Source organism: Copadichromis virginalis, linkage group LG17 (genome assembly GCF_057382275.1).
Source record: "Copadichromis virginalis isolate Kocher_CV1m ecotype Utaka linkage group LG17, C_Virginalis_male_GT1.1, whole genome shotgun sequence".
Taxonomy (NCBI): Eukaryota; Metazoa; Chordata; class Actinopteri; order Cichliformes; family Cichlidae; genus Copadichromis; species Copadichromis virginalis.
Window position 1 is genome coordinate 4,609,428 of NC_140634.1, and position 72,089 is coordinate 4,681,516.

The 72,089-nt window shown below is 40.0% G+C and overlaps 2 protein-coding genes and 1 long non-coding RNA gene across 4 annotated transcripts in view; 2 read left to right on the forward strand and 1 right to left on the reverse strand.

Moving 5' to 3' along the window:
- The first annotated feature begins 1,813 nt into the window (after nt 1-1,813).
- Nucleotides 1,814-38,720, forward strand: ntf3 (neurotrophin 3). Its single transcript, XM_085436489.1, has 2 exons — nt 1,814-1,949; nt 37,645-38,720. Exons 1-2 carry the CDS (start codon nt 1,932-1,934, stop codon nt 38,506-38,508), a joined length of 882 nt encoding a protein of 293 aa, XP_085292615.1. The 5' UTR covers nt 1,814-1,931; the 3' UTR covers nt 38,509-38,720.
- An 8,157-nt stretch (nt 38,721-46,877) lies between these two features.
- Nucleotides 46,878-47,377, reverse strand: LOC146688828 (uncharacterized). The gene is made up of 2 exons (XR_014915877.1): nt 47,143-47,377; nt 46,878-47,052 (listed from the first exon to the last, which is right to left on the reverse strand). It is a non-coding gene; the product is annotated as an uncharacterized LOC146688828 (long non-coding RNA).
- Nucleotides 47,378-66,601: 19,224 nt separating this feature from the next.
- The window catches only part of LOC146688829 (uncharacterized), a 10,967-nt gene continuing 5,479 nt past the window's right edge, over nt 66,602-72,089 (forward strand). Inside the window, exons 1-4 of one of the 2 annotated variants that reach the window (XM_085437394.1) lie at nt 66,602-66,813; nt 66,957-67,012; nt 68,320-68,430; nt 68,564-68,632. In XM_085437394.1, coding sequence (XP_085293520.1) covers nt 66,971-67,012; nt 68,320-68,430; nt 68,564-68,632 — 222 coding nt within the window. In that variant the 5' untranslated portion in view covers nt 66,602-66,813; nt 66,957-66,970. Of the gene's footprint in view, nt 66,814-66,917; nt 67,013-68,319; nt 68,431-68,563; nt 68,633-72,089 lie in introns of those variants that run through there. The other variant, XM_085437395.1, reaches the window with a different exon arrangement.

The following is a 72,089-nucleotide window of genomic DNA, read 5'->3' on the forward strand; positions in this document are numbered from 1 at the left end:
TGCAGGTGCAAGTTTGAGTAACTTTGTAGTAGACTGGTGGACACAGAAACTACAACAAGCCTTTAAGTAGAATGCCTTATCCTACAGACACTGAAGCTAGGAGATAGCCAAGGCCTAATCCAACTCTGAGTTTTATTATTTTCCTCATTTAAGAATTATTTTTTATTTACATTATGCTGATCTCTACAAATGCATAGCAAAAATGATGAAAGTTATCATATTATACTGATAATATTATACCGTGTTCACTCAAGGTAAACATGACAATGATATAACAATAATATGTGCAGTATATGAACAAAACTACTGGGCCACCGACACATCACACCTACAGCAGCTGTTCAACAGTGCCATCAATGAAGCTCCTGGCACACAGTTTTTGAATTGATGTTTGGCGGTTTGGTGTGTGTGCTACAGCACTCTGTAACTTGGTATTTCATTTCATTTTATTCATTTATAAAGCACATTTAATAACAACAGAGCGTTGACCAAAGTGCTGTACAACATAACAATTAAAGTTAGTGGTCTGCCACTTCGTGGGTGAGCTCCTGTGGTTCCAAAAGGTTCCACTTTGAAATAATAGCACTTACAGTTGATCATTCTATATCTACGAGGGAAGAAACTGACTTGTTATAGAGCTGGCACGCTAATGCTGTACCACGCTCAAATTCAGTGAGCTCTGTAGAATGGCCCATTTGTTTCTTTAGAAATGTTTGTAAAGGCAGACTGCATGGCTAGATGTTTGGTGATTTCTTTTTTTAGATTTACTTATAGGCTTGTTGCCTTTATTTGATAGGTCAGCAGTGGAGAAAAGAGGGGGAGAAAGAGCAGGAGAACACACAGCGAAGGCCCACAGGTCAACTTCAAACTGCATTTTAGCCACAGGACATATGAGTGATGCTAAGCCAGTAAGCTAAACTGGCAGCTCTGGTGATTTATTTCATAAATCTGTGGCAGTGGTACTGAAAACACCTGAATTTCAAGATTAAGCATTGTGTCCCGATATCGTTATCCATGGTGTCAGGAGCCTATCCCAGCTGCCACAGGATGAGAAGCGGGGTACACCTTGGACAGGCGGCCAACAATAATTCTCCTGTGAGGACTAACAGGACTTTGTCCTCTTTAGCAAAGTCTGATGTGTTTTAGAATTAAATAAAGTGCTTGAAACTGACTCTTACAAGAAGCTGAGTCAGATTTTTTAGGAACTTGCAAATAAAAGTTTGACACACTAATGTTGCCCAAATTACAATGATTTACCAGTTTTTATAGACTATAAAACAATCTGAATGAAATTTTCTGTCTAAAACTTGTACTGTTACTCAGACTGCAGTTTAATCTTAGTTTTAGGCTTTGAAGAATTTGACCAATAAAAGCCAGAACTACATACAGACAAACTGAAAGAGAGCATTAATCACACGCGCGGCACGCACACACTCACACGCTCCTAATTCTGTGTCCTAATTCATGTCAGTAGGCTTGCTTCGCTGACAGACAGTGGCCGCATGCATGCATGCAGGTCTTTGCTCTTTGCTGCTGCATGCGCCAAGAGCCATCTGTCCTGTAACAGAAAGAGCGGCGTAGATTATGTTGTCCAGAGAGAGAGAGAGAGAGAGAGAGAGAGAGAGAGAGAGAGAGAGAGAGAGTGTGTGAGAGAGAGAGAGAGAGGGAGAGAGAGCGAGTGTGAGTGTGTTTTTGTGTGTGTGTGTGTGTGTGTGTGTGTGTGTGTGTGTGTGTGTGAGAGAGAGAGAGAGAGAGAGAGAGAGAGAGAGAGAGAGAGAGCATTACGCACACCCTGATCTTGTCCACACAGAACTAGTGTGGCGCACAGACAAGCGGCAGCCCTCACAAAGTGGGAAGTTTTCGCCGAAGGATTCAGTGTAAAAATTAATCACCTTCATGTCGACTCTGTTGGATACTAACCCGCCGATGCTATGGTTACCTTTATTACGGTAGGAACAACTGATTTCATTTAACTGGGAACTTAGTGGAGTATTTTTGTCGCTGCAAAACTCTTTGGTTCTTTGACACCAGGTATAAGCCAAAGTGTGCGACTTGCTCAACATTATTTAAACGATGGTAACAGACTCAGATGCTCAGAGCTGCTGGATTTACAACTTGTACAAATGGCTTTAAAAAGTTTCAGAAATCCTGAATTTGGTAGAGAATCGCGTCTAAATATGTGCTGAAGATTTCGTATTTAGTTTAAAAAAAACTGTGTTATTTTGTGTTCACCGACTATTTCACCTTCTAACTTTAAGCTTTGGTCAGTAAAACCAAGTAAAAAGGGAAACTACCCAGAATGGACAAAGTAACGTATGTTGCACGTTTTCCTCGGAGTTTGGAACAGGTAGACTTGAAGGTTGGCTATTTACAAAGTTGGTTTACGCATACAAATGTTTGGAACTCCTGTTGTTTAGTCACACGCGGGAGTTTTACCAGCGGATCTGGCCGAATGCGCACGAGAACGATGTGCCTCTGGATTACCCACGCGCTAATTGCTCCTCAGATCGCGGTTAGTGGCTGTGAAAGTTGATGTGTCACGGATGACTCCTACAATAAAGGTGGCCTGTGCGCACTGCTCTCCCTCTTTGCTTGTTGCTCGTTCCGTGTGTGTGCGTGCCCGTTGTTTGTATACGCATGCAGACTAAAACCTGTTAGACCTAAGAAGAAAAAAAAAAGAAAAGAAAAAGTGAGAGCTCTCCGGGCGCAAAGATACCCTCTCCAGAATCTTCATACGTACTGAACTTCAGTACTTTAAATTAGTATTTTGTTAAAAATGCGCATGCAAGAAACATTCCCAACTCGTTTAAAATGAATGTGAAAACATACTTAAAATATTTGAATTGGGGTTGGAGTAGGTGCACGTGGGTACATTGTATAACCTTGTTCCCTTCCATCAAACCACCTCAGACTTCAGATTTCACTGTTGGCAGGTGTTAAATGAGTCGCATAATCCTCCCAGAAATACTGATGCTGTTAGCGGGTGCGTGGACTAACATGATGGCCCGATGAGGCGCGTGTATTGTAGGATCTGTGGTCTGGGCAGCTTTGTGTAATGGCGCGCATCTGTGGGCGTATTCAGCCTTTTTGGTGGATGAGTCCCTGCTGCTGCTTCTCGTACACTTTTCTGAGTACGTGCGTGCGTCGAAGTGTGTATGCACGCCAAGAGGCCGCCGGAGCAGCTGTTGCGGTGGCGGATTTGAGCCTTTCCTGACATCCAGACACACAGCAGGACTGGGAAATTAGGACACATGGAAGGAGGCGAGAGAGGGAGACACCGGCTCAATTCCGTAACTTTATGGGCACTTGAGTCAATGATGGCCTCCCAGGAATCCTGAGAGAAGCTGCTGCTCCAGCTGTGAGCTGTTGCGTGCGGGCATGCCATGCAGCTGCAGTTTAACAGCGTTCATTTTGTGCTTTACTGCAGGAAGAATGGAGAAAAAATAAGGAGTTAGGGTTGTGAACAGCGTAGGGGCGGTGCTCAGTGTAAGAACATGAAGTACAGTAGATATGGTTAAAAACACTATACTTTTATTGTGGATAGTTTAACTTTTTTCTCTTGTTTATGCATCTCATCTCATAACTTGTTTGTATAGTTTTTGTTCTACTTTCATTTCTTGTGGCAGTTTTTCTTTTAAATCACCTTGGTTTAAATTCCAAGAGTAGCTTGAGAAAACATGTCGGGAAATTATGAATGCGCAGCTATCAAAGGACTGCCGCCAAAAACACAACAACCAAAGATCAAAATCAGAGCGAGCTTATTTCAACAGAAACAAACGTAATGAGGCATAAAATCAACTTTAACGAATGTGCAGAGTGAAAATGGCAGAGATCGTGCCAAGAAGTTTGGAGGTGTAAAAATGTGCGACTGTAACTATACAACACCAAAAAGTGTGCTTAGTACATTTTTCCTCACCAGATAGAAACTTAAATAAAGAAACAGATGAAATCACTCGTTCTGTTTAATTGGTCTCTTGTTGACCAATGGAGTTGGATTGGAGCATCAGCCAGGAAAAGGCAGTCTGGGTGGGTCACCAGTGTTATCCCATCACAGATGTTTTGTGACATTTCCAGATGGACTGACCAGAAGCTGTAGTGTCCCCGAACCCCCTTCTTCTTCTGGAAATCTGTTCCCCTCAACATGTGATGTTTTTTCACCTCTCCTGCAGGATTATGTATAATTCACTTTACAACTGACATTTTTCTACATATCCAGAAACTGTACAATTAAATCTTTCCAAAAATGGCAAATTAGTTTTATTAGATCACAGAAAACAAAAAATCCAACAGATGTATGAGGGAAGGATAAAGCGAAAATGTATATATCAAAAAATGCAACCCTCTCAGGCTCAAATTAAACTTTTTGTTGCTAATGCACAACCAAGTCCTGCAGTGGTACTTCTGAGTAAAAAAACACTCATAAAATATGTATGTGGGGTTGTTAGTTTTTAACTCTTGCAAATCGACAACGCCTGCCTTGAGAGGGTTAACAACTTTTACCATGGAAATGAAAGTAGTACATTAGCAGGCAGGCTTTTACAGAATCAGTGTTGGGATATATTTAGTGGGACAAACCCAGAGAATCAATCTTGGATCCCATTCTCAGCTTTTTGTGGCTGTAACAAATTTCAAATTCATTTAGAGTTATGCAGAAATCACTACCGACAAGTCCTGTGCTATTAACATACTTTGGCTAAAAAACAAATTATTTAAAAACATGTATAGTGTGCTCATTTGGTATATTTTCCTGAAATAAACTTGTTTTAATTCAGTTATTATTAACTAACAGTGATGAGGGTATTCTTTCAGGATGGGCCTACTGCTCGTACTCAGCTTAAGGTCCATGCAAAATTCACAAAGGGTGATGGGCAGCAGGAAAAAAATAATCATTATATTCATCATGTTTCTTTTCAGTACGTTCACATGTGAGCTGAGTGCTCTGGCTGAGAGCACAGAAGCCAAAATGCCTTAATGTTCAAATATTCTTGTTGTGAAGTTAGTTAGTTTAAAGCAGTGGTTTTTAAACTGTGGGTCCCACTAGTGGGACATAGATGACCAAAAAGGAATATCAACAGGTATCTGCTTCTGTACTCGGATACGCCACTTTTCTGATATCTAGCATTGGAAAATGTGCTAATTACCAATATATTCACAAAGGCATTTATGTGTGCAGCACAACCTCCCACACTGAGGGGGAAAAACAATTAAACAATTAAATCATGAGGGTACAAAGCCTGTAATATGCGATGGTGCCTGTGGAAAAACTAGCAAAAGTCGGCTAGCTTATCTAGCATGGGACAGCTTCCTATCTTAGAACTTTGTGGGATTATGGAAATGGAGATTTCTACACTAGCACTTTGTTCTCCAGTACTCAACTTCTACCACACAATAGGAGGCCATTACGACATACGCTTCGTCAGTGTCTGTGTACAACTAAAAACTCAAACTCAAACACAAATAGGAAAATGGCACCACCTTATGGAGCTGTTCAGCAACTGCATTTTACAAGTTAATTATTAATTGAGATAAATTCTAAATAAGGCAGTTGAATCCGATAGTTGAAACAACAAATAAAGTCACAAAAAATCATGCAAAGTCCTTGCTCAGGTTTCTGACCGTGTTTTCCAGTTTCTGGTTCTGTACTAAAAAAAAAACATCTGAAAAGGTTCTGTTTGGTCTGTTTGAGCCTGTTACTGTTTGTAAATTAAACTTTCAAAATAAAAAAAGATGCAACAAGAAGCTGCAAATTAAAACAAATGAAAAATATTCAGAAATTATGAATTTAATTTCTCATTTATTTTCATTACATCGTGTTCTGCAATCATCTTTTCTACATTTTTGGTCAACCATTGAAACTTTAATGCAGTATTATGGACTTGGATTAAACAGAAAGTTGGCAGAACATGTTCAATCTAGCATTACTATTCCATAAAATAGTTGGAGAAGTGAAAGTGAAGAAATGTCACCTTCACAAGGACCAGTAGTAACTTTTCTGGTCCCAGAGGTCCATCTATAATGCCGACATCCCCAAAAGCCCTCGACTATGTTTGGTGTGAGATGCTTTTTGAGTGTTTTGTAATTAAAGTCAAGTACTCGAGACTTCAAGCACTTTTCTTAAAAGATTTCTGGTCAGCGAAGACCCATCAACATGCAGTTAAAGCCTAAATGTCAAGCAAATGAATCAAGAGCAGTCTTAATACCAAAAGGGTGAGGAAAGCAAAGTATTAGTGGGTTTACCACGATCTTTAATTTCCCTCCTGTCTTCCCTTGGTCTTTGGTGTGGACCAAGCTGATTCTTTCATCCTATGGTCACAGATTCTCAGCCTCGCCTGCTCTGACATGGTTTACACATTTAGCAGAGTGTTTACGCTGCACATTTTTATGACTAGTTAGAGCAAAACATACTGTAAGGATGGGGATTAGGCAGCTCTGCTCTGTAGAACAGAAACGACACAAAGCAGGGGAGTTGCAGACGCATGCACGTATAAATCCTCCACAATTCATTTAAGATGTTCATTACTTTGACCTGTAACCTTGAGTCTTGCTGTGATATAAAAGGCTCTAAATGGAAATCCTCATTAGCACAATTCTGTTTGCTTGTCTATTTTTTTTTCTTCATTTTCTTTAACGGTAATTCCCACAATTCCCAGAGAGTCAGAGTAGATAGAGATCATGAGGTTTCAAGGTGAGGCTTGGCCTTCCTTGCAGTGCAGTCATATGACAGTCCAGCTGTCCTCTTTCTGTTAGTTTTGAGACGGTAATCTTCCTCCCTGTCTCAACGATTTTCTTTATCTCCCTCACCTCCACTGTCTAGATCGTTATGTCCTTCATTCTTCACTCTTTACGTCTCCTTCCCAGACAGTTTTCTTTCCACTCACACTATTCCAAATTAAGAGGGAAACTCTGTGATGAATTCCCATAAAAAGCTTTTTAAGTGGTTATTTATGTATATACATAAAACCTGCCTGGCTAAACATAAGAGAGCCAGTATTCGGCTTTGCTGTCTTATGACCTTTCAAAATGTCAGTTTTTCCAGAACAAATTAATATCTATTTAATGGAGTTAAAACAGTAGCAGAAGTACCTAAATACCTCACTTTTTTGTCACTAAATTTAGAGACTGTGGCTGACTGAAAGCACTAAATGAAATCCTTTCAAACATCTCCTAACGCTCCTAATCTGACCTTGCACACAGAACATTTATGGGAAGTAGGTAACTAATCACAACGACTGCTTCCCGTTGGACTTGCAAGGCAAATTATTTAACTTGTTTATTTATTTCTGGCTATGCAAATTTGAGACATAAATCTGATACACAATCTTAGCTAATATAGCTTAGCTCCTCTCTGGAGGTCAATGCCAGCACCAGGGTGACTAGATCCCCAAAAAACAAATGTGGGCCAAAAACTGTTTCTGTGGAACAATGTGGGGCCTGTTACTAATGCTGGGAGGTAGTCTGAAATTTTCTTATCTAACTTAGAAATAAAAATAGAACTAAACTGTGCAGACGCACATCACACAGAGCCAGTCAAAATGTGGGACATCGACTCAGTTTGTGGGACAGGGGCAAAAGGCCGTATAGTCCCACATAAAGAGGGACATCAGGTCACCCTAGTCAGCACTGAGAGGTAACATTTGCATCCATATTTTTTTAATTTTTGTTTAACTTTTAGTGTTCCTTATTAAACAGAAAAGATTATGAGCTTTTCAAGTAAAAATTCATATCATGTGGAGATATGCTCTGCTGAATATCTTAGATTTACCAGGAGCACAGATATATCGGCATCTGTAGTAAAAGTACTCAATAGGGGATGCAGGGGTCGGATTGAGGGGCAACCACAGACAAGCCTGGCTACAAAACACAACCATTAGTTAACCAGTGACTTTTTTTAAATGCCAGATTGTTTTATGAAACCATTTGTCTGTGTTGTTTATCTCACGGGGTCAAAATAAATAAATAAGACAAAAAAAAATGAACTAAACTAAAAATAACAATTCTATGCTATATTCCATATCTTTTGTATTTAGCTACTCGACTATTCCCTTCGTCAAAAGGAGTCTGACGGTCAGATGGTGTCTAAAAAGATTATGTACACGTTTTCATTATTTTTGGTCACACTAATCCAATTTGCAACCTGATTTCATTTAGTTGTTATATCAGATTAAGATCTGGGGTCTTTCACCATTAAGATGATTATGGTTTCCCCGCTAAAACTATAAAACTGCAGGCAAAGTCAGGTCACATTCTCTTCCAATCTGTCAGTTTCAGCAGAGATTTATAGCACCCAAGTGGCCCATGCGTAATCTATGGTGCTTCTCACATCTGCTAAATTAACAGTCATTATTTGATTTGCCAAGACATGACATGGAGGTGCTGCTTTTACTACAGATTATGTTGTCTTTCATTTCTTAACGTCACTTCCATGAAAAATGACTCCCTTGGAGGAAGAGTTTTGTGTTTTTCTCTACTTTTTAGCAGCAGTGGGATCCCACTCAACTTTAATGTTTCATTGAAAAAATGAAAAAAAAGCACACATGTCCAATGTGTCTAAGATGATGCGCAATCTTCTTTTTCTCCGTATAGAATGAAATGCCTATAGGTGACGTCTGTGAGGACTGATGTGGCCACCTTTGATATTTGAGCTGGCAGTTGTTCAGGTGGCCTCGGGGAGAAACCTGCTGCCAGGTGTTTTTAACACAGACTCATAGTCATTGTACACAAACTCAGTTCCCTATACATGTCCCCTCATATGGTTTAATTCTAAACCAAACATAATACTAATCCCAACTAATGTTTATCTCAAAGCCCAGAAACCCCAAATTTGGGGTAATCATCAAAGAAATGTTTCCAGTGGTGTGAAACACATTGGCACTAACACTAACATGTTTTGCCATCTTTCTTTCTTTTCTTTTTTTTAAATTCTAGGTAGCCATCATTAGTGTATGACATAATATGGGTTTTGTCACATTTAAGCTAAAACTAAGTAACAGACGAACAAAAAGGTAGAAATTAAGTCAGCAAAATTTATGCACAGAATTCTGTGGTGGTCTATACCAAAACAGTAAGCCTTAATGTTAGTCAAATAACCCATTAAAATGCTCCTGAAGGTATCAACACTACGAACAATTAGTGAAGAGGTCTAATTCAATGTCTGAGGCCTAGCAGACGTTGGCCTGGCTTCCAGCTGCCTGTGACAGGACTCCCATAATCAGTTTGGCCACACCTCTAACTCAGTAATCTAGGTGGATGACTTAAAAACATCCAACTTCCTCAGAGTTAAAGTGAAGCTGTTCATAGAGGCTGAAAATGAATACTGTCTCAAGTGGCTCAAGAGGAACTGGAGTTTTTACCACTTCCACAGTGGCTTCATTTTTCAGCATTCTTCAGCCGTCCCTGGATTCCATTGTTGGCCTATCCATGCTTTTATCACTCAGGAATAAAGGACTGATTTTACTGATCTCTCTGTTGCATTAGTGACATTGGCTGGGGGCAAACACACCCTGTGGATACATTTCTGACTGTATGCTAAATTAGCAATTCAAGTTCCTGTTTACAGGGTACTCCTGAATGTACAGGCAACTATGATTTGATTACTTGATAGGGAAGAAAAAACAAAAGCATAATCATTCTCAGCCAAGTACTGAACTATGTTTTGTTTCTGTGATTTCCAAGTGAAGTGCATTTTTGATGCAAACTATAACTCACACTGAATGCGATGTGTTTCCTGTCTGTGTGTCAAGATTTGACTGAGTTATGATGAATGAGCGAGAAGAAGAAGCTTGGATTTATGACTTGGGTTTACCACACACATTATGTTTGACTCCCCAGTATAACTGGTCAGTAGGTTCATATTTGTGTAGCATTAAATCCATCATTCAAACATCTGAGTGAAGTAACAATAATCAAAGAACACTTTAAGTGAAAGGAGGCTTGTATAAATGTGGGGTGGTAATGCACTGGAAAGGCTGTTTGAATGATGTGTTTATGTGGCAGTTGGAAACATGAGAGCAATGCACGCTAACCCTATCACTAGACAAGGACGCTACAATTGGACTATTCTTCAAAAATCTGCATTAAATATTTATGAAATATACGGAGCTTGGAACTATGGTGCAGTGTGTATTAAATCAGAATGAAACCAGCTTCCATACCCTTGTCTTCCACCGTATTACTTCCACTGATGGCTGGCCTCTTATGGTCCAATGTAGTCATAATTCTAGTACTAGTTGCACAGGCTTTGCATGCTATAAAGGTGACTCACTCTTCGTCTGTGCTTTGCCTGGTGGTTTGCCTGACAGTAAGTTTATTTCCTGAGAGTCCTGTGCAGTATTGGGGAGTAACAGAATACATGTAACAGAAACAGGAGGTGGAAGCATGTAAATATAATAATAACCACTGCAGCCAAAAAGAGTGCCTGATGAGCCCAGTTGTAAGTGAGCTATTAAGACTCAACTTTACGCTGTGTTTGTGTTTTCCTCCGAAACAAAAAGTTCCGTTGAAGCAGCCTTTCAATCCCTCTCTCTGTCTCTCATTAGAAAAGTTGACCCAGACAACAAAGTAAAGCTAGTTTTCGGCTATGAGCCCGACACGAACCCGACGTATTAGCCAGAGGTCCCTTTATATACGCACGGAATAGTTTTCTATAGGAGATCGCTGCAAAAAGTGCAGCCTTACCTAATGTCCACACTACTGTTACTCATTTATATTAAAATTTAAACATCTAGTTGGTATTGGTATGGCAAGTAACCTTTAGTAATAGTAATAAATCACACAGCAATAGTACATTCATGTAGTTGTAAAAAGCATGATAATACACTCAACAAAAATATAAACGCAACACCTTTGTTACTGCTCCCATTCCCCATGGGATGGACGTAGAGACCTAAAATTCATTCCAGATACACAATATAACCATCCCTCCCAAACAGTGGTCACAAATCAGTCCAAATGTGTGGTAGTGGGCACATCTGCTATATTGAGATAATCCATCCCACTTCACAGGTGTGCCACATCAGGATGCTGATCTGACATCATGAGTAGTGCACAGGTGTACCTCAGACTGCCCACAACAAAAGGCCACCCTGGAATGTGCAGTTTTTTGCGCTATTGGGGGTCTGGGGACCCAGAACCGGTCAGTATCTGGTGTGACCACCATTTGCCTCATGCAGTGCAACACATCGTCGCATGGAGTCTATCAGATTGTCAATTGTGGCCCATGGGGAATGGGAGCAGTAACAAAGGTGTTGCGTTTATATTTTTGTTGAGTGTATATTAAGTAATCCAAAGTATTCAGAATACGTTACTCTCATTGAGTAAAGTAATGGAATACGTTACAAAATACATTTTGGGGCATGTATTCTGTAATCGGTAGTGGAATACATTTTAAAAGTAACCTTCCCAACCCTGGTCCTGTGTTCCTTTTCAAGACTGACTGGATGCTTAATCTGTAATCTGCACTATATCTGCTGCAAGTATTTGAGGCCTTTAATCTCACTTGTATTTCTATTCCGAGACCATTTAGTGATTTTACAAGCTACTTCACTTTTCAGTTGTTTCAGTTTAAGATCTGAAACACAACATGACCTGAACTGATTCTGCAATACTATTCCTTTTTTCACATTTAAACATGAACAGTCTGAGTTATGTCTGGATAATGAAAGATAAACACATTAAAGGCGTTGCACTTACTCATTTCAGTTTTTGGGTTTAGTAAAACCAAAGGGAAAGACAGCCCAGCTGATATACCGTATATCATTTGGTATCTAATATCATGACTTCTTGCTGCAAGCATGTGGAAGGACAATAGTGGTTAATTTGCCTGCATCTAATAAGCATTGCAAAACTAATGATAAAACAGAGGTTAGGCAATGCCTGACTTCCTCGAGAAACATGTTGCAAGTGATGTGGTGTGCTGCAACCCAGCAGTCAATAGATGTGTGAAGGCAAATTAAAAACTTCATGGGATATTCAAATGACTCAAATCTTTCAAATGATAAAAAACAGTCATTTGTCATAGTGTTTTCCCTGAGTGTAAAGGTCTTTATATGACTCTCAAACTATTTTTCTTAATGCCAGTAACATGTACAATTAGTGGCACTATGCTTTTTGCATGTGACCATATTTGACAGGAGTTATCATTTAAACACCACTGTTGGGTGTAACACGTTACAAAGTAACACATTACTGTAGCACGTTCTAGAGATGAGATATAGACATTGCATTTATTTTTTATTACACATTAAGGTTAAGAGCAGATGGCAAATGCAAAGTGTGTCCAGGACAGAAACAGCGTCATTATACCGCTAACGCAACTTCAACTCTTTGCTGAGACCTGTACAGACAGGATGCTAATGCTAATCTAGCCCAAAGACAAGCGTGAGTCTTAAACTGAAGAGGTAACAAAGGCAGTGATCAGTGGTCAGGCTTGCAGACTCTGTTTGGGCTGGTTTTCATCTTTGCTTTGTGTCATCAAGTTCTTGTTCATATGTAAAAACTAAAAGAAAGATCATATGTGTGTCCTTATTAGGATAGGGATTAGTGTTGGTTTGTGGGATTGTAGCCCCAGGGTTATATTGTTAACTGGTTATTATGAGATACTGCGTTTTGGGCTAATGTACAGAACAACAAGAAAACAGTGTAACGAGTAGTGTAACAAATTATTTTCTCTGGAGAGTAATTAACTAATGTGCCTCATTACTAATGTGTAATACAGTACTTTTTTTGAACAATGATCCCAGCACTGATTAACATGAGCCAAGCCTGGTTTTTGCAAGCTCCATCCATAAACATCATGGGTGAAATGCACGCACACACACACAAAGACCATGCGGTAAACGTGCTTTCTAACACTGCTAAGATGAGAATTAATGCAAATAAATGGTGAGTAACTCACTTTTGAAACCAGGTTCCCGTAATCTCTGAAGGAAATGCAGCTTGTTTGTCTTTTTGGCACTTCTACACTGGCTTCATCTTTCTGCCCCAGTGGTTTCCTCTTGCAAGAATCACACCAAAAATCAGTTGGCAGCAGCAGTGTTTTCCCCCTGGTACAGTATTACCATTGTGCTTACAAAAATGTAGTTTATCTCAGTTATTTGCATTTGGAACGTGATAACTAATGTGACAGAACCACAAGGTAGAATGTGTTAGATTTGGCAGCATGCAAAATTCAATCAGCTCAGACCAAGAGAGAAGAGAAAAATGAGTAAGGCTTACTCTTATTTTACATAAATCTGATAGTTTTTTAAAAATATATATAGTGTTTGAAATGTTTTGTATTAAAACAATTAACTGGAACAAGCAAATGATGAAATTTTCCACTGTAACATTTCTAAAAATAAGTTATTACTGTTGTTGTCAATGAATTTTCCTACCGAGCTGAATATTTCAGTGGGTAGTCTGAGTGTGTGTTATATATCCAGAGCATCAAACACTATCATTTTATCAAATGTCATTGGCACAAGGTGTTGTTTGGTGTTCTGGTCATATCGTAATTGGACACCAACGGATAATGATTCTGTTTTAAAGAAACATTCACAGCAAAGTCACTGTCAGAAGTTTCTTTTTTAAACATTCATTTTTCTGTTTTGCTTTACTTCATCTTTTCTGTTGCTCTCAGTTAGGTTTCTGAATTAAATTATGTGGTTTGATTTATGTAAAAATACATTTCACTTACACATCCTCAGTAAGCACTGATAACAGTCCCGAAGTGGTAATGGCACCAAGAGAGTACTTTTGACTGCTCAAGGCATCTGTTTCAAATGCTTATCTACTCCTATTGGTGCTATCAGAATACCGCTATATTGAAAAATTATCCTAACGGGTTACGAAGTGTGTTGCAATGTGACACTCAGGAGTCCTGAAGAAGCATCCATATGTGGTGACTTGGGAATACAAACAGGTTGAGGAGACCAAGGTTAGAATTTTTTTCGCATTCACCAAAAACCACATGGTTTGCAGAATACGTTTACATTGCATGTAAATGTGACTTTTTTCCCTAAACCACATTTAGGCAACTGCTTTGCCATTCTTAGTGGTGTTCAGGTTGTGTGTCAGGTTTCAGCTCATCAGCACTTTTCATTCAGCACAATTTTTTTGGCAGAATGAAAGAATTCAAAAATAAAGAAAGAAAATAACGCGATGAGCAATTAGAAATTCTACAGTCCGGTTAGTTTGCCAAACCACACCAAATCCACAGCCAAAATACTGACAGGAGGTAGTTAATAATTCAGTATGTGGTGGTTTCTGCTGTCCAAGAACAACGGCAGTCTTATTTGGGCAAGAATAATTAGGCATGTGTCTTTAACATTTCAAATCCTTTGAGCTAATATTACTTTGTTGGAAACTGTAACCTCTTGGAATACAAATAAAATGATTTTTTCTGTTTTTTGTAAAGGGGTTTAGGAATGCTTGTGTTCAAAGTGCCTGACAGCAGAATAAGCACCAGCACCCAGGGTGGAACAAACACATGATGAATGACTATACTTACGATGACCTCTAATGACAGCATTCAAACCCTTAACTTTACATTTACCAAAGTTTAATCAGAACTCTGTAATCTGTACACAAAACTAGTGAGTCTGAGAGAAATGTGTCATCTGTGCCATTTATTTCCTCAGAAGTTACATAGCCTTGGATCACGTCTAACAAATCAATAAACACATTCACACAAGCCTGCATTGGTCTTTCAAAGAAATAGGGCAAAAACTAATGACTGTAAAACACAGTTATCAATTTAGTTATCAGTCTGGCTTTAACTCCTGCCAATTTTCCTTTAACCACGGGACACACAGCCAGCAAAACACTCCTATTTGGATCTCAAGTCAGATGACAAATAGTGCCTGCGAGAACAAAACAGCAAAGCAGGTTCTATTGTGACTAAACTCACCATGGCTTTTGTCAGTTTGTTGTTGATTTTGCTGGCATGCTTGAAGAAATTTAGAACAGCTCACCAAGAGGAAGGCCGATCATGTGCGCCGAATGTGACACACTGCCTTAATGACTTATCTGATTGTCGTCTGTCCAATTTATCATGGTTTGAGAGCTACTTAATGATAATTACACAAAAGGGAGAGAAGTATAGATGCAAATCGTAATCTGACTTGGCAACACTAATCCGACTCACATGGTGAAAAGGAGGAAAAAAAGGAGATGATTTTAAAACTGTGATGTCACTTAAAGTTAAAGACTGATAGTTGTGCCTTTTACGTCTTTGAAACAAGTGGACAAAAAGATGGGAATTAGAAAATCACAGTATGACCAGAAGAGACAGAACAGAGAGAGGTTGAAGGCATCAAGCTCAATCGACAGCCATATGTAAAAGTAAGAAAACAGCAGACATAGATTAAGGAGCAAAAGAGGGAATGCACTTGCATTTGGCATCTCAAAACACTTAACGATCATCCAAAATTGAACAGGAAGCCTTGGCCCAAATATTGTCTGTTGGAGGGCCCTAAATAACAATAATGATAACTTGCCATCATCTTCAGTGTCTAGCAGGCTATAAATCACAAACTAACACAAAAGTGCCAATTACACCTGTAACTGCTGCTTGTTCCAGGGCAAGTCCCAGACCAATTTAGGGCAAAGAAGAGGACACGTCTGCTTTCGATTAGGGTTCAAACTGGCATATCAGATGAGTCTGCGTGCTTGAGCAGGCTGAGACATCCTGTAGTGCAACGATGCCAAAACTCCAATTGCCCATCTTACACGAACTGTAGAAAAACCATAGAGGCATCACAAAACTTGCACTTTTGCAGATCAGGACAAGTCCTTTTGTTTGAGGAATTCCAAGATGACGTGATATCAGCCAAAGTGCTTGACACACGAGACAGCTTTTCAGATACAATTGCAGACATATAAAAAAGGCAGAGACATGAAGGCCACTGAAGACACAGTTGGCCAAACAGACAACTAGTAATCCAATCACACTGAGAGAAGTCCACAATGGACTTTCACAGCAGGTAGACTAGAAGCAAAGGTTACTATCTTGGATTACTCTATTCTTGACATTATCATTACATTTGTTCAGTACAAAGGGGGGAATGAATCAAATATGTTGATCGTGTTGGTAGTCTGGATTATGCTCTAAGTAAAGCTTTAGTGCTATAAATCTTTAAAAGCCTTATTTTAGGGGAAATCATGCAGTTGTTTTTTCATCTTGGTGACCAGTGAAATGAAACCCGTGGCTCTGCCACACCTTTCCTATAGATGTTCTTACTCTGACCCAGAGACATTAAAAAGGCAAGACTTGCTTCCAGTTAGACTCGGATAAGATGCAAGAAATCAGGAAATCACAGTGATGTTAAAAGATGGAGATTAGGGGCCACAAGAGATGGAGAGGAGAGAGGTTGAACTCATCAGTCTCAATCAGCAGCCAGTAGACAGACTTCTTGATCTAACCAAGATAATCTTACAACCATTACAGCTTGTTGGCAGTCAGCTGTGCAATCTGTGCACTCCTACATCTAAATGACAACAAACATTAACAAAAATGGCTTGTGGTTTGGGTATAAACTGTATATTGAAAAATGGACAAAGCTTTCAGTTTCTAGTTTACACACCAGACTCGTAAAATTCGTACAAATATTTAGTGCGTTAGAGATCTATCTTAATGCAGGGGTTTACAGCGACCACATAATTTTGTAGCATTTTATTTATTTTTGGATCAAGATTTTTCGCAAATGCAAATAAACAGATCTGACCAATCGGACCACTGAGTTTGACAATTGCGCTTGTAGCTCAAAACACACACTGGTTCTGAATAATGATATGAAAATAGTAAAATAATTGTATTTTATGTCGGACACACAGCTAGAGGCTGCTCAGGCTCACTTGGCTGGGATACAGCTTCAACTCCTGGATGAAATTCTCCCTGCTGCTGCCTTCTTGCGACAACTGGAAGAATTCAGGACCTCAGTTTCTCCCTTTTCTTGCTTACAAATATCAGGATCACCGCATCATCAGTTGCTGCCGACAATTATACCCAACCCGCTAGGGTTTGATTGTGTTGATTCTTCGGTTTCTCAGTCTGAGCCGCCCTCTTGCTTGTTACGTTTGTTAAAAAAAAAAAGCTATAATGGGAACACCCAAAATACTCAGCTTGAAGCTCTGAGATGGTACTTCACTAACTTGAGGGTGATGTCACAGCAGCCATGTCTTTTATACACAGGTTTGATCAACAAAACAACTCATCTGCCACTCATACGGTTCGCTTGTCATTGTTAGGAACCGTATGCACTTAGCTGCACATTTAACCTGTTTTGCTGGTAGTCTCTCTCGCCAACCATTAATCCAGGGAATACTTCCATTATACACTGCAGTTTCCTGACTATCAATCTACTGCATACACATACAGTATTTTTCTCAGTGATCAGATCACACAGTTCTCAGCTGTCAGGCTACTCCTGTGCTCAGTCTTTGTTCACTCTTCTCCTGCGGCTTGATGCCAGGCATGCGGAGAAGCTGCGGATTTAGGTAAGTGTTGGATATGAAATCTACTTAAATGTAACTCTGGAGTCCTTTCAACAAACAAATGTGTCACAAAGTGCTCAAGAGGCAAAAGGAAAAAAAGCAGAAAATTGATTTTTAAAAAATAGGTCAGGTGTAGAAGAGACCAGAAACACTGCTCAGTCCGTGAGTGGCTGTGTGTAATTCCAGCCAAAGTGGACTTCATCAGATGTAAGACACAATGAAAAACCACATCAAGGTAGAAGAGGATTTTTCCTTCCTTTACTCTTTGGGTAAACCACAGAAATCCAACTCTGACCATCCCTGTTGTGTCTGCATGGCCTGTTGTGTAAAAAAAAAGAGATGGCTAGAGGCTCTCTCGTTCCATTTGTTCCTCTCTCTTTCACACAAGGACTAAACTGTCAACACTGCAGCACTCGTTTATTCAATGGGGTAGGGAGGGGCAAACGTACCACTGAGGGTGAGGAGTTTGCAGGTTTGCTTTGCTACCCAAACACTCCAACAGCTGCTCTCAATCTTTATTTTTAAGTTTGAAAGCTCTGATAAACCGAAGCATACTTTAGTTACACAGCGCTGTGTAATGGTGAAACTCTCATTCTGGGAGTGCATAGTAACATTCTGTTTCAGTGCTCCACTCACATTTATCTGACATTTAATGCAGTCTTAATGCTTCACTTGGCAGGGCTCTAACAGGACATCATCAGTTTTACAGGTTTACCTATTTAAAGCTCGCTGTTACAAACTAGACAGGATTTAAAAGACCTGTAGGTTCACCTGATGGACATAATAAAAGATGACAGGGATTTGCATTTTGGGGATTGTGGGATCTCGCCACACTTAGGACTAAATAGCAGGTCGTGTAAGTGCCTACATTTTCACATTAATGTCCTACAACCCTGCAACTTTCTGGAAGTGCAATAATAAATCAGTGCTGAACAATCTAGCTAAATCACAAATAAGATGTGCAGCTGAAGAAGTAGCCACAGGAGCACTTTTAAAGTTTAAAACTGTCAATACATCCTAACACTTATCTGGGTTTGGTTTGTGGCCGGCACATCTGCCTACCTCTTCCAGCTCATCTGAGGGGATGCCAAGTCAGCCAACATATATAATCTTTCCAGTGAATCCTGTATCTCTGCCTGGGCCTTCTTCCATACCCCCCAAAAAACCTTACCTAGGAGGTGTCCAACCACCAAGCAAAACCTCAACTGGCTTCTTTTGTTGTGGAGGAGCAGTGGCTCTACTCTGAGCACCTCTTAAATGCCCGAGCTCCTCACCCTATCTCTAAGGACGAGTCCAGCCACCTTTTGAAGGAACTCATTTCTGTCATTGCATCCATGACCTCATTCTTTCGGTCACTACCCAGACCTCGTGGCCATAGGTGAGGATGAGAAATGCTGATTGACCAGTAAACTGACACCTTCACTTCTCTGCTCCACTGTTGCTTCACCACAACAGATAGATTCAGCTAACCACTTTCATTTGTGTCATTTTCTCTATGTACAGCAGTGAAACTCATGTGTACTCTCTAATGGTTTTAGGTGTTTCTTGGGTGATTTTCCTTTTTTAAATTTGTAACCAGGTCACTCTGGCACTTCTTCTCATCCAGGGGAACAATCTGTCAACAGCTTGAATACTTTATTGCAGATTTCAGCCAATGCATTGACTTACTGACAGACAGCCCAGCAATGACGGGTTTTCCAGGATGTCTGCTGTTCATCCAGCAGTTCTAACAAGAGAATTTAAAAAACAATGAAAGTATAATTTACATATTAAATTACATTTATAGCTTGTCTGTGAAAAAAATCTAAGACCAAAGACTAGTAGGGTTTCCTTGCCCCACAGTCTCCATGCAGTCGTCTGTTTCGGTAGAGTCACAGCCAAGCTTTTATTGCTATCAACATCTAATCATGACAATTTCAGAAACAGTTCTAGCTGTTTTCTTCTTGACCCTTTTTGAACAGAAAGTGGGAAAAAATATAGCCAACAAAAAAGAAAAAGACACAAACTGTTTAGATATATTTACATTTCAGGAAACACATTTTTGTTTAGATACGTCCAAACCAGAGATCCCACAGTAACTTTGACCCGCCTTTCTATTTTCTGCGTCAAATGGTTGAGATCTTGTTTTGAGATCTATTCCCATGCATCATGCATGCAAATTGTATATATCACAGATGCAGCACGATTGTCCTCTGAGTTATGACGAATTCATTGGCACGCTCAGAAAGTCAAGCTTTGAAAAATAAGGTTAATATTCATTGACCTAAACCACAATCTCTTTTACAAACCTGCCCAAACAATGGAAAAAGAGCAGGAGAAGTCAAAGGAAATACTATGTTTGCCCTTATTTTCTGTTATATAGAACACACAGTTACAATAGTGGATGCTCATATTAAACATGACAAAAGTTTTAAATAAGACTTTCAGTGTAAGTCTGAGTAATCCCCAGAAAAGCTCAGGATCAGTTTTTTCTACTCTTCACTCTGTATGCCGGTGAAAGCTGATATCCATCATATGGCCCTTTCTCCTCTCCTTTAGTTTGCTTAAGGAGAGGAGAGTGTGCTGTTTCAGACAGGCAGTGAACTGAGGAGTTGCACCAAGTCTTAGTGTAAGATAAGCAAGCTATTCAAGACCCAAAGATCTCTTTTAAGCCTAAAAATTAATATAAAGAAAATTAAAAGTATTTTTTCTAAACATGTTGCAGTTCTACCTACCTCGGCCACTACCTCTTAACGTCAAGGTTATGCTTGACGGTCGGGACTGTGATGTTGTAACAGACCTGTAACCATTTACACTGGCAGTTGAGGTGCATTCGTGCACTCCTAGGCAATTTAGCTCAGATGTAAACATCACTGCGGTGCTGAAATGGAAATGTCAGCACTGCGAGAAATCATAACATGAAAAGAAAACACTAGTGGGGTTTTCTGTGGAAAATCTTATCTCTTTCAAGGGTAACAGCAGCCTCCCTCAGTGCCGCATGGGAATCCCATGTTTGCAAACACTGACCCGTTCGCACACCTGTGCCTGGAGCCTGGCCATGCTGCAGCAGGTTACCGAAATTGGAAGGTGCACAGCAAGTGTAAAGAACACCAGAGCACATGCTCGCAAAGCATGTGCTCCAGCAGCTGTCATGTCATTTTTGGCCCCCAAGGCAAGCTGCAAGCACTGAAACGACTCTGTTTTGTGCCTTTATTGTATGAATAAGTGCAAAATCCACAACAAACAGTTTACTACATTGCTGTGTGGTTAGAAAATCACGAGCAATAGTCCGTCTTTCTCCTGTCTGTGGTTTATTTTCTCGAGGTGTGTGTTCAAGCTTGTTTTTTCCTCTGAAAGGTAAAGGAATGCCTACCTGTAGGTATGTACATGTACTCTGAGTTAGAATTCACACCCGACCTGTGTGTGCGCAGACAGCAGACTTTCCTAAACACACAACACTTTGACCTCAAAATGTTTTGAAGCTTTCCACTCCCTCTCTTTCACACAGAGCTTTTATAACCACACACACACACACACACACACACACACACACACACACACACACACACACACACACACACTGACATCACTTTCCCTCTCTTGAACACACACAAATACATGCTACAGCGGCCGCGTCGCTTGCTTTTGCATCCACGCACGGGCACAAACTAGTATTCTTAAGAAATAATCATTGTGAATGCGGATGACTCACCTGGCTCATGGCAACAAAACATTCAGAGGGTAATTCACTGTTATGATTGGAATTCTGCCCTTCCCTGCACTTACCATAACAGCTCAGATGCTTGAAAGAGAGCGAGGTGGGAGGTGGCAGAACGTAAAGGGCAAAGGCAGATCCTCACAGCATAAATGAGTGTGCGATCTTAAATTCGCTTTGTTTGCACAGGTAGAATGTACTGAGAATTATGACAATATAGGAAGTTTTTAAAAAAGCCCAAATAAAAAAGATAGAAACTATTTAAATATATTTACATTTCAGGAAATACATTTTTGCTCAGATACGTCGGCACCAGAGATCCTGGCGCGACCTCAACACGTCTTTCTGTTTTCTGTTATCAAATGGCTGAGTTGGAAATCTATTTTTCAAGATCTTGTTTTGCGATCAGTTTTGGAATATAACAAACCCCCCAAGCCTTGATCATCACAGGCTTGAACCACAGCTTTTAGCGTATCACGGGTAATGCTTGAAAATTGTGGGACATTTCAGGTATTCTCTTATCACTACTCCACTTGCTGTTTCTCTGGCTGTTTAGCATTTTCCTTACTTTTGCCATGCTAGCAGGCCAGATGGTAGGGAATATGAGTTTTTAAAATAAAAGTCCTGGTGTATTAGTTGGAACATTCTACCAAACATTCCACACGTTATTCGTGTTTTATTTAAACTTTTTTTGCTTAGGCTTTCGGAGCTCCAGATTACTCTTTGAGCCTTTTGTCATAAATAGCTCAGTGATTACACAGAGCTTTTTATAGCATATCTGCACCTATGTAACAAATGGGAATGGGATTTTCTCATCCCCCTCCATGTCCACACTACATTTTGTTAAGTTTCTCTGCGCTGATGAACGCAGAGATGAATAAACACTTGAATGGAAGTTGAGCGGCAGACTGGACTGGATGCCTCTGTCACTCTGTGTGTGTGTGTGTGTGTGTGTGTGTGTGTGTGTGTGTGTGTGTGTGTGTCCTGCAACATCTGGAGTCAATTGGACAGCATTAGGGCTCAGACATTGCTGGGTGAAAATCCCTCTAGAGGATTTGCTGGTTTGGCACACTGCTCCACTAAGTCCCATCAATAAGTGTCCCTGACCTCACTGGGGTCTCCACGGTGACTACAGGTTTCTAACTGGTTCTGATTGGAGCCCCAAAGGTGAAAAAGTTCTACTAAATGCATTAAGGGGGTTTATTTTAGCTAACAGTTTGCAATGATAATCAAAATGGACTTGGGACAATACAGCACTAATGTGGAAAAATGATAGTTATCCCTTTTGACTCATTTCATTTTTCTGCATAAAGAAGCTGAAGCTGTTTACATCAAAGTTCCAAGAAGCTAAAGTTGAATTCAGACAACTTCAGGTAGTGATGTTTGCATTACTGTTAGAACCTATTCTTAGATCTGACGACAAGTAGGCAGGACTAACTGGTTAGCCTAAGGTTAAGCTTATTTCTGGTTTTATTTTACTAACTTTTGTTCGTGCACTTCTGCAGCTAGTTCAGGTGTGTTTATATCAAGTGTAACTGCACCAAGAAAATTACTTCGCGATGCAAAGGGACTGCTCATGTCTTGTTTTCTCAACTATTGGCTCGCTCAGTACCTGTGTGAAGTGGAAGAATGATGTTCCTTGTATTTCATTAGCTCTGCGGTCTGCCGCTGTAGTTTTCCTATTGAGTTGTGTAGAAAAAAACAAGTGTAAATCCAACAAATCCTACTGCTGCTTTTGTACTGTTGGTCGAATGGCTTTTTGCTTTCCTCACTATCATGCAGGTCCTTAACTTATCAGTGGCTCAATAAGATATTTTTAGAATGTCTACAGTTGTGCTCCTTTAGTCCGTCTGACTGTATTTTTGGATTTACACACTTATACAATGAACTATATCGCTCATTTCCAGCACCGTAGTTTTTATTCTTGGACTTCAATAGAGTAACATTGTCACAGTTCAAAATAATCTTTCTCTAATACTGGGCTTCAGTGCTTCCCCTTACAGTGGTTCATCCACTATCTCAAATAAGCTGCTTTTTCCTTCCTGGTTTTTTGTCTTTCAGCCAGCTTTATTTTGATTGGCTGCCACTTCTAAACAATAGGTTTGAACAGTAAGTGGGTGGGACATCTGAGCTCGCAGCGCTGTTTGCTTTAGATTGGCAGACTCCATTCTCACTGACATTACACAGAGCAAAGAGAAGAAGAAACTATCTGAATATGGGACTTTTGGCTCAGAGGGGTACATACAGTTCTCATTCTCATGTTTTTTTATTATATGCTTAATTTGATCATCCACAGTATATTTGCAAAAGTGTATCCATCCATCCATCCATCCATATTCTTCTGCTTATTCATTCCGGTTATAAGGTTCACAGGAAGCAAAGGTTTAGAAAGAAAATGTGTTAAAATAGAAGAGGTCCAATTTAATAGAACATTTATACCTTTAACAAATCAGTTATGTCTAGCATCCAATACTTACTGTCATGATAAGTAATTCTACTTTCCACTACATTTTGCAAAAATAATGTGTCCGTTTGTGAGCCGTTTGATGTTGCAAGCAGCTGGCTGTAAGCACCTTCATACGGATAAAAATTTAATAAAAGAAAAATATTCATAAGAACAAACCACACACAACAAAAACAGTAACGGCAGAAGTTGGCTGAGCCGCTGTGCAATGCATATAGCTCTACTTCACAAATAACACAGTTGTAGGTCCTTTTAGTAATCTAGTTGCTTTGTTGACAGTATTTGTTGTGTAACAGAAACTAAAGAACAACTGAGCACATAGAGACATTGCATCCACCTGAAAATGCAGTGAGAAAGGACATCAAATATAATTTGGCATTAATTAGGTGTGAGGATACTAAACACCATGCTGGTTTTATGTGCGACATAGGTGCAAAAACCCTGATTGGAGGTTCTGGTCAGGACATTGGTGTTTCCCCAAGTCCTCATTTTACTCTATGACTCTCAGTAAAGAGCTTTTCTTTGCTACCCTGTTACTTCTCCACAAACAGCAGTTAATCACTAATTAGTTTAAAGCTGGCGTCCTTACCTTTTTAGCCTGTCAGCCAAAGCACAAGTTTAATCACTTGAGTGGATCAGTCGATGGATCTATAGCAAGATAGTCGAGTCTATACAGGCAAAAGTATTCAAACGGCCAATTAAATCAAGCTTCATAAGAGGCTGAAAGTTCAGTGCGTGACTGATATTTTCTCTTGTATTCCATTCTGCCTGGAGAAAAAACGTTTCAGTCTTAAATGCTTGAAAGTTGACTGAAAGTGGAAAATAAAACCATAAGAGAGTAAATTACTGTCAGAAAAATATCTGCTGTCATGCCTCAAAATATGCAGTGAAATGCTTTTGGTCTTTGTTGTGTGTGAAGTTAAATTTGACCCAATATGCAAATGTTTATGGGTTTATGATTTTCTGTCCTCTGGTAGCATTTTAAAACAGTTCAGGCATTCCTTCTTAAGCATCAGTGTCAGCCGATCACTAAGCAGATCACCCTTCAGTTCGGAGGTTACACAGTGGAGTGCCTCTCAGTGTCCTTTTCACCACATCTTCTCAAAAATCCTTAATCTTCTCCCACAACTCTGCCTTAGCCTCCTATCACTGCTCAGCCATGATCATTTTTCAGTCGCTCCCCTTCCTACTCCCGCTCCCAGTTTGTATTGAAAATGACAATATGCGATGACCCTTTGAGCTCCTTGCTGTCATTTTGAAATCAGTCTTTGCGCCCTACTTTCCTTTTCTGTCCTATTTTCCGGAATCCTGGGACATGGGACAGGTAGACAAATCGTCTTGTGCTTTTTTGGGCACATAAGCACACATCCACATACATACACTATTTAGAAAAATGAAGGGAACGTGTGATCATCACAGTATAATGGAAATTCAAACTCCAGGGATCCCAGTCTGTCTAATTTGGAAGCATAAACCACTGTGAATCTGTTTCTCCTGCTTTGATGAAAGTGGCAACAGGTGCACTGGAAAGGTAGTGACCTCAGACCACCACTCTCTCCTCATCCATTCAGATTGATTTTTGCTAGTGTCCTTAGCTAGTGTTTGTATTGGTTCCTCTGACATGGCATATCAATATATACTATGGCTCTGAGCACAGCCTCAAGAGTGTTGAAGAGATACCAGGACACTGGACATTACCTGGGCATGGAAGTCATCCCATCAGCAGGACTGGTAGCTGCTCCCTTGTTAATCACACATGCCCTCATTTTTAATACAAACTGGGAACAGATGTCACAAGGGGAGTATCTCCTCCTGGTAGCTTCTCCACAGAAGGAGCACTGCCCTGCAAAATGACCTCCAGCAGGCTACTCATGACCAAACTGTCAGAAACAGTTCCTGGAAAACACAGGTGGGACCTGTGCTCACAGGAATGAATGTGAAGCAGTGGAAATGAAAAGAAAGGCCTCTCGTATACAAGTCCTCTGGTTGTGTTAAAAACCTGTATCAGAATTTGTTAAAGATTGTGTTAGATTTTACTGATGTTGGTGCATTTTGATGATCTTATTTTTAGATTAGTTTAAATTATTTGCTCGGTTTCTATTGTTGGAAAACAAGGCACATTAGAGTGAAGTTTTTGGGCTGGGAAGTCAAAACAGCATGCTAAAAGAAGCTAAATGGCATCTTTAATTTTTCCGTCTCTCTCTTTGCTCATCCTTCTGTTGGGACAATTCTAGCTTTATTTTTTGTGTGAATTAGACATATTGCGATCTCTGCAACAGTAGCATCAGTAGCTTAAGTGAAGATAACTGTATTATACAGGGAGTGCAGAATTATTAGGCAAATGAGTATTTTGTCCACATCATCCTCGTCATGCATGTTGTCTTACTCCAAGATGTATAGGCTCGAAAGCCTACTACCAATTAAGCATATTAGGTGATGTGCATCTCTGTAATGAGAAGGGGTGTGGTCTAATGACATCAACACCCTATATCAGGTGTGCATAATTATTAGGCAACGTCCTTTCCTTTGGCAAAATGGGTCAAAAGAAGGACTTGACAGGCACAGAAAAGTCAAAAATAGTGAGATATCTTACAGAGGGATGCAGCAGTCTCAAAATTGCAAAGCTTCTGAAGCGTGATCATCGAACAATCAAGCGTTTCATTCAAAATAGTCAACAGGGTCGCAAGAAGCGTGTGGAAAAACCAAGGCGCAAAATAACTGCCCATGAACTGAGAAAAGTCAAGCGTGCAGCTGCCAAGATGCCACTTGCCACCAGTTTGGCCATATTTCAGAGCTGCAACATCACTGGAGTGCCCAAAAGCACAAGGTGTGCAATACTCAGAGACATGGCCAAGGTAAGAAAGGCTGAAAGACGACCACCACTGAACAAGACACACAAGCTGAAACGTCAAGACTGGGCCAAGAAATCTCTCAAGACTGGTTTTTCTAAGGTTTTATGGACTGATGAAATGAGAGTGAGTCTTGATGGGCCAGATGGATGGGCCCGTAGCTGGATTGGTAAAGGGCAGAGAGCTCCAGTCCGACTCAGACGCCAGCAAGGTGGAGGTGGAGTACTGGTTTGGGCTGGTATCATCAAAGATGAGCTTGTGGGGCCTTTTTGGGTTGAGGATGGAGTCAAGCTCAACTCCCAGTCCTACTGCCAGTTTCTGGAAGACACCTTCTTCAAGCAGTGGTACAGGAAGAAGTCTGCATCCTTCAAGAAAAACATGATTTTCATGCAGGACAATGCTCCATCACACGCGTCCAAGTACTCCACAGCGTGGCTGGCAAGAAAGGGTATAAAAGAAGAAAAACTAATGACATGGCCTCCTTGTTCACCTGATCTGAACCCCATTGAGAACCTGTGGTCCATCATCAAATGTGAGATTTACAAGGAGGGAAAACAGTACACCTCTCTGAACAGTGTCTGGGAGGCTGTGGTTGCTGCTGCACGCAATGTTGATGGTGAACAGATCAAAACACTGACAGAATCCATGGATGGCAGGCTTTTGAGTGTCCTTGCAAAGAAAGGTGGCTATATTGGTCGCTGATTTGTTTTTGTTTTGTTTTTGAATGTCAGAAATGTATATTTGTGAATGTGGAGATGTTATATTGGTGTCACTGGTAAAAATAAATAATTGAAATGGGTATATATTTGTTTTTTGTTAAGTTGCCTAATAATTATGCACAGTAATAGTCACCTGCACACACAGATATCCCCCTAAAATAGCTAAAACTAAAAACAAACTAAAAACTACTTCCAAAAACATTCAGCTTTGATATTAATGAGTTTTTTGGGTTCATTGAGAACATGGTTGCTGTTCAATAATAAAATTATTCCTCAAAAATACAACTTGCCTAATAATTCTGCACTCCCTGTATTTAGTTTGTAGTGTTTTCAGACCTCATGTCACAATAATCACAATAAATGTTCAGGGATGTGGTTTATATGTGTAAATGCTTTTCAAAGGCTGTGTTTCATTACAGAATATTAGTTTTCAGTCTTTTCCAGCAGTGAGGTAAGTTTTGTGTTTCATTAAATAAATTTGCAGTTCGTCACGGTCCATGTCCTTCATGAACCTCAATGTAACCACACACACACACACACGAAACACCAATGAACACATACTAGAGACCATGGAGAAGACAAACACACTGACAGTTTTGTGTTGGACGATCGTGTACACACACGCAGTGTATTTATGTCTGTGGTTAACTTGGCACAATTACTGGCAAACAGTAGACTTGGATAGAGGAGGTGCACATAAACAGGCTTCACTGTCATTTGCCAGTGAGCAACAAAGAGGTGCATGGACACTTTAGATGCATCTATTAAGATAACTGGTGACACTTTTTGAATGTTGTACTTGTTTTGCAAAACCTTTCATTAGAAAATCAAAATGAAAAAAAGAGAAATCTGAAATCTGAAAACAAGCTGATAAAAACTCTTCAAATTCAATATTAGAAGTGAGAGAGTAGCACTGGAGCTTTATCTTTGCTCTTCACTCCGTGTGTTGTTTCCACACTCAAAAACAAAAGCTGAACAGACCACCTTGTATGCACAATCACAGTCCGCTTCTGTGTACACTGAATTCTTCCAGCCCTCAGACTTTTGTCCAGGCCAAAAAGGAAGTGCTGCCATATTTCACAGTCAGTGGTGAGCTGAGCAAAATTCAGTAGCAGATAAAAATGTTGGTGAACATTAAGTTACAGGACATGTAGGTGAAGGTAACACGTGAGACAATCTAAGCACAGAATGTAACATTTCATTAACAAGGGGATGATGAAATGAACATAAAACATTTGGATTCATAAAACATATAGACGTTAATAATGGCTGTATGTGTGATGTTTGTGCAATGTTTTGTTCAGGTTGGCCCACTTATTAAGGAGACGATAGGGGAAGATTTTGCATTAATCTAGGCAAATATTAAAAATTTGTGTTTTGCCTGGTTTTTATCGTCTCACTGAAATTATGCAACTGTACTTCCCTGATGGCAAGTTTCTTATCTGATTCATCAAGTATCTGCAATAATACAAAGCACCGGGCAAGAATTATCATTGCCTGATGCAACAAAACGCCATATTTATGAGAGTCTATTACCCATCACAACCATTGCGACACAGTCACACATCAACACACGAAACCTGTGTGTGGTCTTACTAAGATGCTGCCAGCCTGAGGCTGTCTGAATCAAAGGTGTGACAATTTCAAAAGCCATGGGCTTTTGCCTTTGCACTGTCAGACTGTCTGCAATCATGCATCTTTTGCAAAATCTCATGTACCTGTCAAGATTTCTAAAGTTTGTGCATGAACATATAAGCATGTTTTTCTGTGTGCAGCATCTTCCTGTTTCAACACAAGCTTGTTCCAGATTAACAGCTTCAGTGAGCGTGAAGAGCAGGTGAAACAAAGTTCTTGGCAATTTCACTCACTGTGTTTTCTACGGGAATGATTAGCTTAGATATTTAAGACACATCAATCTATGGGCTTAAAGTGCCAAAACTTTTACATTAGGTATAGATCATTCACGATATTTCTTGCTCGTCTAAAATTCCTTGCTAAAGTGAGTGTTTGTCACTTGGCTATGTTTGCTAAAAAAAACCTTTTCCTTACCATAGAAACAGTTCTGTGATCACCTGCCGCTGTTTTCTTCCTTGAATGCTTACTCTTTTTAATATTGCCAAGCTAAGCAGCATATTTCTTTTTGTCACAATGTACTAAATCATTTTATGATTAATTTATTTTGTTTTTATAATCCAAGGATGTTTTCCACTTGCGCTAAGGTCTCCTTTAACCATGAAGTGGTTAAAATCCACCTACTCAGATTTATTCAGATAAATCTAATTTTCTAATTTTCTCTAGATTTGGACATGAAGTCCCTACAGACGTCTTGTATAATTGTTAAGGTTTTTTTCTTGAAAAGTTTCTGAATTATTTGTTTGTATAAGTCTTGTGATATAAGTGATGTCTTGTGATTTCTGTGTGTGTAACAGGTCATTACATTCTTCTATCACTGCTATAAAGAGAGAAGACATAGGTATTTAGATAGCAAACAGAAACCTCATACAACATGGTAGGAAGCGACATCAATCACACAATCCCGGTGCTAAACTTACAGTCGCTCTAAAAGCTACTTTTAACAGCTCATTTGTTGCAAAGTAGCACCGCCTGTTTTATTTCACATCAGAAACCCTTCCTGATGCAACCCCAGGGAATTTGTTTCTCTGGCTAGAATCAAACCAGCAACCTACATAGCCACTGCAATACAAGGGCAAGAGTCCCAAAATATTCTAATTTCATTGAAAAAGTTCAACTTTATTTTGTTATACAGTTATACAGATATAAAATAATGTTTTGCACCATAAAAGCTGCTCCCAAAGAACACAGTACATGTCTCAGCATGGTATGCAGTCTGTCCTTAAGCTTTTCGGGAAAATGGCACCAAATGACCAGAATCTGAAAGTCGCATCCTTAAGAAATAGGAAAAGATTCAGGACCGACCTGACACAGAACATGTGACTCTTCAGCTTGTCTATCACTAAAGCCTCATCAGAAATGCTCTCAGTAGAAGGGTGGCTGACTTTTGTACAATACTGTATGTGTGAGGGCAACTAATACTCACACTAATACCTCATACGACAGAGAACCTATAGAGAACTCACTATCAATTGCATATCTACTTGGCAGTCAGGGAAGAATAATAAATCATTCTATCTGATACACACAAAAAACTACTCACATTTTTTGGCTTTCTCCAAAATCAATAAATCTTTTAAAAAAATCTCTTGTCATTTCACATACTTTAAACCCACAACCCCACCCCATTTTTCTTTAAAGGACGTTAAAGCTCACATTTGTAGATTTGTCTTCATCAAGCTCTTACCTGTCAAAACTTTGACTTACGTGTCAATGACCGCAAGAAGCAGAATAAAAAGCTTGTGGAATAAAGCAGTGGTATTCTGCAGTATGCTGATGATGTACTTGGCTCACACGAGAGCGAGCCGCTCTGAATGCAAAGGGTAAGTTGCTTCTTCAGGTGAAAGAGTTCAAGATTTGCTTGAACTGATGTAGCATCTGAAATGATGCCCCTTTATCCAGCCTGTTTAGGTGGATAAATTGGCGTCATTTCTGTTAAGAGGGACTGTAGTATAATAGGGGATCTTAAGGCTAATCTAACAATTTACTGCTCAGGCACTCAGTTATGGTCATGAGCTGTGTAAATAAAAGGGTGAGACAGCAATAAAACAGGCTGAAATATAGGCCGAAGTTCTTCACAGGGTGTCCAACATATACTATTTCTCCAACAATGTCTATAGAAAATGTTTTGAATTCCTTCTGTAAGAATCCTTAAATCTAAGATCTTACCTTCTATAGACCAGCGAACTTTCTCTGGTGTGTTGTCTTTTTGTCTGTGGTGTTCATTTTTAACCTTGAATTACACATGTCTGCTGTTAATGTCAGGTCTGCTAGCTACTTTTGCATATAGGGATACTGTATGTACTGCGTATAAAATCACAAATCTCCATGATGACTAAACAATTCTCGAGCTGTTAGACGTCTACTGTGTACTTCAACACAAGCCTCAATGGTGTTTTGTTTCATTTCTTCTCATTTGTTACACCCTTTCTTACTTCGCAGCCTAGAGGTTATGACAACTAAATACAAAACAAGCTGATAATCATTTGTTAATTTACTCAGAACAAACTCAGATTTTAAACCGTACTTGATCAACATCCGTTCAGTAACTGTGACATTGGCCTCATGAGTTTATCCTGCCTCAATTCAGACCCTGCTGACTTGGCATACTGTGATTATAAAAGCTTTAAAAGGACATTTGGAAAGAACTACTGCACAGACTGGCCTAACAACTATGAGCACTTCCTTTGTCCATCTTTAGAAAGAGGAACCAATCGAAATAAAGCCAGCTGTATCATGTTTGTTGGATTCTGAACCTGTCTGCAAACCGAAGTTTAATGCCTTTTATAATATATTTTGATCATGAACTTTTAAACAAAATAATCCAGCACCAAAAGCAATATCCTGTTTTTCCATTTTGTTTGTGTCTAAAGCAGATTTTTAAAAACACATTAATTTATTTTATGGTTCCATTTATCACTGAGACAGATTTTTGGCTCAAGCATTATCCTAGAATACTTATTTAGGATAAGTGGCCTGGTTCACAGACAACAGAACATTTAGCCAATATTCATTTTAAATTAATGTGAATCACATGGGGTTTTTGTGGTTGTGCAGGGCAACAAGGCCCCAAAATCCTGCATTCCTGTTTTAACCAGTTCTCTGACTATATTCAGGGCACAGTACCATCTGAATGTCACATGAAAAATGTATTTTTGTTGAGCAATTATCCATTTGAGTGTGAAGTACAGTGCTCAAAGGCACGCGGAGAATTTCTTGTAAACATGCTACGTAGAAGCGATTCTTGTTTAAGGGGTGAAGGTTGGGCTAAGAAAAACTGCAAGTTTACAAAAAGATCCTCATGATAATCTCACCCTAAAACAGACTGGTAATGAGCGATGGCTTTGTCACAGTGACACAGAAGCTCTGGTGACATGTAGATGAATGTGAGGGTTCCTCAGAAACTTCCCCGAGGGCTTAGCTATTTCTTCTTGTCCTAACATGCTTCGTTAATAATTTAGAGCATGTACACAGTGCAGTAACTTAGTGGTAACCAGCTCACAGTGAGTCAATAGTTTGGCGATTATGCCCGCCAGCTGAATGATTGCATCCCTGGGTTCTCACCTTCTTAGCAACTCGGGCAAAAAATTTAATTCACAAGAAAACCTTCAGTTTGGTCAAACTGCAATATATGAGCAGTAGTGCTTTGATACAATAAAGGAAAACTGAGTGGAAATTGGCATATTAACCCGTTCTCAAAACTCTATGGGACAATTCGTCATCACGTCACACGTAGGCTATTCTAAACTAGTAACCAAAATTGATGGCCTATTTGAGTTTTTCATACACTCCTTAACTCGCTCATCATTCCGGTCACTACATCGGTCCTATGTCACATGCCAACATATATCAATTTCCTGTCCTCTGTGAAAACAGACAGGCACCAATGTTTTCGGTAATCTATACGAGGACGTGAAAGTACAGTGACCCTGAAAATTCAAATGCGTCATATAATACTGTTTAGTGTTAGCTTGTCACGTCTGCAGCTTGTCCGGTATGTTACTGTTTCCCCCAAAACACTTCCATTGTGTTCCAAGACACACAAGCTGAAACGTCAAGACTGGGCCAAGAAATATCTCAAGACTGGTTTTTCTAAGGTTTTATGGACTGATGAAATGAGAGTGAGTCTTGATGGGCCAGATGGATGGGCCCGTAGCTGGATTGGTAAAGGGCAGAGAGCTCCAGTCCGACTCAGACGCCAGCAAGGTGGAGGTGGAGTACTGGTTTGGGCTGGTATCATCAAAGATGAGCTTGTGGGGCCTTTTCGGGTTGAGGATGGAGTCAAGCTCAACTCCCAGTCCTACTGCCAGTTTCTGGAAGACACCTTCTTCAAGCAGTGGTACAGGAAGAAGTCTGCATCCTTCAAGAAAAACATGATTTTCATGCAGGACAATGCTCCATCACACGCGTCCAAGTACTCCACAGCGTGGCTGGCAAGAAAGGGTATAAAAGAAGAAAAACTAATGACATGGCCTCCTTGTTCACCTGATCTGAACCCCATTGAGAACCTGTGGTCCATCATCAAATGTGAGATTTACAAGGAGGGAAAACAGTACACCTCTCTGAACAGTGTCTGGGAGGCTGTGGTTGCTGCTGCACGCAATGTTGATGGTGAACAGACCAAAACACTGACAGAATCCATGGATGGCAGGCTTTTGAGTGTCCTTGCAAAGAAAGGTGGCTATATTGGTCACTGATTTGTTTTTGTTTTGTTTTTGAATGTCAGAAATGTATATTTGTGAATATGGAGATGTTATATTGGTTTCACTGGTAAAAATAAATAATTGAAATGGGTATATATTTGCTTTTTGTTAAGTTGCCTAATAATTATGCACAGTAATAGTCACCTGCACACACAGATATCCCCCTAAAATAGCTAAAACTAAAAACAAACTAAAAACTACTTCCAAAAACATTCAGCTTTGATATTAATGAGTTTTTTGGGTTCATTGAGAACATGGTTGTTGTTCAATAATAAAATAATTCCTCAAAAATACAACTTGCCTAACAATTCTGCACTCCCTGTAGAGGAACACAGAGCAGACACACAGTCTCCATATCAGTCCAGCAGCTGAAAAAGTGGTCACTCACTGACAGCACCTCATTAAAGCAGCCTCATTTACTAGAGTCAGGGCTTTTATGGTAGTCATTATGAGAGCAGGGGTAAGATTAATTTCTCACGTTCATTTTTATTTTTTTTATGCACAAGTGTTTACAGGCCAGTCACACAGAGTTTTGGTCTAATGAAAAGTGGAAGAAAAACTCAAAGGTTAAGTGAATGGCATCTTAAGGAAGTGATGTCAAATACCAAATTGCTGAGGTTTTGACTTGTATAAACAGTTTCATTTAAAAAAAAAAAAAGGACGCCAGCAAATATTACTGTATAGAGTATCCAGATGTGTTATTAAATGGTGTTATCTTTTGGGGGGGGGGGGGGGGGGGGTGTCTTTGCAAGCTCTGGATCTGCAAGCCACCATACAACCCACATCACCCCCAGCTTCTCCTTTTCATGCTGCTGTAAACAGAGCCATACCACTAACATAAATTACTACAGGTGGAAATAATAATCTTCTTGTAATGATAGTCGTTTTAGCTGTTTCAGTTTGCTACAGCATTAAGAAGTGGGAGACTGATGGGAAAAGGCTGAACAGCTTCTTAGAAATATACATGTTCTATTTTGGAGCCATAGCTCAAGGCTGTGCAAGAGCTAAAGGTTTCTTTGAATAAAGACTCCACTTAATTCATTAAGGAGCATTTCAGATATGTTCCGGGGACACAGGAATATTGTGATGAAGCTCTAATAAAAAGTGTTTGCTGTTAAAAACAAATATGATCATCTTTGTCCCCACATGACTGTCATCTGTGTGTGAGTTTGCAGCAGCATTGCAGTGATACTTTTGAATGGGCCTGCAAACAACTGCGATGTAGTAAGAACAAAGAAATGTGTGTGTCAGTCCACGTGCTTGTCTTTTCTGAGCCAGTGATTACAAGGTGACATTGCTGTGCGTCTTCCTCCCCACCTTCCAACAGCTACATGAACTGGGCAAAATATTGCTGATGGGAACATGTCAACTCTTTTTGTTTGGGTCCACCTGTCAGCTAATTACTCTCTATTCTTTCCTTTTCCTCTTCTCCTCTCCCTCTAAGACATTGCAATATTAGCTGATGGCTTAGTGAACATGCTTGTGTCCTTTCGGCAGCACTTGCATATATAAAGAAATATCTAGACATGTCCTTCAAAGTTTTGCTTAATCTTAAAGATATTAATCGCATTCTCACAATCACACTGTAGCTGATGAGCATGCAGCAAGTTAGTTTAATTGCTCTTTCTTCAGCTACTCACTACACACAACTTTGGTATTTATGGTCATTCCAAAATATGACTTTTCGGAAAATGTTAAATTTTAAATTCTCTCTTTAAAAGTTTTTTGTTGTTGTTGTTGTTTTTAAGTTTGATGGATCCATGACTTTACAAAGCAGAGCTGGGGAAATGAAAAGCTGAAACGTGTTAGCTTAAATTTTGCCCAACTGCTAACGACTGTGGCTGTAGTAGAGCGCTGTTCATATGAGGAACTTTATTAATACGTGTAAGGGTCTTTCAGCTTTGTTTGTAGAGAAAGTCATGTGGTGATGAAAAATCTGCTTTTGGTGCAAATGCATAAATTTACACACGAATTTTAAAAATATATAGTCCACAGTCGTAGTTAATAAAGAAAGACTCCAAGAGATGACAGAAAACAGAGTTCTGTCTTTTTATAATTTGACAATGAAAGGCAACATCATGACTAAGTTCACTTGTTTCTTACAGCCAAGCCCTCTGTCACATAGGCCTAACCCATAATTAAGTATAATGCTAAACAATTTGACCTTAAGGATCTCTGTAATTAGTCATCGCTCGTTAGTATATGACAGTGATGCAAGACTGTTTAATAAGCAGCAGCGTGTTTTCTCCTGGTAAAATGTTAACCATCCAATTACAAAACTGCCTCTCCACCAAATAACATCTAAACTAAATTTTATTCTACATTTCTGCAAAGCAACTGATAGTTTCATGTTTTCTTTACATGATCGTTATCATTAGTTTAATGTGTTTATAAAGGACAAAGACACTTTTTGGGGACACAACCATGAATGCATGTATGGGAGTGAGGTTTTTATTATGCAAATGAATGTTACAGGCATTTTTTATGTCAAAGGACAATTATGGGACTTCTAAAAAAACATGTTATACATGCTGCGGCGTGTTATTTCCCGTAATGTGCTCAGTTAGAGACACGTACATACATGCACACTGGCTGTTATTTACACTGTTGAAATGTTCAAGTTTTCAGAAACATTTTTAACTAGTTAACATTAGTCTGAAGTCCTAACATTCCCCCAAAGAAAACTACGCACCCTTTCCCTTGGTGCATGTTGTCCATGGAGACTTTTATAACCCCTGCCCATTTGGAGCTAGGAATAGCCCCCAGCGGTGGTTTTTAAAGATTTTGTCCTTCTCTTAATGGCTGAGGTTCATGAGGTAGAGCAGGTCATCTGTTAAGAAGGTCAGTGCTTCAATCCTTGACTGCTCCAATCTACATGCCAAAGTATCCTTGGACAACATACTGAAACCTTAGTTATTGCCAATGTGTTCACCATAATGTGAATTTTAAAAAGCAGAACTCAGATTTGGAAAAAAGTGCATGGGTTAATGAGACATCGTAGAAAGCACCGTGAGTGCTCGAGTAGAAAAGCATTATATAAGAACCAGTCAATTTGCTAGTGTTACTATTCAGGTCTTAAACCTGTCAAAGTGTGAATTGGTTTTCAAAAGGCATCATGGCAAAACTGGCTCTGTATAAATAGGAAAGAGGTTGTCGTTAGCTGTAGGGTATAACTTGACAAGCTTTGTAGAAAAGCTTTTATTATGATTTCTAACCCAAGTTTTAAACGCAGGTAAACATTAGTGATAACCCTTATAGCAGACAAGTCTGGCCCGGATCTGGTGTCAAGCTGACACTGTTGGCTGACTTCTGGCATGGTAAGTGGTATGTCATCCAGATGGGCCAGGCCTGGCGTAGGTGGCACTGTTTATGTGATGACATGCCACATCTGTCCCGATTGTGGTTTGATAGAGCAGGCTCATAGAAAACAGGTCTGGCCTGGATCCGGCATCAAGCTGGCACTTCTGACTGACTGGTGTCATGGCAGGGTGTATGTCAACCAGATGTGGGCCAGATCTGGCAATGATGGCAATATTTATGTTATTTATGTTAGTGGTTTGATACCTGGCTCCTCCACTCTGTATGAATGTTGTTAGGAAGCACTCAGTTTAAAGAAAGTGTGTGATTGGGTGAATGTGGCATGCTGTATAGAGCACTTTGAGTAATCTGCTGGAGTAGAAAAGTGCTATGTGAGATTCACTGTCTGAACAGAGTTTTGTCATGTTACTTTTGCACTATTATGTTGTTATTACATGGCTTGTTTAAGGTACACATTAGGCTGACATCTGGGGCCAGAGCTGAAACTGTTCTGGGCCAGCGCAGGGCCAACAGTGTGTCTGCAACTGGCTTTGTGCTGGCCCATGTGTGGGCCACCTCTGGCAAACCAGATCCGGGCCACCAAAGGGCCATCATTCTTTGCGGTATGTGGGCCATGTGTAAGCACATTGTGTGGGCCAGATCCGGGCCACACCAATTTTGCTATGTGGGATATATTTCTGTTTGACTATCTTTTCACTCTGAAAAGGAATAAAACTTCAAATCAATCAAGTCCTGAGTTTTAGGAGGACAGAACTTTCATTTATAGTATCTTCTTCTTCTTTTTCTGTCATTGCAGATCTTACAGGTGAATCTAGTGATGTCCATCCTGCTGTATGTGATGGTCCTCGTGTACCTCTATGGTATTCAGGCAACCAACATGGGTAGCAGTCAACAGCAGCAGCAGCCAAGTCCAGACCCTTTAAACTCTCTCATAATCCAGCTACTTCAGGCTGACCTAACAAGGGGGAAGACCAGAGGGAACCAGAGCGAGCAGGGGAAAAGCAGAGACACTGAGCCGCGGGACACTCTGCCTCCCGTCAAGATTGAAAACTTTCCTTTGGAGGACAAAGGAGATGCAGAGGAGTGGCTAGAAACGCGTCACAGTGATGATTTTCTGATGGATCAGCCGGTGATGCTGTTGAACTTGGACATCCTTAGGCAACACAAGCGCTATAACTCACCGCGAGTGCTACTGAGCGACCGGCCTCCACTGCAGCCACCGCCATTGTACCTTTCTGATAATTTTGTGAGCAGTGTACCGGTCTTAGGGGCAGCAGGAAACAAGACACGAAAGAAGCGTCACACTGAGCACAAGAGCTACCGGGGGGAATATTCTGTTTGTGACAGTGTGAGCGACTGGGTGATGAATAAAACGTTAGCATACGACATCAAGGGACAGCGCGTGACTGTTCTGGCCAAGTTTAAAACCAGTGCCACAAAAGACATCAGACAGTTCTTTTATGAGACACACTGTCGGACCTCCAAGCCTGTCAAGGATGGCTGCAGGGGCATTGACGACAAGAACTGGAACTCACAGTGCAAGACGGCGCAGTCGTATGTTCGAGCACTGACACAGTTTCAAGATCAAGTGAGCTGGAGGTGGATACGCATAAACACTTCCTGTGTCTGTGCATTGTCAAAGAAACGTCGCAGGACGTAAGAGACTTGTTGGGAATTCTACTTCCTGTATAGGATTTTATTTCCTGCTCACAGTGCTTCCCATCACAGGATTATGTGTCATGCCGGTGACCAGCAAAAATCTGCTATAAAGTGATGCTTCTACTGAAGAATCTTAGGTCCATTTAAATGATATTTCAACATTAATGTGCTGCTCTAAATCCAAACGCTGGTGCAGCACTGAGGAACTCACTTAAGGGGATGGGTGGGGGTGTGGGGAGGGAGGCAATAAGTGTGTGAGAGAGAACTGTATATATAAATTATTTAAATTATAAAAAATGCATGTAGTTTATACATGTTTATCTATCTATATATGATCTATGACTATATTTGTGTTATTTATTGAAATAAGTCTTCTTCAAAAGGATAAAATGTTTATAAAAAGGAACAAAACAATCTAGGAACTCATTCAGAGACTGTAATACTGAGATGGGCTGCAAAGGTGCTTCACAGTAAGACTTTATGTGTGCCTTGACCAGTGTGGCTCCAGAGCTGAGCAATAGGACGTGGTAACTCACAGACAGCATTTGCTGCAAATGGTTTGGTGAGTGAACCTAAAAAAATGACAGAACAGCAGGGACCTACTGACCAATATGGAGCCCAAATTCTGACCGATTTGACATTTGTGATCATAGACATGTACACTGCATTCACAATTGACACTACTTTTATGATGTAATGCACAGCAAGCCCATTCTTTCATATGGGAGACAATTTTGACCAATAAAAAAAACTTCTTGTGGAACCTGCTGGCAGTGACTGGAGATTCAAGATTCACAGACCACCTTGGCTTTGTTCACCAATTTTTAATCTCAACTGGTATCTTGAGCTGTTTTTGTTTCTTCCTTTTAATAAAAATGTATATTTCTTAAAGTTGGAACATTTTCATTATTTAAATGCTAATATGAAACGCTTCCAGTTTTTCTGACTTATACCATTATTTACCTCTTTACAACAAATGCAGCCAATTCCAAACTGTTAGTTGTAAACCCACAGAGCTAACAAGAGTCTATAATTATCCAAATAAACATTTCCTTAATTACTTCAATTTAGGGGGGAAATTGAGTTTATTTATTAGCATTTATGCATTATATGTAATGTCTCTAAAATTTGATAAAAATAAAAAGATTCAGTGTTATAGTTATTCAGTTCACCTTATAATGCCAATCATCTCATAACATAACCCTGCAATATTAAGAGAAACTCTATGAGTTTGGTGATTGTGGGGAGGAAGAACACCCTCTTAAGAAGAGAAGCCAGAAAAGAAATAAAACGTGGCAAAAGTCTTTATTTTGTCATCTTTTACACTTACATGAGAGTCAGAAAACTGAAGTTCAGACTAAACAGACTGTTATGTTTATTCACTAATGATTGAAGATAGAGCATTTGTATTTTTCACATTTTAAAAAAATGTTTTGTTACAACGACAAAACCAACAATGGATTGATTCCAGTAAAAGGAAATGTCTGTGTCGCCAAACCAGTTACGGCTCCCCTGGATCTTTATCAGATTGTTACATTGAGTAACATTGTTGAGTACAGCTGAAACTATGGTGAACCACTGTTACAGACAATTATTCAGCCTTTTTATAAAAGAAAAATTACAACATATTTTTAGGACACACTTTAAGGATGATTGTCTTAAGTTAGCTATTGAGTGTCACAAACTGGAACCTAAAACACATGTATGGTTAGCTTTTGTATTGTCTTAATAAAAGCAAGCCTATAGATTTTTACTATCCTTGTCTTTATATCAGAGCTAGTTTGCAAATTTTCCAGTTCAATGGATATTTTACTCTACTACAGTAACTTGAAATGACTCGAATTTCAAAACGATCAGCATTTTTAATATATAAATTTAAATTAAATTGTATGAAAAAGAACAAAAAAAACAATTATTTTATCCAAAAACAGATCTTTTTTTTTTTTTAGTTCTAACCTAACTAACCTCAACTAATTTATTTTTAATGCCAGATTCTAACCAAGTTATTGGTAATGCCTAAACGTTTTGTTGTTGTTGTTGTTGTTGTTGTTGTTTTTTAAGCATTTGATTAAAAATGATACAAAGGATATGTTAAAATGATCTGACATGTATGACACAAATTTTGGTGTCTGTGTATCTAAACTGCAAAATGACTGACCAATCCCTCCAAACTGAAAAATATGCATTTTGTGTAATTAGACACAAATCAGTGCACACAAGACAGACTAATGTCGAGAGAGGGGGAAAGAAAGGGGTTTAGTAAAGGTTTAATAAATGGTTATTGCTTTCACTAATGACATGTTTTACATTTCCTTTGCAGCAGAGAGAGAGAACAAAGGTATCAAAGCTTCATCTGGTGGGGTCAATGTTCAGATTTTAACAATATGGACATTAAAAGTTTAAAAAAAATGTATCTGTTTACTTTAAGCCGTTTTACTCAAATTGCAGAACAAAATTTATAAGGTAGTCAAAATTATTTGTTAAAGAACTGAAACAAAAAAAGATGCAGGTCCAAATATCTAAAGAATCAACTTAAGTGTCACAATGGATGAAATCGTAATGATATGACAAATGCAGGATAAAATTATCTGATACTTATCACCATATGATATCATCTATAGTATTCAGAGGCTGGAAAAACAGTCATTGCAGAGGCTGTATTAAGGGGCAAAAACTTAAGATCAAAATATTTTAAGTCATTATTTCCTCAGACTAAACATAGGGTAATTATAGGAACAGTTGATACAAACAATCTGCAGCCTTGATGCTGAAAATAATAAACAGGAGATCAGTACAGACAGAATGGCACCAAAACAAGGGCATGAAAAAATCAAATCAAGCAACGCTACAGAAACAGACCGGAGGCAACGTGATTGTCAAAAATGTGACTCAGTCATTATCAAATTCTTGTGCGGTCACTGCAGACAGGAACGTGTATACTAAAGCTAAAAGTATGTTGTGTGAAATCATAATGATTCAGATGATAAGAAAGAGATTCCACCTCAAGAAGCATACGCTGTGAGAGTACAGGGTGGGCTATTTATTATGTTACGTTGAAACCAAGCACACCATTGGTTTTCTTGTGACATTACCAATAAGTTTGATGTGTCACATGGCCCTCTTCCTATTGAAAAAACAAAAGTTGAATCCAAGATGGCCGACTTCTAAATGGCCACCATGGTCACCACCCATCTAGAGGAGTTTGCCTCCTCACATATACTAATGTGCCAAAAACAGGACTTTAATATCACCAACCATTCCCATGTTATTATGGTGTATCCATATAAATGGCCCATCCTGTACATTACCTGTGGCTTGGACTCATTTTCTAGAGTAAACAATTCTGTAATGAAGCAATCCAACAGCTAAAGGGTCACAGCTGTTGATGCTAGGCTAAAAACTAGATGCTGCATACATTTTGTTTTTAAAGGTTTTTCTGTGGGACATGTAATATTACAATCTGATGTTTGAAACATAATTAAAGTGTAAGAGCCTTTTGCTGAAGATGCAATTGCACTTTAATGGTAAGGAAAGAGAAATGAGTGGTACAAAAATGTAAGAGATACCAATACAAAAACATGCCCACAAGCAGAAAGAAAGAAACACAAAGACGATAAGCAACATTTCTTTTAATGTTGTGATGAATAAAATGATTAAGCAGACTCCGTATAACAAAACAAAAAGGGTGGTAACTGATAATGCTGCATATATAGTGCACAGCGTATTCCAAAACTCCAAAAGAGAGCAGGGCAGAAAATCAACTAGGTGTGAAGACAAAGACAGGAAATAAAAACCAAAAAAAGTAACTTGAGAAAAACAGATATCAAAATAAAACAGGAAACAGTCAAAAGACAACCAAACAGCAAGACATGAAGACCAGCACTATAAACATGATGAAGAAATGATAAAAGAGAGACAGGAGCCCACAAGTTCTGGTGTTCTCTAAAGTTAACTGAAATAAATATATATATTATATTAGTGGATTAATATTGCACTTGCTGTCACTATTCTCATAACTGGCAAATGACGGATTATGATACACATAATACCCACTAATGCTGCCCTTCGAATTTCACACTGAAACTACAAAACTTTTCCTTCATTTGATATTTGTTCCAAGTATTGATAGGTGATACTGAGCTTGTACTGATGCTGAACATTCATCAAAAATAATTGACAGGCTAATATCATTACTTGAACTAATTATACATAATGTGGTCAATTTGAAATAAATGACTTGGAAAATGTACTGGTAGGTTTTAAAAGTCACAGATAACATAAGAAACACTACTATCAATTACCTTGACTGACCTTGATTTTTGCCCAAAAGGCACAGAAATTCAACTGAATATCATTCATTCAGCTCAACTTTATTTGATTCTAAAGGGCTTCTGGTGTTATAAATTGAAACTGTGTGAGTCATTATCAGATGTTTTCTGCAGCCAACTCCAGCACTGGTGGTGTGACTGTTTACTTCTGGTGACACTGGGTGTGCAGTGGGCTTTATGTAAAGGAAAAGAAAGGGTAATGAGATTAGAGTATTGAGAAAATTTACTTCCTATATCATTATTTCACCCCATCAAAACAAAGCGTGTGGTTGCTTAAACCCACCGTACTCTTAACACAAATACAGTACTGTGTTGTATTTTGCTTCCAAAGCGCAAGAATTTTGTGTACTTTTTTAAAGTGCTGTTGAGTATTAGTCCTCCAGGTTTTTGATCTGGAGGACTGGTGAATTAATCAGGTGAACCTAGTCCAAATAAAGTCATGAGGTCATCCACTGCAAATCCTTTCTCTCTAAAAGTGTTCACTAAAAGTCCCAGCAGTTAGACTGCCAACGGTTACCCATCACCCTTCGGTAATTTGTTATTAATCAGTAGCAGGTGAAATAAGTGGAAAGAGGAGCGCCAGAATGTGTGACTTCTAATGACACTGGGTTTTACTGAGAGGTAAAGCTAGCTTAAGGAGATGTACATGCATGCAGAGCTGGGATCTGAGGCTGTAATCTCTTATTCTAAGAGCAGCTTACCACTTGTCAGGCTGCAGAGTAGAGCCGATCAGCAACACCTTGGTGCTTTTGTTCCTTGCCTTAGAGTCAGAGCTATAAGTACATCACCAACTTGACTAATCTGTGATGTCACAACAACGTACATCTAAGGATAATATTAGTAGGAGAACTTGGCAAAGGTAGCTGTAAGAGCAGCCAACATGATTACGTATTTGGAAGTACTAAGGAACCGCTAAGCAGTATCTGTTGCAAGTCGTAACACCTGTGTCTACTGAGGATAAATAAAAGTTTACATGCATTTTTTCCCACCCTGCAAGCTGTGATATTTTTCTCACAGAAAGAAAACCAGCATTTCAGGCGATTGCCACACTTATTGGAGAAAAGCAAGTAATGTAGTATTATTCCAAGATGGCGCCGGTGTACATGGCTTGCCGTCCTCGGCTATATCTGCTTCGCTGCTTTTTACCCTCTCTATGCTCTTTATGGACCTTGGCATTGTATCTTTTTATCCTTTTAGTTGTATGCTCATCTAATGGCTGTGCACTGATTACATACGACAGGAAAACACTTTTAAATCTAAGACTCTCTCATTCCTCTCGGCCTGATCCTTGCTGGAACCTGGGTGACGCCACCGCGCCCCGACCGGACCCTCCGACTGGACCCTCCGACCGGACCCTCCGACCGGACCCTCCGACCGGACCCTCCGACCGGCTTCCTCCACCTACCTATTCCGAATCTACACAAGAAACGCTATAGGAAACGCGGTAGAAGGAGCGGCAGTCGCGTTCGCCTCAGGGTCTACTTTAAAGCCAGAGCCACAGACATCGCTCCGACACGGCGTTTGCCGAAGCAACCTAAGTGTCCTATGACGCACCACCCGTGGCGACTTAGCCCCTAGGATACGGATGGTATTGCTTAATGTCAGGTCGCTGGTCAATAAGACCTTTCTCTTAAATGACTTCCTCTCCAATAATGGGATTGATGCTTTATTCCTGACTGAAACCTGGAGAGTTTATCCCTTTTACCGAATTTCTTCCATCGGACTGTGTCGCTTTTAGCTCACCAAGGTTTACTGGTAGGGGTGGCAGTGTAGCCTCGGTCTTTAAAAATTCTTATGCAGTTCGGCAGCTACCCTCACCTACCTACTCTAGCTTTGAAGTCCAATTATTGGAGATGACTGCATCCACGACCACACTCTGGTTTATCGACCACCTAAATATAGCAAATATTTTATCACGGACTTTGCTGATCTCCTAGGCTCCTTTCTTTTTAAGTATGGTTGTGTTCTCATTGCCGGTGATTTTAACATACACACTTGATGACCCATTTGCTAAAGACTTCCTTACTTTAACGGACTCTTTTAACCTGGCTCAGTGGGTTAATGACCGAACGCATGTTAAAGGACATACTTTGGACTTGGTTTTCTCATATGGTCTGGACATATGCTCTTGATCTTGATTCAATTCAATTCAATTTTATTTATATAGCGCCAAATCACAACATATGTCGCCTCAAGGCACTTCATAGATACAGAGAAAAACCCAACAATCATATGACCCCCTGAAGGCGGTCGCACTTTTCTCCTCTCCTCCTCTCCCTTAGCTTCCCTGCTTAGCCTCTTATGTCCTTGTCTAGTCTCGTGTTTTTTTGTATTACTTTTCCCTGGAACACTCTCCCACAGTATGTTCTCTAAAACCTAAAAGAGGAATTATGGATTTGATCAACTGGTCCCTAAATGCAATTGACACCCCTTTCTCAACGAGAAGTTTGGGCTTGGGTGAGCCTGAGTGCTGAAGATATCTACCTATTCGGAACCATGGTAACAGGGTTCTGGCTGATCGGAGCTGGCTTGGCCCTGACTTATCGAAGAATTAAGAAAGTGGAACCGGCTGTTCAAACCCCCACAAGGCTGCCCGCTGGGATTGGAACAATGGGAAGAGGCGTGAGTTTCTCAAAATGGGCTCATTGAGTGCAGCACGGATAAGATCTTGGAAAGGCTTACGGCTGCCGTGAATACTCAGAATAAGATCTCTGAGTGCAGACTGGATACATCTTGGAAGGGCTCACTCCGAATAACATCTCTGAGCGCAAATTGGATACCATCTCGGTGAGGCACACTGTCAGAATCGGCTCTTTGAGCACAAGAATGACAACATCACAGAGCGCAAGTATGGCGAAGCTCGCGGCTCTCCAACGGGAGATTGAGAGACCAGTGTTGGACTGTAGAACTGCTTTGAAATTCATATGAGCTGTTCGCTCAAAAAAAAAAAAGCACCACCACTTCATGCGGATACCCTTTCGGCGCCAGATGCGGTCGCAAGCCTGGAGTCGAACAAAAACACCCTGATAACGTGTTGAGTCTGTTCCTTCCCATTCCATTCAAGGCCACCTGGGTTGGCTGGAAGACTGTTTACTTAGCCTAGCAGGGCGAAGGACACTGTCTCAGCTGAACTCTGGACACGCACACATACATATACACTGATATGCACACACTCATCCCCCCTCCCTTTCCAAACGCCTTCAATGCTTGTTCCCTCCTGAGCCCGTGCTGGAATGGTAGCGCTGGGCAGGATGGCTGCTGTGTTTGCTTCGGATTACTCCTCACCCCCCACCTGACCCTGTGGCTTAACACGTGTTCCATACTGTTGTGCTGTGGACATTTATGTGCTTTTTTGTGCAGAGGAGTTTTTTTGTTTCCTGTAGACGTCTCTTTTTTTTCCTCTTGTACTTTCCCATTGTAGTGTATATTTCAGTGTTATTTTTCTGTAATGCTACCGATCTCCGACCTGTATCCCCATGTGATGTCTGTGTTGTGTGTGTAAGGTCGGGGGTGGGGGGTGGGGGGGGGTGGGGGGGTGTCCTATTTCATTTCACTGCAGGGCAACCTGCACGTGGCGAATAAAGCCTTGATTGATTGATTGATTGATTGATTGACATTTGTATCAAGACATTTGTATCAAGGATATAAGTGATGCTGGGATCTTGGATCATTTCCCAGCTATATTTGATACTGGCTTATGCACTAATGAACTACATCCTGCGGCTCCCCTTCGCCCGCTGCGTGTAATTAATGTTGAAGTGATGTCAAACTTCTCTATGTCTTTCTTGGATTCTGCATCTGTCACTCTCGACTGTTGTTCTTTTCGCTTGGTTGATGACTGTGCTAATACCTTGTTATCGCTACTTTCTTCAATCCTTGATACTGTTGCCCCCATTAAGATGAAGTGCCCTAGAGCCTACTCTCAGTGTTAGCTTAGTGACACTGCGCACGCTTTACATCACGTGTGTCGGCGTGCTGAGAGTGTCACGGTCTGGCTGGCAGACCGTGGGGATGTGGGGAAAGGAGGACCCAGGCGCGGTGCTCTATGTATAAACAGTGTGTTTATTTACAGAGTGGAACAAAAACAACAATAAATCCCCGTGTTCTCCCAGACTCCCGTGTCGTGTCTCTGCGTGAATAGTTCGTGTCTCTGTGCTCTCCGCTCCCGTGTCAGCACCCCCCGGTGCTCGCTGCTCTTCGTGCCTTCCACGCTCCTCCTGCGGGAAACAATAGACGCAGCCGTCAGGACACAAATAACCGCGGGTATACACTTACACACATTAACTTAATTCAATGGGACGACTAACGTGGAGTCTCAAGGAATGATCCCGCGTCGGTGGGAGCTCCAACTCTCTCCTAAGTAGCTCCCCCGACGAGGCCTGATCAGCAGCAGGTGTGTGACTTCGGGTGTGGCCAGTCCTTCCGCAGGGCCACACCCCTCAGGCCTGCAAGTGGCTGAGCTCCATCCTCCAAGCATACCCGCAGACACACACACACACACACTCACATCTACAAGCATGGAGAAGAGCAGCAGCAACACCAAAATACATATAATAATAATGATATAATTCATAACTGCTCAGGGATCCTGGGTTGCTCAGACCCAGGACCCTGACAGAGAGAAGGTGGAAAAGAAGATAAATTTCAGGTTTCTCATGACATGCTACGGACTTAAAATTCCAAAGTGCTGCTAAAACGGCCAAAGCGTCCTTCTTGTCCAAAATCATCCTGGCCAATGACCATAACCCCCGTACCTTATTTAAAATTTTTAACTCTGTGGTTAACCCATCACCGGACATGCCATTAATTTATTCTCAGGCTATTTTCAAATTCACTTTTTAGATAAGACCACATCTCTTAAGTCCCCCCTTCCCCCTTTTTTATATCCTCTCCCCATTCCTGAATGCATTTCAACTTTCCACCAGTTTGAGCCTGTGTCACTTTTGACTCTTAAGTGGCTAGTTGTTCAAATGAATAACACCAATACTGTGCTTGACATTCTTCTATCTCGCTTAGTATCCTATTTCTTATTAACTTTTCCTTGCTCTCCGGCTGTGCTCCTTTGGCCTTTAAGCATGCTGCAGTCCACCCGATTCTTAAAAAAAGAAACTCTGACTGTTATGACCGATCTCTAAGCTTTCGTTCTTGTCCAAGATCCTGGAGAGACTAGTTCTCTCCCAGCTCCAGGCGTACTTGGACACGAACAATATTGCTTAGAAATTTCAATCTGCCTTTAAGCCATTGCATAGCACTAAAACAGCGTTGGTTAGAGTTCTTAATGATATTCTTGTAATCACTGCTACTGGATGTTCTATGGTCCTAGTTTTACTGGACCTCTCTTTGGCCTTTGATATGGTGGACCATAACATTTTATTACTAAGACTTGAGCACATTGTGGGTATTAGAGGCACTGCCCTCGACTGGTTTAAATCATATCTTGCTGATAGATCCTTCTCAGTTAACTTAGGCACCTTCTCCTCTTCCTCCGTTGTGGTGTGCCTCAAGGATCAGTTTTAGGCCCATTCTCTTCTCATTGTATTTGCTCCCTCTAGGCGCAATCTTTGAAAAATACAATATCGCCTTCCACTGTTACGCCGATGACATACAGATCTATTTTGAACTTACTGACGACCTTGCTGTGTCCCTGCACTACTTTCAAGAATGCATGCGGGAGGTCAAAGAATGGTTCCTGAGTAATTCTCTTGTTTTAAATGATAAGAAGACTGAGATTGTGGTTTTTAACAGTAAAATCCCTCATGCCCAACTCTGTGCTGCTCTGGGTTCCTTTGCTAGCTCTTCCTGTTACTATGTCAGTAACTTGTACTGCTGGATAGCTCGCTCAAACTCGATAAGCAAGTGTCTGCTGTAGTGATATCTAGCTTCCCCCAACTGCGCCTTATCTCTAAGGCTGGGCATTATGTTCCGCATGAGGACCTGGAGAAGCTTATTCACGCTTTTGTGACCTCCAGGTTGGATTATTGTAACTCCTTGTACTACGGTCTTCCCTCTTCTCTTCTTCTTAGACTGCAAACAGTCCAAAATGCAGCAGCCCGCCTCTTGACTGGTACCAGGAAATTTTGCCCTATTACTCCTGTTCTAGCTAGCTTGCATTGGCTGCCCATAAAGTACCATATTCAATTTAAAATATTACTCCTTACATTCAAAACTATTAATAAATTAGCGCCAAGTTATCTTAGTGAACTTCTCAAACCACATGCTCCTGCTAGAACACTTAGATCTGCCACTCAACTACTTCTGACCCAACCTAGATCTCAGCTGAAGTCCCGGGGTGACCGTGCGTTTGCTCTGGCTGCCCCGGTACTGTGGAATAACCTTCCTCTCGACATCCGTGCATCTGATTCCATTGCACTGTTCAAATCATGACTAAAAACCCACTTATTCAATCTTGCCTTTCCTTCTAGTTAATATTTCTTTTATGATTTTATATCATGCACTTTTATGCTCATTTAATTTCTTCTTTGCTCTGTACCTGTTGCTTTCCTATGTATCAGTGACAGCTACCTGCTTGCATACCTAGTACTTGCTTTGGTCCTATTTCTATTATTTTCCTTCTCTTCGCCTTGGAATACCCTTGGTTTTTAAGTGTGCTTTATAAATAAAGTTTATTATTATTATTATTATTATTATTATTATTATTATTATTATTATTATTATTATACCTACTTGGCTTGGGTGTAAGGGTTTTAACTTATATCCTTCTTACTTGCTTGACTAACAAGAAAGGCAGTGGATTATAGCAGGAAATAGGATTCTTTTACACAGACTTGGCGTGGGTGTAAAGCTGGTTTACTGAACTACAAGAGGTTTTCTCTTCTTGTAGTTCAGTAAACTACAAGAAGAGGCGATTGTGGCTCAAGTGTGTGAAATCAAAATTCTGAACTTAGGCACTGAAAAGCTACTCCGGGGTTTTCATTCAATCCTGGCACCTGGTGAGAACCTGAAGGTGTTTGCAGGTGGCAACAAGATCTGGTAACTGTCAGTCCAACTGGAGCTCACACATTACAGCTAAAAAGTAGGAAATTGCTTCAGAGCCAAGAACAGTTTTGAGTGTTGACAACTTCTCAAACATTTTAAAACAAACAAAATGAAACGGAACTTTTTCAGAGGTGGTTTAGCTGGAATCTGCAGCATGGCCCGAGGCCTGTAGATCTGATGATTATCAGCATGTGCACAATAAATATATTATATAAGGGCGACCGTGGCTCAGGGGTTGGGAAGCATACCCGTAACCGGAAGGTCGCCGGTTCGATCCCTGGGCTCTCTGTCCTGGTCGTTGTGTTCTTGGGCAAGACACTTTACCTTACTGCCTACTGGTGTTGGCCAGAGGGGCCGATGGCGCGATATGGCAGCCATGCAAACAGTATGCAAACAGTGTTGGTGTTTGGGCTAGTCAAGAGAAACTCTGTAAACCTGAGCAAAACAACAGAAATCAGAAAAACACAGCAAAAGCTGAATTATATATATCACAAAACAGAAGTGTTTTTATGGAAACAGTAATATGACAGAACAGAAGTGACAAGCTAATATTATTTATAATATTAAATGAATTATGCGTTTAAAACAGCCGGCATTTTTATTTTTGTCATTATTATTATTATTATTATTATTATTATTATTATTATTATTATTATTATTATTATTATTATTATTATTATATTTTATTTTAAATAAGCGTTTGTAGGGTTTTTCTATTTGCTGGTGTTTTATTAAGTTGCAGTCCATTTGACATCAGGATTAAAGAGTACTTCAGAGCAGCAGATCATACCCAAAGCTAGTTTTTTGTTCAACGTCAGGCATTCCATAAAACGGCTTTGAGGGATCTACTAATACTAGGTTTTTTAAACTCCTTGCATTTCAAGACAAATGGCCTTATATGGTCCTCAAGGAGGCCCACTCACATTATCACCAAAATAGGTATGTTCTACAGTATCATTTAAATGTGAGTCATTGTTGAACTGCATATTAATGGTGCAATATGCCACTCAATGTGCTGGAATTTGGGTTAAGATTGTTTAAGAGCTTTGGATAGGAACATGTAGGTAGGGATCCAGTGAATTTAGCAAAATTTTAAAGCAAACAATTCACTCACAGGTCCTGCAAAAGATGCTGTTAAAAGTGTAGCGCTTTGACTTGTTTACCTAAAAAGTAATGGTTAGAACACAAAGGCATCATAAAATCTGCAAACTGATGCCATCACCCTGAACAAAGACAGAAGCATTTTATGAAGTGGAAGTATAGACAGTACTTTACCCATAATCTGTTTTCCTCTTTTTTAGCACACCGCAAAGATGATAGTGGTGCTGACAGTCTTTGACACTGGAAACCAAAAGAAAAACAGAAGTGATGCCAAAGGCTTGATCAAAAATCTTAAAGGATTCTAGACCACAAAATATCAAGTGTTGACACTGGCTGTGGTTGATAGAAGCCAGCCCACATGGAGGCCTTTAATTGGGTGACAATGGGAGGCCTGTGTACATGGTAGTAGGTGAGTGCACAGTGGTGTGTACATACACTTCAGGGGATAAGAGAGGAAATGAGAAGGCGCAGGTCACTGAGATGATTGGCAGGTAAAATTTCCTGCGATATTGGCTAGCTGGTCAGTGGTGTGAACATCTGGAGTTAAATGCAGAACTGACCACCCACTGGTTCAGAGTGTGTGTGTGTGTGTGTGTGTGTGTGTGTGTGTGTGTGTGTGTGTGTGTGTGTGTGTGTGTGTGTGTGTGTGTGAGCAGACAGAACAAATGGGCAATGAAAAGCGACAATGTTGGAGGTGCAGACACGCATAAATAAAATCCATTTGGTCTTTATGAAATCTGCCAATGTGTTGCAATTCTCAACTGCCAAGTCGAATTAGAGCTACAATCAACAGCTTGACACTAAAACAACATAAGTTGAAATGTGGACAAACACATGTATTTTGCTGCATGAGAAAGCAAAGTGCATCTGATTTTCCTATTTTGTAATTTCTATGAATGCCAATGAGAATATGATGATTTTTATTATTATGACTCTTGAGCTGATTGTGTTGACCAGTGTTGGGAAGGTTACTTTTAAAATGTATTCCACTACAGATTACAGAATACATGCCCCAAAATGTATTTGGTAACGTATTCCGTTACGTTACTCAATGAGAGTAACGTATTCTGAATACTTTGGATTACTTAATATATTATCATGCTTTTTACAACTACATGAATTTACTATTGCTGTGTGATTTATTACTATTACTGAAGATTATTCGCCACATCAATACCAACTTTTTAAATCTTAATATAAAACAAGTAACAGTAGTGTGGACATTAGGTGAGGCTGCACTTTAAGCAGCAATCTCATAAAGGAAACTATTCTGCCACAGGTCTGTGGCTCCGAACCGTAGTAAAGGGACCTCTGGCTAATACGCCAGGTTCCGGGTCGTGCTTGTAGCCAAAAACTAGCTTTACTTTGTTGTCTGGGTCAACTTTGCTAGCGAGAGACAGAGAGAGGCGTTGAAAGGCTGCTCCAACGGAACTTATTGTCCATCCATCTTCTTCCGCTTTGTCCGGGGCCATGTCGTGGGGGCAGCAGCCTAAGCAGAGAAACCCAGACCTCCCTCTCCCCAGCCACCTCCTCCAGGTTATCCGGGGGAACACCAAGGTGTTCTCAGGCCAGCCGAGAGATATAATCTCTCCAGCGTGTCCTGGGTCTGCCCTGGGGCCTCCTCCCGGTGGGACATGCCCGGAACACCTCACCAAGGAGGCGCCCAGGAGGCATCCTTGTCAGATGTCCGAACCACCTCAGCTGGCTCCTTTCGATGTGGAGGAGCAGTGGCTCTACTCTGAGCCCCTCCGGGTGGCCGAATTTCTCACCCTATCTCTAAGGGAGAGGCCAGCCACCCTTCGGAGGAAGCTCATTTCCGCCGCTTGTATCTGCGATCTCGTTCTCGGAACTTATTGTTTCGGAGGAAAACACAAACACAGTGTACAGTCGAGCATTAATAGCTTACTTACAACTGGGCTCGTCAGGCACTCTTTTTGGCTGCAGTGGTGTTTACACGCTTCCATCTCCCGTTTCTGCTCGGTGACAACTCATACTCGTTTTTGACTTTCCTTTTTCTCCCTCCCTGGCGCACACAAACACATAACGGGTATGGCAGTCCATTCTTTCTGCAGCATGGACTACACTGCCCATGAGGCTACATTCTTTAGGGCTATGCCTGTAACACTCTGCCTATTGCTTCGTATTAAAACATTTTTTGAATAATTTTTAAAAATATTTCTTCACGTCATTATGTGGGCCGCAAATAGAGGTGACATGGGCTGCGAGATTGAGACCCAAGCATTAATTATGCATATTTTGTATTTTAAATAAATAACGGCAGTACATGTATTCCGTTACTCCCCAACACTGGTGTTGACTTAGTGACTATCTGTTACATTATTATGTATTTAAGCTCCATCAGGTGTCTGTAGACATCTGCAAATAGCATGTTGCATGCTACCTTAACATGAGCAGAAACACAAAACTGGGACTAACAGTCAGGCAGTCCTGCAATCTGACCTGACCGATAAGCAGCAGCTAACTTTGCTAATTTGGTAACTGAAGAAATCATGACAATAACAAACTTTCACTTAAAGAAAATTCACATCACACTGAGGTGTTATGATGGCAGCAAATTTGCTACTGAGACTAAAACCAATTCTTCCTCCAGGCTATAAACACATAATTTCATCTGTAAAGTCTACTTCATGAACGGCTCAAGTCGACATTCTTAGAACTGGAGCTTTTGCCACCTATGTACGGTGGCTCTGTGTTAGGATGCCTGGGTCGTCGACCCAGGGTTTTTGAGTTTATAATATTATTATGTATACTTTCTAGTTTTTGGTTTCTTTGAGTTCTGTCTTATGGCTTATGTCTCTGTCTTCTTTAGTTGCTCTGTCTCCCCTATCACCTGCATCCCCTTGTCTAGTTCGCGTCTATGTGTATCTTAAGTTCCTATATCCCCGTGTTCAGTCAGTGTTTGTGTCTGCCCTGTTCCCACGTCTCTGTTCCCTTTGTTATAGTGCCTGCCCGTGAGTCTGTGTTATGTTTCCTGTTTTACTTTGAAAGTCCATGTCTGATGTTAATGTGTCTGGTTTTGCTTCCCCTTGTCTCGTTAGGCCTGATTTGCCCCAGCTGTGTTTCCCTCCTGTTACCCATTCCCTGATTGCTCCCTCTGTGTATTTAAGCCCTGTGTTTCTTGGTGTCTGGGTCGCGATCTACCGTTTACGTTGCTGTGTGTTTTGCTCATCCACCGGTGTAAGTTTATTTTGAGTTTTTTCTAGTTATATGATGTTTGCGTTCAGCATTAAAGCTGTTTTGGTTTAAGTTCTGTCTCTGAAGTCTGCACCTTGGGTCCTATTCCTGCCTACACACAGCCACACCTAACACTCTGAGAGTTTTAATGCACTGCATCTTAAGAACACACCAGCCAGAAATGCTGCAAAGTCACAAAAAACACAACAGAAGCGTTTTGGGTGGCAGAATAATGTGATGGAACAGCTGCTGAAGTGAAAACCTAATGGTATACACCTAATAGCAAACATGTATCTACAGTATTATGTGAATTATGCATTTAAAACACATATTATTTTTGTCCCTCACAACACACCAACACACCCTCTCAACACGTCTCCAGTTCTTTTACATCTCGGTCCCTTCTGAGTTTTAGTTCCTGTCACGTTTGCAGCTTTTCCATCTTCCCAAAAACACTTTCATTCAGAGATTTTTTTTTTTAATATTTGTATTTTGCCATCTTGTTCAACTTCTGCTCATTTAGTATGTCTTTGAAGCATTTCTATTTGCGGATGTTTTCTTTAGTTGCAGTGCAATTGAACTCTCCGGGCCGCCATACTTACTGTAAGCACTGGCTTCAGTATTTTGTTCCAAAGATATCACCAGTGCTTGGCAAGTTACTTTGAAAAAGTAATTAATTATAGTTACTAGTTACTTCCTCAAAAAGAGTAACTGAGTTAGTAACTGGGTTACAAGATTCTAAAAGTAATTAATTACTTGAAAAGTAACTATTACGTTACTTTAAAAAAAATGTTCAACCCTCTGGGGTCCAGGGTATAATTGGCCATTTTTAACTACTTTTGATTTTCCCTCCACATTTCACCTTTAAAAACTATTTACTTTGCCTTGTTTGGTATCATTCTTTTCAGCACAACCTCACATGTCTGGATTTACAGTTATCTTTTCATTTTGATGTACTGTACTAACACAATTGATCTAAAATCAGACAAAAAACATAAAATCCAAGTAAAAAAAGTTGTATTTTTTTACTGTAACAACCACAATGAATCATATTTCATAACTTTAAATGCAAATATAAATTGTCAATTTTAATTGCAAGTTAAGTCAAGTTATTTGCAGCCATTTACCTTTTAAACTATTTACATAACAATCAGCTGTTCTGCATTCAATAAGATGCCACACAAATTATTTGTGCCACAAGGAGAACATCACAGCCTGATACCTGCAGGTCTGACAGCAGCAGGTGTATCACTCCTGTTTCTACCTGGAGACAGCAGTCGCCTCATTGTTCTGAGACACAACACAAAACTATCCACAACACATTAACTACACACTCCAAACACGCTAAACGTCACAAATCTCTCACATCTCAAAACTCGCTCTCTCTCTTTTTCTTCTGTCTTTCTTTCTCTCTCTCTCTCTCTCTCTCTCTCGCCTGGTGTTACTCCTAAAACTTCCCCCTCGTCCTAAACAACCAAATGTCATGTTGCCATATCGTTTTTGATTGTTAACATGGTACATTTTTCCACCAACATGAAACGGCTGTTTTTTGTTTATTTTGTTTTGTTTTATTTTGGTCATAAGCAGAGAGTGCTTGCTAGCGCTGTCCGTAGACAGTAAATACATTCATCCCGAATGTATTGAGGAAAAAACGCCGCGTATATATTGTTTATCATGACTCTGGTTTTACGTGGCCTATCAACACAATTTAAAAACTGGCACATTGTTGCTTTGTCATCTTGAAGTGGTCATGTGATTGGCTTACCATGACTACCTCAGTCAAACAGCAGCACTCATGCGATTGTTTTGCCCCCTTAGCTCCAGGTGTTCTACCAAAAAGTGATCGTTGTGCAGAAAGTGATTGCCGTCCGCAGGAACGTGGGCAGCTGCTTAAAGCTGTAGCGCCCAGATTACTTACAGCTACTTTTGTGCAACTGATATAAGATGCGGTAAGCTGAACACAGCTCAACCCTTCGTCTAGCATTAACCCCAGTTAAAAAAACAAACTGGTTCTTTCTTTTTATCGTTTCTCTCTGTAAGTTTAGACTGGAAGTTAAAGCAGGATACTTGCATCACAGTTACAGTTTTTAATGCAACTCTAATTCAAAACCCTCTAAAAACCAGTGATTAGTCGCACCACCCAAGCTGACTCCAGTGTGAGAAATTAATGTCTACAGTCATTGTGGCAAAACATCTTTCTAAAGATAAATTTCTTTTCTTATCTTAACTCTTTAAGATAAGAAAAGAAATTAATTTTAAAAAATGTGGTCTCCCCTCCTCCACCCACTCTTTCCTCTTATGAGCCTATACATTTTTCAGAGAAGGAAATTAATCCCACAGGATTTTTGCCTGTGTGGTGTCTTTTGTTAAGCAAACCTAACCCATGTGTGTTTCTGTTTTCCGCTGGTGGATGATTCACACCCATCGAAATCTTTGTATGTGTTATTGCATGAATATTTTGGTTGGAAATCCACCAAGAATACAGATTGTGCTCTTTTATTTTCCTCTGGTTGGGAGCTCAAGTTTATACAGCTTGTGATATGAAGTGGTTGAAGCTGCATTTGAAAATATAAAATCCTCCATGTCTGATCAAGTATGTGTAGATCTACAAGAGCTTTTGAAAATCACTGATTAAAGCTCCACAGAAGTGATGAAGTCTTTTAAATGTCCACATTTCATTCACAAATAAGAATTTATATACATGAAATAAAATAAAAAAGTTGTCAGGCAGTTGTCTCCATTACCGATTCTTTTATTCCCAGTTGTTAAGAGTGCGGGTTCTTTGGCTGATCTCTGTAAATAGAAAAGTAAAGCAATGGAGTCTACACGCAATGACCAGATTAAAAAAATGCAACTTTCTGAATAAAAAATCTCCAAAAAACATGACAGGGTAAAGTGTCTGACAGCAGTAATGGAGGTTAAATGCATGCTAATAGATCAAGAGGCACTTCCGTAATACATGCTGCTTCATGTCCCCAACGGATTCAAGGTCTATCATTCCTGTTTTTATAAAATCTCTCAAGGCCATAGAACTAAATCCTTTGACATTTCAAATGACATTCTATACACTAAATTGCTTTCATTAGGGTCTTTTCTCATTTTTTGTTATAAATGGTTTATGTTTCTTTTTTACTCTCTGTGGAATCAGTACTTTTTGTACTTGTTATTTTAAAGACTTTGCACTGTGTCAAGTCCTACAGAATTAGTCTTTTTCCCATGCCACATCAAAGCCTCATGGAAGACAGTGATGGAAACATGAACCCTGAGCTTCAGAGAAGAGACAGATATCTTCTCCACAGTACTCCTGTTCCCATAACTCACTGACATAATGTTATTTTAGTTCCTGCTCGAGAAAAGTCGTGACCCAGGAACTCTAAATGATACCTCGTAGCATTTTCTCACTCTCTGACTGGCCTAGTTTCAGTCATAAAATATTCATGTTTATATTTCTTAGTAACAAAAAATGGAAACATCACTCCTTTGGGCAGATTGATCACTATAAAAATATCATACATTTTTCTGCAGTTCATGCAGAGATGGTGTCATTAATCACTGAGTCTCGCTACCAGACAAACTAGACTAATATGTATATTCATATACATTCATCTTACAGCACTGAATGGAAGATTGATATTTTGATCAAACATTTTTTCTGAAAACCATAAATACATTAATTACATGTTGACCTGTAGGTCTCTATAACTCTCTAGTCTGGATGGTTGGGGTCATTTTTAGGGGCAATATAAAAAATTTGGAGGTCCAAAGTAGTTCAAATATAAACTGTTATTATTAAACAACTCATAGATCATCCAGAGCAACCAGTTTTTAGCCACAGCTGAAGTTTTAACTAGTCAACGCTGGCTCGAAATAGCGATGTGTTTGTTGAAACTTTCTCAATGTCTATTTGATGAATTGTGTTGAAATTTCATAATGAAATCCTCTGCGTAATTGTGTCACAGGAGAAAGGATCAAAATGTAGAACACAGGATAACTGTGGTTGTCTTTGTTGACTTGTGGCACCACCTTGAGGATGACAGCAATTGAATTTCGGAAATATTATACTTACCATAGTTAGAAATAAGGAGAGAATTCTCCCTGTAAAAATGAAATTTTCAAAGAGTATTTTCCAAATTCTGCTAAACAGGAATTTTTAACGCAGGCTTTCCAAAAATCCTTGTTGGATCTTATTTTGGATGCTTACATTATTTTAATTTGAACACAAAAATAATAAAGTTATTTCACAAAATGTATGGTATACCCACCCCTCTGATGCTACCAGTCAGCTGTGTATCCATTTTCATGGTATACAACATGATGACCCAGATCATTTTGCTGCTGCTTGAGGTTTCTTTCAAATTCTTTATGATTCCTTCCACTTTGACAAGATTCCCAGTTCCAGATACACTGAAGCAGCCTCACAGCATAATCCTCCCCCCACCATGTTTCACTGTGGAGATGGTGTTGTTTCGATGGTCTCCAAACATAAGTAGCCTCTCTGTGGCCAAAGCGCTCTAGTCTCATCTCATCTGACCTTAGGACGCACTTCTGGTATTCATAATGTTTCTCCAAGTTATCCTTAGCATAGGTTGTGCTGTATGTGTAAGGTGTTTCCCCTGCATAAGTGGAGTTTTTCTTGCTAGTCCATTCCTGTGCAGGGTTAAAGTGATTGTCTTCTTTCTTTGAGACTACGTTTCCCAACTTGGCTAAGTCATTGGCAGGAGTTCTGGGGTCTTTAGACAAATCTTCCACTAGTTTTCTTTCCAGGCTTTAAAATCTTTTGCTTCCTACCTTTGTCAGGCTTGTTTTGTGTTGTGTGCCTCACTTTGAATTTCTTGATGATAATTGGAAAAGCTGTAAAAATGTATTTATCCATCTCCTGCTTTGTGAGCATCAACTATTCTTTTTCTTGAATCTAAATATATTTTTTGTTTTGTTTTTTGGCATGATCCTTTCCCAAGTGACTGCTCAAACTACAGAAGTTTTTGCACTGTGTGTAAATCCTGTAAAGTAACCCTCAGCCTTGACTTGATTTTAAAACGTTTGCGCATTACAAAGCTTCAACTTAAGCTTAAGCCCTAAGCAACAGACAGTGAAATCAGACCCTTGGGAAAAACTGAAAAAAATTTGATTGCCTCACCTTAATATAATCTTTTTTTGTTTGTTAGCATACCTTGTTAGCATGCCAAATGGCAAATTAAAATGGTGCACATAGTATATATTTAGGGTTGCCAACCGTCCCTTAAAAAAACGGAATCGTCCCGTATTTAGAAACAAAAGTACACGTCCCGTATTGAGCTAATAAGGGACGCACTCTGTCCCGTAATACAGTGAGAATCAAAAGTAGTCTATAAATGTTAATGGAATTAACGCTTTGTTTGAAAACATAATTCCCAGCCCCTCTCCTGCTTTGTGACCAATGAGCTGACAGCACACTTATGACAATTCGAGTATGACAATTCAGATTGCCGCTCATCTCATTGGTCGAGGAAAGGTCGCTTACGGAGAAAATACCGGAAGACAACAGATGACCACAACAACAAGCATGGCCAACAGGGAAACAAACGCCGACACTGCGGTGCAAGTCTCGGACGACAGTACACCCAAAGCTGGGCAAACACTGTGCGATTTTTTCAGTCACGTTATTCAGCTCCTGCTCAAACTGCACGATTGACTCGCAGGGGTTAGAAGTTGGTAGGTCACGATGCAGAGTCTCACACTATACCGCCCGATGCTCTGATGCGACCTGAGTGCTCACACTGTGCCTCCATAAAATGAAGGTTATAACAGAAAATCTGTCGCTCGCTCTCTCTGTCTTTCACTCACACAGACACACCACCACCATCAACTTTGCTAAATTGCTAATGAAAAACATTGATCAGGCAGCTGTGATTGAGCAGCAATGTAGATCCAACTATTTTCACGGTTGTTGTGGTCATGGTAATTTTGTGAGGCCACATCGAAAAGGCTCGGATGAGCTTTCCAAAGTTCTACAAGTTGTGCCTCCATCGCTTGTGTCCAGATCACAGGCTGCACAGCCGTGCTGCTCCATCTTTTTCACCGACGTTTACATGTTTGCGCGTGAGCAGTGTGAGTGGCTGTGGTGACACCCTCACAAGCGATTGATGATCGGGAGCTGGTCGTGAGGTGTTAATCGCTTCTCGTTACCCCACGTATACTACACGATGCACGATGAAGGCCAAAATCAGGCCGATCACCAAATCGGTCGCACGACTCAAAAATCGTCTCAAAATGGGCCAAAAATCGCACAGTGTGAGCCCAGCGTTAGAGCAGCAATGTTTGTTCGCTCAGAGAAAGAAAAAAAGGCTGCAAAAGTACAGGGAGGAATGGGAAAAGGAAAACACCTGGCTGGGAAAGTGCACGATAACACCTTTAAAGCGCACTGCACTGTGTGCCGGCGCACTTTTTCCATAGGCATGCTTCTAGTGGTGGGCACATGAAGAACATGAGGGGCGTGAAAGCTCAGGGAACCCTTAACCAATTTTTTGTCCACCAGGCCACGGCAGAAGCACATATGGTATGTAAACACTGGTTTGTTTGTTTTTAAACCCTCTGGTAAAGGTTAATATCTGCAGTGAATATCAGCGCTATGTGGCCAGAAGTGTGATAATATAATTTATTTTGTGTAATAAACAACTGCAAGGATAGATGATTACAACAAATAGATCACTAATACATAAAAGTAATACATAGATGAATAATGATGATGAGTTATGATGCGTAATCATGGGAACAAGCGGGTTTACAAACAGGAGCAGCTGATGAGCTTTAGAAAAGCTGAAATAATACCTCAACTGAAGCCAATTGTACTAAATGCACTATATGTGCACTGTTACAAGAATGTTTTTCGTTCTATTGTTTTCTATTAATTTATATAATTTTAAGTTAAGCAGGACAGAGTTCTTTTAAAGAAAGATTTACTTATATTCTCAAAAGTTAAGCAGGCTTCTGTTTAAGAAAGAGACCTGTTTTACTGTGTTAATGTTGTCATTTTGAGCTAAAAATAAATGGCTAAATGATCATTTGTTTCCCATATGGTCATATCACAAAGAATATACATCTGCTTAAATCAAATTCAAGTCAAATGGTTAAAAAATAATTTCACACACAAAAAAAAGAGCTACAAAATTCACCACACTGGGAAGGGTGAACTGGGTTGCCCGGCCCTGGCCACGACGTGTCCCTTATTTATTTTTCAGGGAGTTGGCAATCCTATATATATTATACCTGCTAATCATTGACCCGGCAGATTCATCAGTATGAGTATGTTAGCATGCTCATGAATTAGCCCAAAGCACTGTTTTGCCAAATAACCTGACAGCTCTGAGCTCTATTTATCTGCAGCGTCTCCATGTTAGCAACACAAACCAAATTCCTTTTAGCTAAATTATACTTGGTTTATTGTAGCCGGAGGTGTTTATGAGAAAACCCTATCAGAATATGAATTGAACATCTAAACATCATAACCCGAAGAAACACTGAGCTGGCAAACAAATTTAACATGTTCAGGTGTGCTCAGTCTTGTGTTGAACTGCATACTTTAAATAGATGAAGATGATGATGTAGAGATATTGGAGCCATTGGACTGAATGTAATGAGATGTCTTATGCAGGAAAAATAAGCCCAAATACATGCTTGGTTATTTCAAACATAGTTTTTTTCTGCTGGGATTGGGATGATGTTCAACACAGCCTTGTTAACGCAACATCCAAAGAAAATCACCCACATACACATCCTGCCCTGACAGAGATTGAGGTCAGGGGATTGTCCAAACAGTGCCACGCCAACAACAATCTCATACAGTCAAAACACTATGCTGCCTGGGATAAGATAACAGGATCTGAAATCAGAAATATACACACATAGTAAATACATAGCCACAAAATTAATTTAGCTTTTGGCATGGGATGCAAGGAACTTAAGAAGATCCTTGCATCCTATGAGTTGCATTGTGAGCCACACAATGTTTCAACTGGTCAGTTTGTATCCACACATTGATGTACATGTGTAAAAAGGCAAAAAGGGGATATTCAAATCCCTGTGGTCACCATCTGTGGGCTCACACAAACAAGCACATACTTTCACTTGCACTGTAATGACTATCCTGTGGGTGAGATGCAGTCCACTGGGGCCTGGAGCTATGCTGGACAAATGTATACAGATAGGAAGTTAAGCCTCTTGCAAAGCACGACTTAGTGACAGAGGGATCAGGCGTTAAGACATAAAGCATGTTAGGATGGTTCATGACAAGAGCTTTTAAGAAGGGTCACTCCAGTTCAGCAACACACTCACATCTAAGTTCACTCAAGCATTAAGACATTTCTAATGTAAAGGAATTTGATAACTTGATTACTTGAAGGTTATTTCAGTTAACCGCTGTGTTTAATAAAACTTTACCATCAGTATTTATCTGCAGCTGTGGATGGGTGGATGGCTATCACTGAAGAACCAAGAGGACATTAAAATCTCGTGAGAATTTTGGAGGAAGTTGTAGGATTGGAGTCTAATGTGACCATATTTAGACTCTGGGGATTTTTATTTTATTTTTGTTTGTGTGCCTTTGTAGGGTTATAAGTTGAAAGTTCTAACTGAACTACTGAACAAAGTCGATTCATATTCATCGTATTGCATTTTTCTTTCCAAGCACATCCCTCATCCAGTGACGTAAACTAAGAATATAAAGTGGATAAAAACTACAATTACTTCTTGAAGAGCGTCAAAGTGTCTCAGGTTTGTGTTCAAAAGCTAGGGGAACATGTGCTGACAGAGACTGACAGATTGGTGTTATACTAATGTTGTGGTAAAGAGGTAGTTAAGCTCTCAACTTACCTGCCAATCTGCCTAAGTTCCAACACTCAGCTGCAGTCATGAGCTTTGGATAATGCCCTTGAAAATTTGGAAAAAATTAGTAGAGTCAAAGAGCAATTTGTGCATTTACAAAAAACAACCATTACAAGACAGTGTGGAAAATTATTTATCTTATGTGACAATATAAGTTTTGAGGTTCGATTAGATTTTATTGCTTAAGATATCGCAAGCCTGTTACAAGTTAGTTTAAAGAAGCCAAAGCTGATACACCATGTAGTACTATAAAATAGTTGGTCTTCACACAAAAAAATAAATAAAATAAAATTCAAACTTATTGCTTTAGAAAAAAAACTTAAACAAGGAAGCATAAGGAGCATCAACTCAGTTCAATTTTCAACAATAACAACACAACAAAACTAAAGATTTGACGTCAAAATTCTGGCTAGTCTTGCACTTGGCAGTGAAGAAAATTTCCTCACTGATTTTTTAAAATCATGTAGAAGTTATTAAATTAAAGCATGTAGGCAAATATGAAAAAACGGAGCGATCGTGGCTCAAGAGTTTGGAGTTTGCCTTGTAATCAGAAGGTTGCTGGTTCGAGCCCTGGCTTGGACAGTCTCAGTCGTTGTGTCCTTGGGCAAGACACTTCACCCGTTGCCTACTGGTGGTGGTCAGAGGACCCGGTGGCGCCAGTGTCTGGCAGCCTCGCCTCTGTCAGTGCGCCCCAGGGTGGCTGTGGCTACAACGTAGCTTGCCATCACCAGTGTGTGAATGTGTGTGTGAATGGGTGGATGACTGGTTGTGTAAAGCGCTTTGGGGTCCCAAGGGACAAGTGCAGGCCATTTACCAAATATAAAAATAATTTCATGAAAGCGAGTATACATTTTGAACATATTTCATTTCATTAAGAACATTGTCTGTGTTCACATTAGCGAACTCATCGGTTGGAATTAAAAACATGCCCTCGTCAGGCATTTGCCAGACAACTGCCTCATTTTTCTTGAAACGACATTCTCAGACATTTTGGGAGCCTCCAGGGAGAAGCTGTAGGATGTGACAGAGTAGAAAGACATCTGGGCTACCTTGGTTAGCCTGATGCCACTGGTCAAAAAAGGATGGGAACTAGAATCAGAGGCCCAGTGGGAGTTTAGCATTCTTCCTTAAATGATATACACACCCAGCCTGTGCAAATGGTAAGTAAGTACACTTTGTAACCCACTCTGTTCTGTAACCTATAGTTATTAAGTGAGGAAAATCCTAAAACAGAAGTTTGGTTCTGTGTGTTTTTCCCCACATGCCCATAAAAGACAACGTGAAGACTTGTTCTAATAAAAATGGATTACAGTGGCATGAAAGAGTCCAAGAGGGCAATAATGACACTGACTGAATCCATGTATGGAGAAGCATCTGTTGTGAGTCTGGGATGAGATGGAGCACAAACAAAATACTCAAAAATCATTGCAAATAGTGATTGTGTGAAAGACATTTGCATAACCACCTCTGATACTTTAAGTTGGATCACATTTCCTTATGCTGTATTTCAGTGGAGAAAGTTGATGAATATCCAGAGGTTTTGTATTCTTACGTGATTGGTGTTTGATTTCAAGATGTTTCTTGTTTCTAAGCTGTACCATGATATTATTGTCATTATAGTTATTTCTTACTCATTCCATCCAATATTATGATCAGGACTAATGCAGTTAGCATGTAACTGTTAGGCTGTTACAGTGCTGAAGGATCATCGCCTTTCAATTATCGTTGATTATAACCAAATGTTTTAAACAGGACAAAGCATGCATGGCTTTCATTTAGGCTGTGCGGGTTTCAGACTCGCATGCAGGCATACTACAATAAAAAGAGGTCTTTTACTATGTGGTTTTTCTCTGTGACTTTGTTCCTGGGGTCACCAACTTGTTTAAAGCTTTTTTTTATAGCTACAGTTATATTTGTAAAACAGCAATTAGGGGGAGGACAGAGGACATAAACTATGGCAGAACGAGCATTAGAGAGAATGACCATCAGCCTTACCAGTGGAGGTAAAGAGAAAGCTCAAAGACGAGCAGTGAAAAAGCAACAAGCAAAAGGAGCATGAGAAAGAGTCTGTTCATGTGGTCCACAGAAATAAATTTTTGTTTTTAAACCTATAGTCCATTGGTGTGAGTTACATAGTAACCCCCCAATTTGGTGGTCAATTTATCCTGCACTTACCAATATCTACCTCTGACATGTCAGTTCCACCGTCGCCTTGCATCGTTACCTGCAATTCCAACCCCTCCGCCACCTCGTCATCCACCTTTGGCTGGATTTTATTCAGCAACCCCCAATTCCATACCATATACCAAAGAGTGATGAACTCTGATGCATAGACACCAGACTATAACTGTATTCTGCTGCTGTACAAATAATTTCAAAGTTGAGTTGTCTGAGGGAAATTCAAATATTTGACATTATTAAAGAAAACTAAAAAGAGGTTTAATGAACTATTACCAGGAAGTTTTTGTAGTTCTTTATTATTCGTATATCACTGTTTTGTTATCTGTGGAAAGTTCCTGGCAAATAAAGTTCAAAGTTCATATAGCAGCACAGACTGTACATAAAAGACGGTTTCTGGACTTTATAGTTTTAAGCATTAACACCATGTTTATTTTTGTTGTTGTTATTGTGTTTGATTTTATTAAGTAACAGAATAATACAATATCAGAACTTTACTTGTTAAAACTGAAGCACAAACTTGTTGAATGATTTGTGTCAGATTTTTCATGAGAACATTTTAATGCCAGAATGACTTTGGAGGTAGCCTCAAGTGGTCGTTTTAGGAGATGCAGTTTTTGGCGCATCAGTATCGGCTTCATTCTTCAGTCCAGGAAACTACTGCGATCTGTTTCATGCAAAATATCTGCACTGAAATTCATGCCTTTATCGTGTTTTATAGACAGAATCCAATGTCTCATTGAATCTGAATGAGAAATTGGAAAGGAAGTGATCCCTGCTGTGAAAAGTTTCACTCAGCTTTGACTTCTCTTGGTCACATCTCCTGATCTGAATTGATACAGCAACAATGTAACAACACTGTGGTAGAACGTGTTCAGTGGAAACACTCAGAGCCTCAGTGCTGCATATCCATCACAGGAGCAGCTAATGTGGCTGTCAGGCTCCTTTTTAGCAGCCTGCTGAAAATACTAGTAATTAAAATAACAGAGTATCATGAACTTTACTCATCCCAGATGGGGGAGGGTAACACAGCAGCAGAATGCCAACTGCAAAGACAAATGAAGCTGTATATTTACAATGCTGACAATTATTTTTGACCCATGTGGGCATATTAAAATGGTACTTTTCTATACCTGAGGATACAAAGATTCATATTTTTTATTAAATAGTTAAATTAAATGATGTAAGCTGTTGGTTTGTTTCGATTAGCATACAGACTAAAATGTGCCTGTACCTTTTAAAAAAAAAAAAAAAAAACAAGGGTAATTTTTTTTTTTACTTAATTCTTACTGTGTGTCATCGTGGTTAAGATACAGTGACCCACGAACTTTAATTTTTAAAAAGCGTCACCTATTTATTATGCTCTTCTTGGCTTCCTGACTTTTTATTAGCAGGATAGTGGCAATTCTATCACTGCACTGTGGAAATGACCAGCATTTAAGTGTTGCACTGTTACTGTACAAAAACGTCCATGACTCCGATCGTCAGCTTTCTGTTGGGACTCTGAGCTGAGTAAGGACACATCTGTGGGTATTCTAAAAGATTGAGCAGAAGAGGAGGCAATTAGAGCGGGGTGAGAAAGATCTCAAAACACACTGAACCCGAAAGAGTGTGTAAAAAGAGAGGACACAGTTCTTCTTGACCTACAGGTGAGTTGAGCTAATTTCTGATTAGCTATTTAACTCTAAATGCTACAAAGTTTTCACAGATTTTGAAAGAAAATTAAATGTGTGACATAAAAGCATCACTGAGACTTAATAAAATGTGAACATCTGTGTGTCATGAGCCGCAGATCTGTTGTTTAAGATGACGCACGAGAAGAGGTTTCAAGGCATTCCCATGTCAAAGGTAAGTTACATGCTGCTGGGATTGAAGACTCATGGGTGTAGGGTTGAAAGTTTCTTCATATATTTATTCTTCACCAACTAGATAGATAATTATCCTCAGATAACATAAAGTAGAACAATTCTGAGAAAAGCCAAGAAAAGAAACACAGTAAATCAAATAAACAGTTTCCATTTCCTCGGTGCATTTGTTCCACATGTGTATTTGTCATTTGGGTTGAGATCTTGTGAGGCAGCTGAGGTCATAGCAGATGTCATTTAGTGTCATTTTTATATTCATGAGACCTTTTGGTGATCCCAGTAAAAGGGTGACCTAGTTATGAAGCAGCACTTATCTCTTGTCCCGCTGTCCTACATATTGACAATGTCCTACATTTGACTGTTTCAAGTTTATATAAGTGAACATTTGTAAAACCTGGATTCAACCCAGTGAATATGAAGGAAGCAGGGAAGGCAGGCATCATGGTAAAGTGCAGGTTTATATGTCTTTTGCTGTCAATAAGCCCAAGGGGGAAACAGTCACCAGTCACCACAAAGTTACAAGCTATTCAGACCTTCCAGAAAATGTAGTGGTGTAAAAAAGTTAAAGTAAAAAAATAATCTCAGACAAGAAAAACAACATGTCATAATTAACATGTTAGAAAAACCAATGAATGGCTGCATCCCGACTCAGGCAGCAGGCTAGCAAAGTGAGGCAGTGGTTAACGCTGTGGCATTACAGCAAGAAGGTTCCTGGATTGAAACACTGATGGCAATTCTGTGTGTGTAGTTTGCATGTTCTCCCTGTGCCTAAATTTCCTCTGAATGCTATGGCTTCTTCCCAAAGGCAAGTAAGTTAACCCTTATGTACTGAAATCTGATGACTTCTTAAAGTGAATTAAAATACACAAAAATAAATGAATTTTAAAACTTTTCTAAAAATTTTATACATTTATTTTTGTATTTGGTAATTTTACCCAAATCAAATACCTACTTGCCAGTTCTCTAGACAAAAAACATTTAGCATTGTTAGCGTGCATCACTGGACATTAGCATCTAGTCATGGGTGTTGCACTTACAGTAACATATGTGGCATAAAACTATGAACAGAAGCTTTATGTGAATCATAAAGTGTGGTGTGTGTAAGAATGAATGCCACATAGAAATGTAACTTCAATGAGTCTCTAGTAAGAAATAAATACTGAATACTGAAATACTGAAAATATCCAGACACCACCAAGGGACTACTTTTTCACCACTTCACCATATTGCCTGTGTTCCAGCATTGACGCTGTTTCATGACACTCACAAAAGCCACTTTTCTGGTTCTAGTCAATGAGAGGTTTGTGTAAAGAGGAGGACTATGCATTTCTGAGAACATCGGAAAGGACAGAAGGAGCGGCGGCTTTAGGGAACGACTGGAAAGACAGGAAAGAAGAGAGGGTATGGCAAGTGCGACCGAATCAAATATCACACCCCAAATGTGCACAAATTTCATGTATATCCATGTGTTTGTGTTTGTGTGTGTGTGTGTGTGCTGTGTGTGTGTGCATGTATGTGTGTCTGTGTGATTTAGGTCCGCAGGCGATTAGAGCAGGAGCAGCAGGAAAAAAAACGACTCAGAGAAATAGAAGAGAGCAAGAAGGTGAGCAGACGCGTGCACACACATACACACATGACTGGATGGTTCACACTCTACAAGTCCATACATCTGCAAAACAAACATAGTCTTCACTTCCAACCTTTGGCACAGCATGAAGGGTTGCGCTAACTGACAGCAGCTTAGGCTCAACAGCTTGTACTTGTTTCTTCTTAGAAACCACATGCCTGTTACACACACATACACACACACACAGGTTGGACACAGGAGCCAAGCAATAGTAACTGAATGTGACCGGTGCTGTGATAGATCAAGCTGGCCATCAGCGCTATTTATTGGAAACCAGGCACTGTTTTAGCCTTTCAGAGTTTAATAATTGAATGTTCTTGACTGGGAGGATGCTTTCCATAACACTTTTTAAACAGCTTTTTCAAGGGTTTTGTGTGAAAATGATCTTCCTTATTAAGTTATTAGCAAATACCAAATGTGAAGTCAGTGTTTTTTGTTTGTTTTTTTATTTCCTTCACTTGTGAGGCACACACACTGTGAAGGTGACTCATTTATTCACATTTTAAGACGGCAAGCTTAGGTTTTCGTGAGACCAGGTTGTAGTAATCAGTCTGATGGAAACAGAGAGCTGAACTATCAAGTAGACGGGCCGTGGTGTGACGCCAAATCAATGAGCATTAATCTACCGTTGAGGTTCACTTTGTTGCTCAGGGCAAAATCAGATCGACTTCCTGGAATTAACAGTCTAGGCAACACAATTCTGGCCCTCTGTCAAGACTGCCAGGGTTTATCAGTCGCTTTGGGAGAGCATGTAGACACACACGCAGTAGAAGAATGAAATAGACATTTGGCAGTATGAAACAAAAGAAAGTGGTTTTGCATTGATAGTACGGATTTATTCAAAACACAACACAACACATAAACAGTTGCCAAAACAGATGGACACTCTCATGGACTTGGAATGCAGCATACACTAAACAGCTGTGGACGCTTTGAGCAGTTGCCCAATTTTTGACAAGAGCGTGTTAAGGTCAACAGGGGACGAGGGCTTGCTGTTGCTGTCAGTGTTTCTGCTTCTCTGCAGAAAAAATAAAAAGACAGGAAGCTGATGACAACATTTACCCTGATAGAGTAGACAGTCACTCTCACAGCAGTATGGAATGTACTTTCTGCTGAACCCTAACTTAACCCAGAGCCACACATCAAAAGTACACACAAATGTGCATGGACTCAGTGACTTATGTCCTCTGACATGTGCACAGAGAACACAGAGAAACATACAGCCAATGCAGAAAAGCAACCTGAACCCAAACAGACCTCCAGTCTTCATTAAACAAGGGTTAATCTGTATAAAATGTCACACGTGCTCACCACTGGAATGTGTCAGTCGAGCCATATGAATACCAGAAAACCGTTGTAATGTTGACAAGTCAACATGGAGATTTAAGTGAGTGCATTACAATGAATTCAACCAAAATAACCAAACGAAAAACTTAATAGATGGGTGTCTTTTAAACCTAAGCTATATTGCCAGTGTTCACTCACCCATCCACGTCATCGAATTCAGGTAATCGCTTCCATGGCCACAGGTTGATAAAATCAAGCATCTGGGCATGCAGACTGCTTCTACAAACATCTGTGGAAAAAATGGGGCACGCTCAGGAGCTCAGTGAATTCCGAATGAATTGGTACTGTGATAGGATGCCACCTGTGCAAAAAGTCCAGTTGTATATTCCTCACAATTGCACTTGTCGTGAGGAATTAATTCAGCTGCATCCAGGACTTACTGATTTTTATAGCCTGGTCTCGGACAACTGAAAGTCCTTGAAAAAGGACTTGAATCACCAAGCAAAATGCAAAGTGTCAGATGTAGTGGTGTAAAGCATTTCTCTGGAGTGATGAATCATGCTTTCCTGGGAATCCAAAGAACGAGTCTGGGTTTGGTGCTTGTAGGGAAAACGGTACTTTTACTGACTGCATTGTGCCAAGTGTAATGTTTAGTGAAGGAGGGATTATGATGTAAGGTTATCTTCAGGAGCTGGGCTCTGCCCCTTAGTTCTTTAGCATACCAAGACATTTTAGACAGTTCCAGACTCACAACTTTGTGGAAGCAGTTTTGTTGATGGCCCCTTACTGTTCCAACATGACTGTGCACTGGTGCACAAAGCAAACTCCATGGATGATTATACCTTTGGTGAAGAAGAACTTGACTGGCCTGCACAAAGTCCTGACCTCAACCAGACAGAAGACCTTTGGGATGAAATAGAGCAGAGACTGCAGACCAGGTCTGACCTCTGAAATGGGATTCTGGAAGAGTGGTCAAAAATTCCCATAAACACAGTCCTAAACCTTGTGGAAAGCCTTTCCAGAAGAGTTGAAGCTGTTATAGCTGCAAAGTGTGGGCCAACATGGTATTAAACCCTATGCATTAAAAATGGGATGACACTCAAGTTCAAATTCAATTCAATAAACTTTATTGATCCTGAAGGTTGGCCCCGAAGGAAATTGGTGAATGCGTGTGAAGGCAGACAAGTGCATACTTGTCTGCCTTCAATATTGTGCATTTCCAAATTAGTTCTCTGAAGTTGGGGCAAAAAGTTCTTGGTTTAGAGCCTGTTTTTGCTAAATTATGTACTATTATAGGCAAACGCACTGAATAGTGATTGCAAGAACAAGCAACATTTTTTAAGTCTTACATAAGCATCTGACATCACCTAAATCAAAGGCCTTTGGTTCAGAGACATGGAGGCAGTTACAGTGGTAGTACTGTACTACTGGCTACATTAGATTCTTTTGTGCTGCTCAACTTTGGCGCTGCATTAAAAGTCCTTAAAAAACACCACACACATACAAATTATGAATCTGTAGTGAAAATTCTGAAAACCTTAGCATAGTTCATTGCTGCATGCATATTGTTCATGTTACAGATCATACCGTACATTAACCAGACCTAGGAAAGCTGCTGTTTTCTTTGATGAGATGGGGCAAAATGGAGATCATCTACATCTTGTCCTTCACATTAAATAGGACAGGTACCATCCTGATTGCTACCAGGTGACACTTCATAAGCCAGAATCCTTAATGGTTAGGAGGCATTCTGCTGTCCGACAAACCGAACAAGCAACTGAAATCTCACAGAAAAAACATTTCGTTTTATAAACTACAACAGGCTAACTTACTTATTTTATAGTTCTATATAACATTATTATCACATTGACCTTCAGAACCATCTATTGAGGAATGTGCATTTTTCCTCTTCCCCCCATTCCTTTGACAACCTGAAAAAAGTCATAGGGTGCAGCATAAAAACAGGTCAGCTACAGCATCCTTTTATATCTCTAATTCTAACGCACGACGCAGAGCTGATCTTCAAAGACATGGCAACATGTGTCTGGCATCTTTCCTTCTTGAAGCAAACTGGATAGACAGACTTCTGACTTCTTCAGAGTTTCCTAGTTTTTAGATTGAAAAGCTAAAATATTAATTAGCAATA